The following is a 72,089-nucleotide window of genomic DNA, read 5'->3' on the forward strand; positions in this document are numbered from 1 at the left end:
TCTAGAAGTTTCTTGAAATAAGAAGTAGAGTGAACAATGTTGTACAACAAAACACCAAGCATAAAAGAACCCGCTAGTGGCATAGGAAAGTTTGGGGCAAAGGGGGGGGGGGGGGGGGGGGGGGGGGGGGGGTTTCTACATTGAAAAGATGGCATGTAGACTTTTAGCTTTGCAAATGAGGCAGTGATGCGGCCAAGCATCATCATCAATAACAGTCGGCAACGAGGCCCCAAAAGTGATTGGAAAATGTTGTTTATAATGGGAAAGAGATCAATTTGAAGTGCTTACAATTGATGTCCTGAAAATAAGTACACAAAATATGGTGTAACGCGAGGCTTAATAAGGAATAATGGAATAAGGGCTTTAGGAATAAGAAAGCACTATAGTAGAGGCTTCAGGATTGACACTGCGCCGCTTTTTCTTGAAAAGCCCTAGAAGGAAGAGAGAAAGTGCTGGGCGGATAACCGAAGAGCGAGAGAGAGAATGCGTGCCTGTTGGGTCATTGTACGTCGCCTTTTATTAAGTAATGGCCGAGTATATGTGCGCGAGGCACGTCGAGAGAGAGAGAGAGAGAGAGAGAGGGAGACGCGCATGCGCAGCATCAGCCATTTGTACTTCCTGTGTAAAGGTGTTTTGTGTGAGGGGAGGAGAGCGCAGAGAAGTTTTTAACGTCGTAGGACCAATCCCAAGATACCTCATAGATCTATTGTCTACAGGACGAGCCTTGAGAGAGAGAGAGAGAGAGAGAGAGAGATTGCCCATGAGCGGCACAACGCTAATGACTACCTGTATATATTGAGCGCGAGCGCGCGCGCGAGAGAGAGAGAGAGAGAGAGAGAGATGGTGAAGTTCTCGAAGCAGCTGGAGCTGCAGCTGGTCCCGGAGTGGAGGGGCGCGTTCTGCGACTATTGGAAGCTCAAGAAGCACCTCAAGCGCGTGAAGGAACACGTCCTGAATGAGTGCCTGCTTCTGCAAGCTGCGCAAGTATATCACCATATTCAACAAGATCATGATCATGAGCAACAACAGCAGCCCACCATATCCAATAACAAAAATAAGAAGAAGCCGGCGCCCCCTCTCCTCACCAGACGAAAGCCCTTCTCTTCTCCCCCACCACCCGTACTCATCAAAGTTTGTTAACGCTCCTCCTTCATTGGTCTAATTTCCATAAGCATGCATCTATCCCCATTGTTCCCACGTGTATTCAGTGACATATGTATTTTCATGCTTTCAAATGCATATACACTATGTAATTAGCATCATAGTATAGTATGTATTTCCATGTCGATCTCTAAGCACTTGCATACTCCTCAATTACCATTCTTTATGTGCCTATTTATGTATGCATGGAGTCTTCAGCATTGCATTTACAATGCACGTGAATGAAAAAAATTGTAATTTGACTACACAAGGACTACACTACTAGCAATCGAAAGAGTTTTTTCCTTGAGCAATTCCATTTTCATGTTGCAAAAACATGCGTGAGAAAGCTTGATGAGAAGGAGAAGATATATGGAATTGATTTTAGGATTAGTTCATTCCTTCTCTATAGTGTGTAGATTTCAACAAAGAGGGATACTCACAGAGGGGGGAAGCATATATATATATATATATATATATATATATATATATATATATATATATATATATAAAATGAGAGAGAGAGAGAGAGAGAGATTTATTGGATTTCTTCCATGAGTTTGGTGATTATGAAAGTTGCACAAGCTATTACTTCCATAACAAGATGAAGTACTAAGTATTGTATTATGAGCACATCATGTCTATTAACAAAATTAATCTTTAGCTTGACTGCAACAAGTATAGAGATAGAAAGGTTGTGCCAAAGAAAAAAGACTTGAAGGTTTGGTAGTTAGACTTTTGTGAAATAACAATGTACTATCTCACATTTTTGCAAAGAAAGTGTAGGCTAGGTTAAAAGTAAAGCAATCATATCAAAATAGTTGGGCATTGATTCAATAGATATTGAACCATTTAAAGGTCAAATTTTCATCTAGCACAACCACACAATGTAATTTGTTGGGTATCATCATGGACATACCAATTCAAGGTAGCTCTATACTTCTAAACTATCCTACATAACCAAGATGATGATTGACATGGAGGTAGTGTTGCTTTTGGCTAGTAGTTGAGAGGTGCTCTAGTTGAGAGAATACGTGAAATTTTAGCTTCTGACGCTAGTATTGTTAATTACTCAAATCAGCTATCCTACAACTGACCTATTGGACTCTAGAGACACAATTTGACACAGACAGACAAACGGACAGATAGATAAATAGATGTTGACAATTAAAGAATGTACTTGTTCTTGTGTACCTTTGTGGTATGTCTGTATATGTAAGTACTTTCTTAGTCGTTACCTCGATCGTTACGACAATGAAAAACACACTAGATGTGTCAATGCACCAATACTAATTTTTGTGCCCTTTAGGACTCTATCTAGCTACAAGGTCTCTGCTAGATTTCATGCCATTTGGAAAAGTATGTAAGGAAATTAAAGGTTTACTCATCGATATGATACACCATTTACGTAAACAACTATGGCACTAGCACTACAAAATTTCATTATTTCAAGAAAGCATTATTATTACGTCGAAGAGATACGTGTGGTTTTAGGCTTCTTGCATAACATTATGCTCATATTGTTTGCAGGTACATCCTCATAAATCATCAATCCAAGGCAACTTAAAAATCTTTGAGACTCAAGTTCTTGAGCCTTTATGCAATGTCGAAGGTGAGATAGCCTTTTTCAAAACCTTGGATGAAGAATTGAACAAAGTGAATAGCTTCTATGCATCCAAGGAGGATGAATATATGAAGAGAATGGAATCTCTCAAGCACCAACTAATAAACCTTGTTGGCCTAAGAAGGACACTTGAAGATCGACAGACACCATCATCATCTCCCTCACTAGTCCCTGCATCCATGGGCCTCTTTCTATTGCCACAAAAATCGTCAATGAGTATACCCAAGAAGTGTAAGTATTTGAGCTTTTACCCTCTATTCATTTTCTAATAAGTAGCTAACTACGATATTAATTTTCCATGCTGGTTGCATTAGTGTGAAGTAAATGATAAATAAGTGTTTGTCAATGAAAGGCTTATAGAAAGCTAATTTTAAAGAGGTAGAGATACATCTATTACATATTACCAATATAAAGAGGCAATGGCTTACTACATGTCACAAAGAAAACTCAAGGCCGTGGGCGAAGAGATTCCTCTTTCGTTAAAAATATAGTTGGCCATAAATAAGTATGGAGGTTGATTATTGAGCTCTCCCACAAAGAGTGGTTGGAAGCTAGAGACGTGAATTGAAACATGTTCCCATTCATATAGCAGTTATGTAGTCTCATTCAAGGAAATCCTATTCCCATGACATAACCTAAGCCTCACCTAAGTGTCTTTTAATCTTTTCTACATGTGGCTAAAAGGAGTCTAAGAAATTTGGCTATAGTTGCACATGCAATGCCTACACTGATCAATCTACAACTTGAATCTGCTAAGTAAAAATGCCCATTGTATTCATGAGTCCATTGGACATTGTGCTAGGACTAATTAATTGTATTTTTTTCCCAAAAGCAATTCTTAAGCATCCACAAAAAAAAATTATGTACGAGTAAAAAGTGTAGCTTAAATATCATACTACACAAATCTAATACTAGAGCAAGAATTGAGCAAGAAATTTCCATCACACATCAAACCAAGTAGAAGATTTAAGACATTGTGAAAACGACCCTTATGTTTTAAAGACCCAACCAAATCTATCTATGTTCCCAAAGATGGCTAGTTCACCAGAAACGTGCGCTTCTATTTTTTATGAAAGGTACCTTTTTTATTTTTCTCAAGTGTTTCACATATTCTTTGGTCAATGTCATGGAATGGAGAGTGTTTAAAGATTCTATCCAAATCTATATAGTCAACCGATTAGAGGTATCCAATGCATCATGAAAATGGGATTTGTAAATTGAAACAAATATTTTTCAGGGAAAAATTGGGTTGCATTTGTCCCCTTACAAGTTGACTTATATATCACCATGTAGCTATGGATGAGTGGAAGCTTGTCTCAAAATCCTTTAAATTTTGGAGGGAATTTGGAAAAAGGTTTACTATATGTTCAATTTGTTTTCCATAGAGGGCTCTTTTGAGATCCCAAATTTCCCCTAATTGTACGTACGTAGTTTTGAACATTTATCAAGCACATATGTGCATGGATTGTTGGACAAATCATTGAATTTGTATCTTCAATTTATGTTGCTTAATGGGCTTGGCACACCTCTCTAAGGTATTTCACTTCTCTTTGTTACCCATGATACCCTTATATACTTACTCATAAAAATGTAAAAACACTTATATTTATCTTCATTCTTGTTATTAGAGGATCTTGGACAAAATATACATTTTTGGAAGCAAGGCTACCTGATTATCTCATTGATTATGGCCTTTTGCACTTATCTGAGTTTTCGTTTAGAAATTTGGAAACATTTTAAACTATATTTTGTCCTTGGATCAGTCTCTTGGGGTTCATAGCTCTATGACCTCTTCAAACCTAACCTTTTTGCAATCACTACTAGGTAATGCTCTTGAAGACGTGTATGTCTCATGTCATGTCATGCACTTTGCCTTGTGCAAAGTGGCTTAAAGAGAAGCTTGAAAGAAGATTTGTACACTTGTGATGTCACTTTTTGTAGTGTTTTGTGCTTGAAACATGCATATTCTCTAGTGAGTTGAAAGAAGCTTTGTACTTATGATGTCCCTTTTAGGAAATCTTTAATTATTTTTGAAGTGCTTGGACAATTTGATATGCTCAAAACATGTATTTCTCTAGCTATTTTGAGGATCAATTGCAACTTGCCAGATAGTGGTATTTGTGGCCGTATGCACACCTCATCTTTAAGAATTCTTTATACTTTTAGATTTTAAATGATTGATAAGTTCACAAGGCATTTATGGGTTTACTATGTGAAAGAAAAGTCTAAACTTGTTATGTGCTTTCTGAAAATATGTTGGTATTGTGGGCACAATTTGATGGAGGAAGGGTGGGATATGTCTCATAATATTGATAAATTTATGGTAGCATGTGGCATAAATTGCTTATGCAAAGCGGAGTTGTTGAGTAGAACTAGGTGCTTGTGGAAATTGCATGATGCGTAGTTAAAAGTGAGGCCTTGCCACATGCTTTCTAGGTAGAGGCTATACTGAGTTAGATATAATTAATAGTTGTCCCACCAAAGCCTTATGATTTTCCACTCTTTATGATGCTTGGTAATATGATAGGAAGATGAACATTTCTCATTTGCATGCTCTTTGCAATTATTTGTATTTTTTGCATAGTGTGCTTGTGCTCTAGAAACATCACACAAAATTAGACCACAACCTATTATATCTTTGTTGGATTCATTTCAAAATGCAGAGGTTACATGTTGGCTAGTGGGGTTATGGTTTTGTGAAGGATAATGTTGATCATTTGCCTTGATTATCGTGTATTAAGCAGACAAATTGTCCTTGACAAGATTTTTACAACACTTTGTTGCCCTTTTTTTAGTCGTGTGCCATGAAATGCAAATGTTCATGTAACATTTAATGGCCTAATAACTTATGTGTAGCGGAAATTAGCATGAACATAGTGGGCATTTCACTAGAATAGATTCCTAATGAGAATTACAAGAGTGCTTGGGTGGAGAGAGCAACAAAAAGCATAACACCTAGTTAGATAGCATCGACAATACTTTCAAAAGAGAGAGAAATTAAGCTATTGACAACAGTTGAGGACCGGATTTGCATGGAGCCGGTCCCCCCTCCAAAAGGCTTTGTATTATGGTTTCTCCCATCAAGAGAGACATTGTACAATACAATTCTTTGTGTTCCTTCAAGACTAGCTAGTGCAATGAAGATGGAAGCTTCATGCACTAAGCAAAACACTTATTAATCAAACACAACTTGAATTATCCCCGTTCTCAGACCCAAGACCTCACACACCTTTGAAGATGGTGAGAGCTAGCAGGGTATGAGAGTAGATTGAGAGGAAGAAGGAGTATCTTACGAGAAAGATGTACATCTCCTCACATAATCACTCATATTAGCATAGCTTAGCTTAGTAATTAGCTTGGTAGAGAAGATGAGCATGCATGGAAGCTTGGCTCTTGGTTGGATTTGCATCCACATGCCAAGAGAGTGTTGATGTAGGCTTCTATCTCACAAGCTTGGAGTAGGTGATGAGCTCTCCATTAAAGCTTGGGAGGAGATAGAGTATTCTTTCTTCACACATGGTCAAGTGTGTGTGTGTGTGTGTGTGTGTGTGTGTGTCAATGCCAAGCAAAAATCAGCCCCCTCTCTCTCTTGGGCGAGCCCTTCCTGCTAAATTGGTTTGGCTTTTGCCTCATTAATTGGACCTCCCCAAGTCAAGCCAATGGGTGTTAAGCAGCATAAGTGATAGCCTTCTGACATGTGTCCCCCTTTCCCCTTTTGTGAGAGCTTTAGGTAATTAAATAATTAAACTAAACTCTCATTGGACCCCTTTGCCTCCTGGCCAATAGGAATCAGGCAAGCCATTGGGCTCCTGTATGCTCATTGGACCCCTTGGGAGACTGCCCAATAGTCTTCTAGGAGACTTAATTCTCATTGGTTTATTTCATTAAATGTTTTTAAATTAATTAAACTAGATTTACTCTAGCTTAATTCTCATTGGTCCACTTCAAGGGTCTTCCAATAGGAATTGGGCACACCTTGTGGGCATCTGGCCTAGGGACCTGACATGTGTCCCTCATTCCCTTTGTGTAAAGGGAGCATGTGTGTGTGTGTGTGTGGCTTTCTCTCTCATCCCCTACCTTTAGGGCTCGCCCCCTCCCATGTAGGGATGTGCAAAGACTTTTAGGGCACACACAAAGCATCCAATTTTCCCTAGGGTTGACCTTTGGACACAACCTTTGAATTTTGGAACCTTAGCATTTTGGAAGTCTTAATGGGCTGAACCTTAGGGTCTTTTTAGCCCATTGTTGCACATGGCTCTTTTGCAGATGGCCCCCCCTTTGGATCCCTATTTTTTGTCCTTTGGATCCCTACTGTGGCCGGTCTCCTAGCTTAACCAATATTCTAACTTTTTCTCCCCTGGCCTTCCCCACATTAAATGATCAGTTTAATATGAGAAAATCATTTAGGAGAATTAGATATTGATTATTATGACATTACCTCTCTCTTGAAATCATAGTCGTCCTCGACTATGGTGTAGAGAAGATAAAGCATGTTCGTGAGTCCTTTTCTTAGCGGGTAGAGGATCCCTATGTTACCCTACGACATCATTCCACAATGGATGACTAGTCCATTTGGCGCTTGAGAGCCTGAGGCTGCCGCAAGCATGTCTGCACATTAGTCCTATCAGTCTTCCATAGTAGAGTGACAAGCTCTACTTGGTGTTTGGGAGACGTCGTCTCCGCAAACTTGATCTAAGCATGCATACTACTTCATTTTTGTGCACAAATAAAGAAAAAGAGAGTCTTATAAGACAAAAATTTTGTTCATTTTTAACATTTTGTACATTTGCTTACTCTTGGGAAGCATTGTAAGCATTGACAAGGTTTAGGTTATCCTTTAATTGTATGCCTTGCATCCATCTAGCATCTTCAAAAGGATAATTCTTAAACTTAATAAGATATCGTCGAATAGTCTTACCGCCTCTTAGTACCTTGTCTTCATGTCGGAGAATGGACTCGGGCTGCAGCACCTCTTCTTGGTCCTCGATCTCCGGTGGGTCTTCAATAGTTAGTTCTTGAGGTGGCTCTCCTTTGTAAGGCTTTAATAGGCTCACATGAAAAGAATTGTGTATGAGCCAATGATTGGGCAACTTGAGTTGATAGGCCATCTCATTGATTGGCCTAAGAATCTGAAAGGGACCATAGTACCTTTTTGCTAGTTTAGCATAGTACTTTTGGTGGCCCGTAGGATTCTTGCTTGTCGTGTGCTTCAATCGAGCCTTGGGAAACTTTAACAAGACCCAATCGTTTTCTTTAAAGGCTTGAAACTTGAAATATTACCTGGAGGTGTTGCTTGTGTTCCTCCAATGAATTAGAGTAGATGATAATATCATCAAAGAACACTCCAGTGAAGGTTCGATGAGGCCTGAACAGCTTCTCCATCAAGCGGTTGAATGTGGCTGGTGCATTGGTCAAGCCAAAAGGCATGACAATGTATTCGTAAAGACCAAATGTAGTACGAAATGCGGTCTTTACAATGTCTTGATCAACTATCCTTATTCAATGATAGCCACTTTTTAGGTCAATCCTACTGAAGTAGGTCGATCCTTGTAGCTTATCAAATAGGTCTTCTACCCGTGGAACGGGAAACCTATTCTTGATAGTGATCCTATTTAGTGCTCTATAGTCGACACACATACGATATGTGCCGTCTTTCTTTTGCACTAATAGCACAGGTGAGCAAAATGGAGATGAGCTTGGCCTAACCATACCCTTCTCAACTAACTCATGCACTTGCCGCATAATCTCCTCTTAATGTTGAGCTTGAGAAACTCTATAAGGAGGTTTATTAGGCGGTGAACTTCCTGGAAGAAGTTCAATTGCATGGTCATCATTACCTTGTTTAGGAGGTAGCTCACAAGGGATGTCGTCAATAAAAACATCTTGAAACCCCTTGAGAAAATTGGATAACTCTAATTCCTTTTGGTTGCTTTTATTTTCTTTTGTTAAAGCATTAGGTTCATTTTGAGAATCTTTAACAAAAATCATGTACATGGAAATAGAGCTCTTTATTGACTTATTGAAAGCTGGTGTATGTACAATGGGGATGGTGTTACCCATTTCCTTAGCATCTATATACATGTCTTTTTCCCTGAACTTAAAGGAGATTCTCCTTTCAGGAAATTTAACATCGGCAGCCAGGCGGTCAAACCATGGTGCCCCTAGGATTACATCCTCATGCTTGAGAGGAGAGATAAAGAATTCCTCTTTGTCCACATAGCCTTGGACATGAAGCCTCAATTTCCCAATTAAGGGAGTGGCTGAAGCTTCTTGCCCCTTGAAGTCACTGTCTGCGGGTAGGACATCTCCCATCTCGTAGGATTGTATTCCTAGCTTGGTGGCCAACTCTATAGATATAAAATTGTGAGTAGAACCAGGGTCAAAGAGAATAAAAGCATCATGTTCTCTTACCTTTCCCCAAGCATGGCATAGAGGAGATCCTTTGTGGTGAGTTTGGTGAGTCTCCTCCTCTTGGATTTCAACCAAGGAAGCTCTAGGAGGATCTTGGCGGCTGTTCTTTTGGGTACAAGCGCGGTACGCATGCCCTTGTTCGCCACACTTGAAACACCGGTTATCCTTACGATAACGCTCAAGCTCTTCAGGAGAGAGTTTATTCTTACCTTTGTAAACTCCCTTCTCTTTAGCTTTGTTGGAGTTGCCCTTAGGAGACTTTTGGACATTGTCCTTCCCCTTAGGCTCATTGGAACCCTTGTTTTCCGGGGGCTTATTATTTCTTTTTGCCCCCATTTGGAAATTGATTCGAGAGGCGACCATAGTGTGGTGTATTACCGCCGATATGGTACGTGGTCTTTGGGAGTTGACATACTCCGCCATTTCTTCGGTTAAGCCTGCACAAAATTGTTGCTTTTGCTCTCCAAAATCCAACCTTTTGAAGACAGTGGCTTTGAGTTGTAGGTCCCAAAACTTGTCTACTTATTTGTGGATGGATTCATAGGGAGAGAGCTTTAAGCTTTGCCATTCGGTGAGTACTTTGTCTTTGGCATCGGTGGCCAAAAATTGCTTCATAATGGAAGCTCTTAAAGCCTTCCATGTTCGTGGAGCTTCACCATTGGCTCGTAGGCTAGACCACCATTGTCTGGCGGACTTTTGAAAGTGCATAGCTACATGGCGTAGCTTAGAGGACTCCGTGAAGCCCTCATCTCCAAACGCCGCATCGAATTGCTGGATAAAGGCCAAGACTTTGTCCGTACGTAGCACCAAAGGTACCATCATAGGTAAGGAAAGAGATGCTCTTCCCTCCCTCTTTGAATTTATTCAACTTGGACGACCTCTTCCATGTGGCATAGGATTTCCTATGGCCTCTTCTTTTTGATGGTTCAAAGGTTGGACCATCACTTTCTTCAGAGGGTGAAGAATTTGAAGAAGGTGGAGAAGAGGGTGACCTCTTTCTCGCCTTTTTCTTGTCTTGATCTTTGTCATCTTCACCATAGTTTTCATAAGAGGAAGAGGATGAAGAAGATGGAGAAGAGGGTGTCCTCTTTCTCGCCTTTTTCTTCTCTTGCTTTTTATCATCCCTCTTTGAATTATGGCGTGGAGAAGAGTGTGATGGTCTTCTCCGCTTTGGTGGTGATGGAGAGCGTTTAGCCCGCCGTCTTCGTGGAGCCATCTCCGCCGAGGTGGCGGGAGACTCGCTTCTTTCTCGTTCCTTCGGTGGAGGCTCTTGAGTTCTCCTTTGGGAAGGAGATGCATCATCAAGAAGTAAATTCTTGAGCCCTTCATATGGATTCTCTTCTTCTTCCCGAATCGGAGAGAGACCTCTTTTGGTAGTCTCACAAGGAGGCTTCCTAGGTGTTCTCTCGTCATGGTGATGAGCTTGGAGAATCCCGTGAGCACGGAGCTGCCGTTGCACTTCACTTTGGAGAGATGGATTGCCCATGGCTTGTTGAAGCCTAGAAACAAGATAGTTAACAAGCATTGAAGCATCATTAGTAGATTGCTCATGAGCAAAATCAAAGTTATCAACATTAATTTCACTCTCTTTACTATTGTCAGCCATTCTAACAACTTTTAGGTGTAAACTTTTTAGGTGTACTTTGGCACTTCAAGCCCTAGTTGCTACTCCTCTTTACCCCTTTAGAAAAAGCACTCAAGCTACTGTACCCGCGGCTCGAATACCATTAATTGCAAGGAATAGAAGAGAGGGTCTTTCGACACCAAAACAGCACCGGCTCCTGTCAAGCTTCTAATAGCTCAATAGTGGTTAAGCCGTAGGCAAGCCCCGTAGGACTCCACTATTAAGACCATAGCTCTCGACGGTGATGCCCCGTTAACTGCACGAAGGCAGGCGCACTGCAAGGCTGAAAAATCCCTATTCTACTTACTCACAGGCAATTAATAATACCAACTATTTGTAGCTAGCTTGAGGACCTCCCTTCTTGAGCAAGAAAAGAGAAACCTTGAGCTCTGATACCAATGTAACATTTAATGGCCTAATAACTTATGTGTAGCGGAAATTAGCATGAACATAGTGGGCATTTCATTAGAATAGATTCCTAATGAGAATTACAAGAGTGCTTGGGTGGAGAGAGCAACAAAAAGCATAACACCTAGTTAGATAGCATCGACAATACTTTCAAAAGAGAGAGAAATTAAGCTATTGACAACAGTTGAGGACCGGATTTGCATGGAGCCGGTCCCCCCTCCAAAAGGCTTTGTATTATGGTTTCTCCCATCAAGAGAGACATTGTTCAATAAAATTCTTTGTGTTCCTTCAAGACTAGCTAGTGCAATGAAGATGGAAGCTTCATGCACTAAGCAAAACACTTAATCAAACAGAACTTGAATTATCCCCGTTCTCAGACCCAAGACCTCACACACCTTTGAAGATGGTGAGAGCTAGCAGGGTATGAGAGTAGATTGAGAGGAAGAAGGAGTATCTTACGAGAAAGATGTACATCTCCTCACATAATCACTCATATTAGCATAGCTTAGCTTAGTAGAGAAGATGAGCATGCATGGAAGCTTGGCTCTTGGTTGGATTTGCATCCACATGCCAAGAGAGTGTTGATGTAAGCTTCTATCTCACAAGCTTGGAGTAGTGATGAGCTCTCCATTAAAGCTTGGGAGGAGATAGAGTATTCTTTCTTCACACATGGTCAAGTGTGAGTGTGTGTGTGTCAATGCCAAGCAAAAATCAGTCCCCTCTCTCTCTCTTGGGCGAGCCCTTCCTGCTAAATTGGTCTGGCTTTTGCCTCATTGGACCTCCCCAAGTCAAGCCAATGGATGTTAAGCAGCATAAGTGATAGCCTTCTGACATGTGTCCCCCTTTCCCCTTTTGTGAGAGCTTTAGGTAATTAAATAATTAAACTAAGCTCTCATTGGACCCCTTTGCCTCCTGGCCAATAGGAATCAGGCAAGCCATTGGGCTCCTGTATGCTCATTGGACCCCTTGGGAGACTGCCCAATAGTCTTCTAGGAGACTTAATTCTCATTGGTTTCTTTTATTAAATGTTTTTAAATTAATTAAACTAGATTTGCTCTAGCTTAATTCTCATTGGTCCACTTCAAGGGTGTTCCAATAGGAATTGGGCACACCTTGTGGGCATCTGGCCTAGGGAGCTGACATGTGTCCCTCATTCCCTTTGTGTAAAGGGAGCCTGTGTGTGTGTGTGGCTTTCTCTCTCATCCCCTACCTTTAGGGCTCGCCCCCTCCCATGTAGGGATGTGCAAAGACTTTTAGGGCACACACAAAGCATCCAATTTTCCCTAGGGTTGACCTTTGCACACAACCTTTGAATTTTGGAACCTTAGCATTTTGGAAGTCTTAATGGGCTGAACCTTAGGGTCTTTTTAGCCCATTGTTGCACATGGCTCTTTTGCAGATGGCCCCCCCTTTGGATCCCTATTTTCCCTCCTTTGGATCCCTACTGTGGCCGTTCTGATAGCTTAACCAATATTCTAGCTTTTTCTCCCCTGGCCTTCCCCACATTAAATGATCAGTTTAATATGAGAAAATCATTTAGGAGAATTAGATATTGATTATTATGACAGTTCATAAAGAAAATACCCAATCTTTGTGAATTTAAAAGGATTTGACAAGTCTCCCTAGTTTTGAATCCCATGGAGTAAATGGTGCACTTGAGCAAGAGAGAAAAGAAATTGAAAAGTCTCAAACTATGCCAAACCAAATGAATTGTGCAAACTTGTGTGATAGTAAGTTGTCTACAGATTACACATAATCTTGTATGGGTATCTATGTACATCTTATGCTAAAGATTGTTTTGTATCTACTATTTTTAATTTTTGTGATGAGGAGGAGGATGTATCATTGAAGGAAAGCACAAAATAGCGAGTATTGGTTGGCTACTATGCAACGAGAATAGAACGCATGATTATGAAGAACAATAATCACTCTTTACACAATTTTTCAATGATAAAGGCCATTGGAATTTGGCACTAAATGGGTTTATAATAAGTGAAACATAAGCTAGTTGATATCATTGATCACTACAAAGCGATGCATGCATGCTAGAAACATCTATTCATAAGAGGAGGGCTTAGACTTTGTTTAAGCCTTTGCTTCAGCTTATCTTATGACAACCATTTCTAGCATGTATGCATTGACAATGTGCTTTGGTTGAAACTTTCACACACATGAGAAATCTGAACATCTCCGTAGGGACAGATGAAGCCACCTCTCCATGCGCTGCCACCAAGAGCAAGAATGGTGGATGATTTAGTTTGGCAGCACATGTTTTGGCTTGGAGAAGTGGTGATTGGGAGGGCTGGTTCATTGGTGGCAGCTTCGGGTTAGCTCGTGGCAACCTTGGCATTTTTGCCCTACAACTTGGAGATTTTGGGTTTGTCCTATTTGGAGGTACTGAATTTTGGTTATGCTAGTTGTTAGGCTGGTTCTTCCTGGTCTATCGTTCGTTGGTCAATCTTGGGCTATGCGCATCTCTGGGTGGGGTGACATACCCCCTCAATCATGCAAGCCTCCCCTCGGAGTCATGCAAGCCTCCCCCGAGGGGAGGCTTGCATGACTCAATATCGATCTGAGTTGTCTATATCGGGTGACTTGTTGTAGGTGATGGGGACCTGGGCCCCACCCTTTCTACGGCTTAATGGTATTTTAGGATGGTTATGATCTCGATGCTTTTGTTGTAATGGGTATAGGCTCCTATAAAAGCCTTGTAGTGTGCTTTTTGATTTTTTTTTTTTTGATATAGCCTTCATGGCTCATCTTGAGCGTGGCTGCATGGGTCGGCTGTTGCTATTTTAAATTCTCTGCTAGAAAAAAAAACATCCAGGTATCTCAACAAAGATCTATCCAATCATGATGAGTCTTTAACTCGAGACGAAGACTAAACTTCTTTTCCTTCTTTTTGGGTTGGGCTTTAGAGTTAGTGAGCTTCTTTTGCAGCGGCACAACCTGCTTGCACAAGGCGTGGTGCCTATGAAATGTTGTACACAATTTTTATGCTTTTTGAAGCTATTTTTAGACATTGCTTTTTAGCGTTCCTTTGGAGTAAAAAAATAAATAATAGCGCTTGCACATTGACCACTAGAGGCATTGCCTCGAACCTAGGGTGGCATCTTTCCTATTCAATTTCAAAGTTCAATCACCTCTAAGAAAAATAAATAAATTAAAAGCGTTGATTTGAAGCAAGAGTGATGGTACAAAGGTCTCTCTTAGCCCTAGCACAATGTGCCGGGCGGTCAGTCTCCAGCCACAAAAGTATTCTCAGGAATCTTTCACTGCTGGCTGGCATTCTTGAGCACAACTGCTCCGACCAACCCTCTAAAAGTCCTTTTTTTGAAAAGCTTCGCTTTGATTGGATGGGAAGCAGACGCCGGCTATCGCCGAAACAGGTGGGGCGTGGGCTACACCGGCGGCCAAAAAGGATGAGGCACACGTACCTGTAGGGTTCGTTTTGGCTGGCTGGCTGCACTAGTTGTTCTCTCTCTCTCTCTCTCTCCCTCCGTCGCTTTAACGCAAAAAAATGACTCTCTCTCTCTCTCTCTCTCTCTCTCTCTTTTTGAGGCAGTGCCGCCGTTGGCAAGTTAGTGACGGCCTTGTTCAATATGGAAATCCCGGCAGAGCTAGCGTCCGCCCATTCGGGAGTTCCAACTGGCCCTCATCGGTTGCAGGCACAGAATCACAAAGCAAGTTGGTGTGCGTTCTCCTTCGTGATGAATGCCTTCATGGTGGGCCTCCTCTCTTTTTGTAAGGTGGTGGTATTGACTTTTAATGTTTTGTTACATTCGGAGGTTGTCAACGCAGTCTGATGCAATATAGCACAGGCTTACCCCTAGACATTGAAGAAATCTTTAGTGCAAGCAAGGAGACAGGGGGGTTCTCAAGGAATAAAGTTTGTCTGTCACAAACTTGGGCGTACACACTTAAAGGGGCCACAGAAATTGGATGCAATCTCAAACGTGTATGTGTTGAAATATTTGCATGCTAGCAACCATGTATAGATATTGTTGCAGCACATTAGACAGATTTATGCTCGCAAGGAATCTTGTTATTGTAAATCAGCATAAAGATACTTTGAGCTATTTCTAATTTGTTCAAATAAGTTGCATGCTCTGGTACTAACGAAGTTGGTCTCAAATCTTAGAGTGATTTCATGATCAATGGGGTAAGTCATAATTCGTTAAGATGATAATTACTATTTTAACACCTAGTACATGTGGCTTGATGTACAATGTTTTTGTGGTGCAGCATTGCTAGGAAATGATATTCAAGGTGCACCACATGGAGGTTTGTGCTCTCCAACTGTGAGCTGCAGTGCGGATGGATTGATTGGGGATGAACTCAACACCTTGTTTGATGAAGAAAAGGAGCTGGGCTCTGATACACAAAATCATAATGAAAGTTTTGGAGCATGTCCTTTGATGAAGAAACCACATGTGCCACCACCCCATAAGGGGAGTGTAGTCCTTGATATGTCTCATTTTTTATGGGGCAAGATAAGCTCATCCAATAACCAATCCTGCCAAAGTACTTACACAAGTCCCCAATTTGAAGTGGTTATTTCAAAGAAAAAATTGCATCATGCAAAGAAGGTGCTACGAGCTGCCTTTGTTGAGTTCTATCGTGGCTTGGGACTTTTAAAATCCTTCAGGTAAAGCCACAACCTATTACCTTGTTTGTTTTTCTTTTTGCATTGTGTAATATACTGGGCTAATGTTTTGTAGTTATCATTTAGAGAGAGAGAGAGAGAGAGAGAGAGAGAGAGAGAGAGAGAGAGAGAGAGAGAGAGAGAGAGAGAGAGAGAGAGAGAGAGAGAGATGAAATGTTATATTAACGTCTTCAAAAGACCAAAATGACCTATGAGACCAAACTGTTACAAAATAGTGAATCCGATACCATATCTGGGTACAAAAAGAAGGGTACAAAAAAGAATCAAAACGAAGATACTACTAGTAGAATCCATCCTCATTTGCACTTTGGATATCGAGAGAGTATGGCTCGAATCCTCTGCTGTAGTCTCCGTCGATGCTGTGTAGCCCCTCTCCTCAATCGTGGGCCGTCTGGATCTTAGTAGCTCCAGTGCTTGGTCGACGAGAGTGCCTGTAGTGGTCGAATGAGTGTGGAGGCCGAGCTTTGTAGTGATGGCTGTTCCTCTGGCTGTCCCATATCTAGTGAAAAGAAATCTGTAATCTGTCTCTGAGACTGTCTCTCTCTATCTCTCCCTAGTAAAGTGTCTCTATATCTGTGTAACTCAAGTAGATATAGCCCAAGACATCTCTGATCCTCATAACTCATGACCCTATAGAAAGGACCGAAACCCTCTTTGAATAAGCAGTGGAACCGGCCCCATATCTTATAGTACACTGTGCAATGACATATGTAATGTAGCTTTGTCTTTGGCTCTAGCCGCATAAGCGGCATATCCTGTTGTCTGCTGGTATCCTTTGAATCTACCAGTCTCAATCTCCAGCTGATGTGAGGATGTGCGTATCTGACCAATGGCACACCGCAGACCATGAGACATATGTGTGTCCATGTAGTTGGGTTGAATCACAAACCCATCTCCCGTGAGGTGGAGAAGATGCTCTCTATAGAAAGCCATCTTCATGCCCAACTCCTGTAGCGGCTCTAATCATGTCCTCCTGGTATCCAGCTGGATCAGGTCCTGAATGAACGAGTCTAGTAATCTCCACCCGTGTAAGAGACATCGAGGATGCTTGAAGAGAGTACTGGAAGGGGGGCAGCTTGTCCATGGTGAAGCCATGCGTATGAAAGCATGATGTCATCTGTGCATACCAGCATGAAGTGTCCCCTTGAAGAGCTACTTGTCTGGAAGACTCAAGGGCCAGTCTAGCATATCTGTCTCTAGTAGTATCCCACAAGCTGTGCACAAAGGAGACTGGTCTGGTAAGCGCCTCGATCTCCATAGGAGGGGCAGCTAGCTCTGCTCGAATGATAGCATGGGGTACTCAGACCTTGGCTCTGATCAGTCGAGAGATCATAGATACCAAGGGCCTCTCCATACGTCTCCAACCATCTTGGCCTACAGAAGGTCCCCATATTTGCAGCCCATACAACATAGCTGAGAGTGACTGAGAGAGAGAGAGAGAGAGAGAGAGAGAGAGAGAGAGAGAGAGAGAGAGAGAGAGAGAGAGAGAGAGAGAGAGAGAGAGAGAGAGAGAGAGATGCTAAATTAGCTTTATTTCAACGAAATATAATTCTAAATGAATTATTGGAAATAACTAGATCCATAAGTGAGAGGGCTTTCTTGCTTAACACATTTGAATACGGATATCCCTAGTGTGTCACTTTGAGGAATGACGAGAGCATTGTGAATGGGAATATCTGTCTGCCCACCAAGACCGGATACTTCTGACGTGTTACGTCGGATGGGTGACATAACCATCGAGAGAAGTACTCAACCATCCGGAACGGACATCTCTAATGTGTCATGGGTGAGTGACATAGAGCATTGCGAAAGAGTTGTTCCGTAAGTTCGGTGTGTGAGGGAGAAACCAATTGATGGGTATTTGTGAAGTGTCGTGGTGGGTGACGAGAGCATCAAGTGGGGAACATTGCATGGTTTGCATCTAGGGACGCCTAGGTTTTATTTATCTAAGCATAATTTTCAGATTATAAGCTTTTTTGAGTTTTTTAGCAGGTCAAGATCATTTTAAAAGTGCCTGGCTGCCCACTTCATAAGTGGGCTGCCTCAAGGCTCAAATAAAAAAATCCAGCGAAAAGCAGTGCCCCCAACCCCCCCCCAACTCTCTCTCTCTCTCTCTCTCTCTCTCTCTCTCTCTCTTTGGCAGTAAAAAAGCGATCTTTGCCTCTAGCTCTAGGTGGCCCCCTCTGCCCTATATATGCAAGGAAAATTTCCCCTATTCTTGTCAGCTTCCAAGGGCCTTGTAACAGACTTGGACACTCCAAGTCAAGAATCAACCGTGACAGCACCAAATAGCCACTTCAAACAATTCATAGATCACAACAGATTTGCACTGGTCCGGCGGAGTTCCGTGCCTAGAGATATTGGCCCCAAAGACTGGCACCCCTTTCGGTATTTCTTTTTATATTAATCAGTTCAAAGTACAAGGGAGTGACTTAGGGTTCACTCTCAGACTCTGCGTCCAGATGCTCTGAGGAGTGAAGGCCCAAGCCACTTATCTAAAGGTTTACAAGGGATGCCCAAAAGCAGAGCCCCAAAAAGCTTCAAAATCAAAAGCATCTGCTCTCTCTCTCTCTCTCTCTCTCTCTCTCTCTCTCTCTCTCTCTCTCACAGAATTTAACTAAAAACAAAAAGCATTCTTTCTCATTGCGTGGAGGCCAAAAAGCAGCCTGCCGTAAAACGCGCTGCAAAACGCGGAATTCCGTACCAGCTGTTGCCACGTGGCATCTCGGCAGATTTTAGGGTTTGCAGGAATTTTAGGGTTTCACCCAGAAATTAGGGTTTCTGCTGTCCGCCACGTCATCACTTTGTGACATACCCCCCTCTTGAAAGCATTGTAATCGACCGCGATTACGCCTGCAAAACCGACAAAAGCCATAAACCGTTTTAGCAGACACTGACTGTTAGTACCTCACTGTAACAGGGAAGGGGGGAACACGGCCCAAACGTTTCGAAACGGTGTTCCGGACGAGTCCCGTTCCCGAAACGGAGATGGGAACGGAACGCCGTGCCCGAACGGGGTGTAACCGAAACAGTGTTCCGGAATGGGCGAAACACGGGGCTGAACGGGCAAAAGTAGGCATTTGGGGGAAAAAAAAGTGGGCTTTTGGGGGCAGGTTTAGGGCTGTTTGGGGAATATATTTGATGCAGTTTGAGGGCAGGTTAGGGGGCAGTTTTGGGGTTGTTTAGGAGTTTATTTGAGACTAAGCTGAATGGAGGTAATTCAATACTTACTTTAGGTGGACCGTTCCAGTCCCGTTCCCGTTCCGGCCCCCCCTCCTCCTCCCCGTTCCCGTCTCAATCCGGACCCTCCCGTTCCCATTCCCCGTTCCCGTTCCGGGTAACTATGTAGTACCTCTGTACTAGGAACATACATCTAGCACATGTACCAAATCGACAGTCACATCACACGACATCACATGACATTCAACATTCATTCGGATCTTAGAGCATGATTTATCGGTAATGTAGCTAGCAATCACATCTAGGTCCAATCGGGACCTCATCGATGTCGGATTGGACTAACCGCTATTGCAACCATGTCTATTCGAGATCAAGTAGACCAAAATGCTGCAGTCATTTCGTCTATCAGTTCTTGCACTCAAAAGAAGTCAAGAAATTTGCTCTCTCTCTCTCTCTCTCTCTCTCTCTCTCTCTCTCTCTCTCTCTCTCTCTCAGAGTTTAACTAAAAACAAAAAGCATTCTTTCTCATTGCGTGGAGGCCAAAAAGCAGCCTGCCGTAAAACGCGCCGTAAAACGCGGAATTCCGTACCAGTTGCTACCACGTGGCATCCTGGCAGATTTTAGGGTTTGCTGAAATTAGGGTTCCTGCCAGAAATTAGGGTTTGCTGCAAATTAGGGTTTCTGGCAAATTTTAGGGTTTGCAGGAATTTTAGGGTTTTTGTTGTCCGCCACGTCATCACTTTGTGACAGGCCTCTCTCTCTCTCTCTCTCTCTCTCTCTCTCTCTCTCTCTCTCTCTCAAGCAACAGAAACCAAAAGGCGCCAGAGGTTCTTACACGCTGTCACAAACTTTTTATAGCCTCCCTCTCTCTCTGGAAGCAAAAACAAAAGGCGCAAGAGGTTCTTACACGCTTTTGCAGATTTCAGTCTCAAAGGAGATGATGTCGACAACCCCTATGGCTGCCCGAAGTGCACTAGGTGATACCAAGACCGAGTAGACGAGTTCCATTGCCAAGAAGTACCTTTGGAGAGTTTCCATCGTGACCATTTGCTGATTTTCTCCGTTTTCTGTCACGATTGTGACTATGTTAACAGCATTACATCTATTCCTAGTTGCACATACGCGAAGTGCCATGCCAAGGAAGACCCCTAGGCTTGGATGGTCACACCCCTTCGCCCAAGAGACGTACCTCTTTGCCAAAAGCTACACTCCTTCGACGATTGGTCACACCCCTTCGCTCTACGAGTGCGACTCTTTGCCCAATGGTTGCATCTCTTCGCCAAAAGGATGTGTATTTACGTCTAAAGTCATGTCTCTTCACCAGGAGACGTGTCTTTTCATTCGTGTCTATTCGTCTCCTATATAAGGAGCCCTTGTATCACACATTCGATGAATCAACACAGGGTCTTCTAAGTCTTGTTTCTGAGTTCAGTTCAAGTTTCTTAAGTCTTAATCATGAGGTTATGTACTTAATTAAGGATTAGTACCTAGAATCCTTACAGTGGCATCAGAGCAAATTTTTTTCCCGGGACCCAAAGGTTGTGAGCTTCTCACCCTCGCCGCTACCCTCCCGGAGTTACATTGAAGCAGAGGAAAGATGGTGTACTTCTACTATGCGTATGAGGTAACTTAAATTTATTCTGTTCCAATTATATACATACAAGAGGGGACATCAATACAGATGTGTGTGTGCGGTGTACCCGGAGTAGCCTTGCACCCTTTCATTGGGTTGCACCCTTTCACGCTTTAGTGCTCGTACCCATTCATGTGAGCACTGCACGGCAACCCTTCGCCTAGCTCGCATCCCTTCCGGCAACTACACTTTACGCAGGGCTGAATTTGTGTTGGGTTGTCTCTTCACTTAACTCGGGCTGAAAATTGTCTTCGTTGAAACATTTCACTGGCTGTTGGCTTCTGGCTGCCCCTTCATAAAAGCTGTTGCTAAATTGGCTTTATCTGACATAAAAATAATTCTAAATGAATTATTGGATTTATAAGTGAGAGGGTTTTCTCGCTTGGAACATCAAGGAAAAATAATTCTAAATGAATTATTGGAATTTTAAGTGAGGGTTTTTCTCACTGGAGACATTCGAGTACAGAGTATTCCGAGTGCGTCATTCAAAGTAATGACGATAGCACTGTGAACGAGAATATCTGTTAGGCCACCAGGAACGGGTACTTCTGATGCGTCACATCGGATGGGTGACAGGGAGCATCGGGAAGAAGTATCCGACCATCCGGGAACGGACATCTCTGATGCGTCATAGGATGGGTGACATAGAGCATCGTGAAGGGGATTGTACCGTAAGTTCGGTAGGAAAGGACTGGGTGATGGGTATTCCTGATGCGTCACAAGGTGGGTGGTTGCATCGGAAAGGGGATATCCATAGTCGAGAGGAAATCCGAACTGGAAAGAGGAATATGCGTAAAGACGCAAGCACAAGAATAAAGATGGGTTCTGAGAAGCTTTTCTTAAAAAGCGGAAAATTTGAACGAGTTTTTCGGGAAGAGCAAACGCTTTCCCGCGAGGAATCTATGTTTGCATTGCATTCGTGCATGTGGTTGCATCCAGAGACACCTGGGAAGTGCTGTGAAAGCTTTGATTTTAACTTATAAGGTTTTATTGAGTTTTTGGGCAGGTTCAGACCAATTTTAAAAATATGCCGGCCGTCCACTTAATAATTGGGCAGCCACTTAGAAAATAAAGCAACAAAACCAGCCAGCGAATTCTCTCTCCCTATTTCGGGTAGAACAGAAAAAAAAAAAAAAAAAAAAACGGCCGCGATCTCCCCTCGAGCAGTTATTCGTGCCGTGGTGAAGGAGCTATAAAAGCACCACATGCCCTCATCGAAGGGAGGTTGCCAGCGCCAGCAAGAGAAGACTCTGCCGCCAGAAGACGCGAGAGATCGCGAGACTACGAAGCACGGAAGTCGCTTTTCTCGCGCAAGAGCGACATGTACCTATTGTGGATTCGCCATACGAATTGTTGTCGTGTGTTTGCGTGTGTGTTTGCAGGTACTTCATCGCGAAGGAGAAGCGAGAAGGCTTCGGCCTACGCTTGGGAATTCCGGAAACGGAATTCGGAAATTGTCTGCGGAGTCTCAACTCCGAGTACAGACGGAAAAAGGATTGAGAGCTTGTCTCTGGGATTTCCCTTACGGGAAGGAACGACCATCGAGTCAGAGATTTAGAACGGAGGGGTTTTCTCCGGTTCTTGTGCTTGTAAAAAGATTCTCACTAATAAAGAATTCTCTTTAAGGGGGGGGACCAGCCCATCTTTTGGTTCCCAGTATTGTGTCGATCTTCTCTCTCTCTCTCTCTCCCTCTCTCTCTACTTCTCTCTATATCCTTTGGCTTCAATAATAAGAGATAAATTCTATTTATCTGAGTATATTTTATATTGTTATGCGCTCTCGTTTGTGACAAAAGCCTAAAAAACTCTTCTCTGGCTGAAATTACTCATCGTTGGCTTAAATTTCCCAAATTGCTGGCTGGGCTGCGATGCTGCAAGTGACTTTTGGCTCTGAAATTTCTTTACGTAAAAATCCAGGCAGCGTGACTTATTAAAACTTTAAAAAGATAGCCCAAATTTATTCAAACCTCAAGTGACCTGTCACGTGACACATCCGAACCCTATGTGTCCGTGGACAAGCTACACCACAGCAGGGTTCAATCAGTTCAGTCAAGTCTAGATTAGCAGTGATTTGGCACTTTTGTGAGTCTATTCGTAGACCGTGCATGCCCAGTCACTTAGCATAGATGCATATCCTCTGGTTGCACACAGCATGATCATCAGAATTCCCATTAGAATCCATTAGCATCAGTTAGGGGAATTTTCCAGTGCATTTAGCCTATTTTCCTATTTATTGGTATTTTCACTTATTATTTTTAAGTGACTTTCCAACAAAAGTAGGTAGGGCAATTTTGTTAAGTTCATATATAAGCAAACCCAAGTTAGCACTTTCTGGTAGAAGAGGCAGCAGGAGCACCTTGCTCAACAGGGAACTTCTCAGCAAGACCAACCCCCGCGACTACTCTCGCGTTTTCTCCACAGAAGACCTAGCGTTTTTGCATCAGATCAGCCTTGGCAATTTGTGCACAGCAGATCAGCCCCGGCGTCATCACGACACAGCAGATCAGTCTAGCGTTTTTGCATTTGCAGACCCTCTGCGACAGAAGGACCAATTTCAGCCCTGGCGTTTTTGGATTTCAGCAGCAAATTAAGACCGGCATTATTTGCCTAAAGTGTAGCAGATTCAGCCCGTAAAGACCATCAGTTTTCAGCCCTAAGAAACCTCATTTTTCAGCCAAGAAAACGCAACCAAAACAGTCATTTTCAGCCACCGAAACAGTCCCAAAATTCAGCGATTAGAAGATCTCAGATTTCAGCCGTCGTCGTCGTCGTCGTCATCGTCATCGGCATAGACCAAGTTGCATAGTCCATTGCATACGCATTGTACACCTTTGTGCAATCAAAAGTAGACCACTCTCGCCGACGAGAGTGGGGCCTTCGGAGGAGGGTTTTACAACCTCTCGGGTGTCATATCTCTTCTCTCTCCTTCTCTCAGTTTTATTCACTTCCACGCACAATATCCACTCACTTTGTTCGTGATCATAGCACTCTCCATAAGACGGAAAGCTCTCTCTTTCCCTAAGAACTAAAAGGAACCTTGAGCAATAAAGATCACTAATCTTGGGAAAAAACAACATTCATTCCGCTGCACCTAACATGACTGGCCACACTTGATCGGCCTCTCCAAATTAGCCCAAATTTTTAAACCCAATGTGAACCAACTCACTTGACCATATAAACCCCCAAATAAACTAATTTAAAAAAATAAAAAACACTTTGCACTCGAAGTGGTAGTTCATTCGAGATTATTATATGACCCCAGAACCGGAACAAAGTTTTTGCTCGGAACACCCGTCCCAGAACCTGTTCCCGAACCAGAACCTGCATCTTTTCGAGAGTTCCCTTTGAGGCATAACCATGCCGAATTCTCAAGACGGAGGTGGTCAATCTGAGAATACCCTTACTCTTATCAAGGAGAAAATGGCCACACTTTCCATAAGTCTCGCATCACTTCACACTCACTTGGATGAGATGCAGATGCAAAACACTTCTCGAAGTCGTCCTGCTGTTTCTCGAACTACTAATGCAGCATCTTCAACACTTTCCGAAGCTTCAGTGGACGAACCAAACGAACTAGATCCAACTGAAGAGTAGACAATCGGGAACTTCAATTACTTTACAAAATTTTTAATGCTGCAAAGAAGAAGAAGCTTGATGTTAAAGTGCCAAACCCATACACTGGTCACCGCGACAAGCCCGTGCTGGACCAATGCTATTCAAAATGGAGGTCTACTTGTCCAACACGGACTTGGCTGAGAGTAAAAAAGTTGCACTTGCTAGTTCTCTGCTCAAGGACACAGCATTTCTTTGGTGGCAACGACGGGTTGCTGATGGTAAACACACACCTTCTTGGGATAAATTCCGGCGTGCTATTCGTAAGGCGTTCGAGCCTACTATTGCGGATTTTCATGCCTGGTCCTCTCTTCGCCGCCTGAGCTAGACAGGTTCCTTGGCCGCGTACATTACAGAGTTCCAAAGGCTGACTCTGGAGATAGAGACCCTTTAGTCCCTCTGATAAACTTCATAGCTTTATCGATGGACTCGAACCCAACCTGAAGGATGATGTGCACAAATACAACCCTACCACCTTGGATGCTGCAATTGCCTATGTGGAGTGTCTTGGCGATAATCGGCGCCCTACACGGAATTTTCTCCCTGGTGACAGATCTTCATGTAACAGACTTGGACACTCCAAGTCAAGAATCAACCGCGACAACACCAAATAACCACTTCAAAACAATTCACAGATCACAATAGATTTGCACTGGCCCGGCGGAGTTCCGTGCCTAGAGATATTGGCCCCAAAGACTGGCGCCCCTTTCGGTATTTCTTTTTATATTAATCAATCATCAAAGTACAAGAGAGCGGTTAGGGTTTTACTCTCAGACTCTGCGTCCAGATGCTCTGAGAAGTGAGGCCCTCACCACTAATTTAAAGGTTACAAGGGATGCCCAAAAGCAGAGCCCCAAAAGCTTTTAAAATCAAAAGCATCAGTTCTCTCTCTCTCTCTCTCTTAGAGAGTCTTTTCTTTTTTTTTTAATAAAAAAAAGCAAAAGCAAAATTCGCGTCGCTCATCATTTTCCAAAAAAAAAAAAAAAAATCCGCCTCCGCGATTTTCGGAATTTAGGGTTTTTGGCAAAAATTAGGGTTTGCAGGAATTTTAGGGTTTTTGGCAGAAATTAGGGTTTCTGCTGTCCGCCACGTCATCACTTTGTGACATACCCCCCTCTTGAGAGCATTGTAATCGACCGCGATTACGCCTGCAAAACCGACAAAAGCCATAAACCGTCTTAGCAGACACTAACTGTTAGTACCTACGTACTAGGAACGCACATCTAGCACATGTACAAAATCGACAGTCACATCACACGACATCACAGGACATCACCAGACATCACAGGACATCACATGACATTCAACATTCATTCGGATCTTAGACCATGATTTATCGGCAATGTAGCTAGCAATCACATCTAGGTCCAATCGGGACCTCATCGATGTCCGATTGACTAACCCCTATTGCAACCATGTCTATTCGAGATCAATCAGACCAAAATGCTGCAGTCATTTCGTCTATCAGTTCCTGCACTCACAAGAAGTCAAGAACAAATCAGTATCATAATCAGGAATTCCATTTGATAAAGTCATCCAGCAGAATACTGTCAGCTCTCAGTATCCCTGAAGCTCAAAGAGACATCAGTGACTTTAGTATCAAAATCGAGGCATCTGTTGACAAAGGAGCGGAGTAACTCCCCTCTTGTGCATCCCACTGCACCAGATCTTCGGCCAAGCTGAGTTCTGGGTTCCGTTTGGAGTAGACTATGCACGTAGTTGCAGTTCTCGTCATCGTTCCACTTGCAGACTGACGGGCAATTTGAGATTGCCAATTCAGTGATTTTAGATTTATTGAAGTCTTGTATCTCGCATCAGAAGACTCAATGGGAAAAGAACTTACCTTTGGTGGAATTTGCCTACAATAACACGATACACTCTTCGACGGGGAAGACGCCATGTGAGATTGTTGAAAGTGCTGCGAAGGTTCCATCCTTCCTGAGCACGAAAGATTAGAAATTTGAAGCGGATGAATATTCGCGAGATTTGGATACGGCTTTTGCCAAGGTTCGCGAGACTTTGCAGAAATCTCAAGAACGACAGAAAAAGGCAGCGGATCGCCATCGTTGCGACTGGAAACTGAAGGAGGATGATTGGGTGCTCTTACTTTTGAGAAGGCACACCTAAGAAAGAAAAAGGGAAAGGAGAGACTTTTTCCAAAGCTTAGTATGTGATACTACGGACCTTTCCAGATTACTGACAAGATAAATGATGTCTCCTTCCGATTGAAACTGCCAGATACTTGGAGGATTCACAATGCATTGCATGTGAGTCTCTTGAAACCTTTTAAGGGTGATGTGCCTGATGATGGGGAGCCTGATGAGTGGTGAGGGCCTCACTTCTCAGAGGATCTGGACGCTGAGTCTGAGAGTGAAACCCTAACCGCTCTCTTGTACCGCCAGTCTTTGGGGCCAATATCTCTAGGCACGGAACTCTGCCGGGCCAGTGCAAATCTATTGTGATCTGTGAATTGTTTTGAAATCCGCCTCCGCGATTTCCGGAATATAGGGTTTTTGGCAAAAATTAGGGTTTGCAGGAATTTTAGGGTTTCTGGCAGAAATTAGGGTTTCTGTTGTCCGCCACGTCATCACTTTGTGACATACCCCCCTCTTGAAAGCATTGTAATCGACCGCGATTACGCCTGCAAAACCGACAAAAGCCATAAACTGTCTTAGCAGACACTGACTGTTAGTACCTACGTACTAGGAACACACATCTAGCACATGTACAAAATTGACAGTCACATCACACGACATCACAGGACATCACCAGACATCACAGGACATCACATGACATTCAACATTCATTCGGATCTTAGACCATGATTTATCGGCAATGTAGCTAACAATCACATCTAGGTCCAATCGGGACCTCATCGATGTCCGATTGACTAACCCCTATTGCAACCATGTCTATTCAAGATCAAGTAGACCAAAATGCTGCAGTCATTTCGTTTATCCGTTCCTGCACTCACAAGAAGTGAAGAACAAATGAGTATCATAATCAGGAATTCCATTTTATAAAGTCATCCAGCAGAATACTGTCAGCTCTCAGTATCCCTGAAGCTCAAAGAGACATCAGTGACTTTAGTATCAAAATCGAGGCATCTGTTGACAAAGGAGTGGAGTGACTCCCCTCTTGTGCATCCCACTGCACCAGATCTCCGGCCAAGCTGAATTCTGGTTCCGTTTGGAGTAGACTATGCTAAACCAAAACATCGAGGTAAAGTTTCACAATCCGAGGAGTATCTGCTAGGTCCTCCTCCTCCATCCACTTCGCATCAAATGCAGGAAAAATTCTTGAACTTAACCAAGAACCGCCTTCGGACTTTACCCTTCTTCGTATCATTATGTGCCAAAATCTGTTCAGGAACAAGGATCTCCTCGTTTTCTTCCACTTTGGGTTGCTCATGGCCTCATCTGTGGGGTAGGTCAGAATGCCAGAGTGAATTGCAAAGCCCCGCTTCGCATGACTCATCAACTCCTGAATAGAAGCTGACTTCTGTTCCAAGCAATGATCTCGGATCTCTGTAGGTAGACCCAAGGTAAACCGTCAATCTGTTCTCTGAACGAGATCTTCTTGAATGAAGAGGTGGGTAGAAAAGAGCTCCAGAATCTTTCACAATAAGAATTCACTGTATCGCTCTTGGTCATCCGGAGATGGTTCCAAGCAGCTCGTATATCTCGCTCAAACTCTTGAGTCAACCAAGAAGAAATAAAAAGCCTCTTGAATTTCAGCCATGTAACTGGCACAGTCTTGCTTAATAGAAGCGTGGACCACCAAGTACGAGCATTCCCCTCAAAGTAAGAGGCAGCTCTCCGAATCTTGGAGTGCTCTGAATAGCGTCCTCTCGCGAAAGCGATGTCAAACTGCTGTATAAAAGACAAAGCCTTCGAAGCATCTGAGTATCCTGAAAAGTATCAAACTTGATCGAGTGGCCACCTTCCTTAAACTCTCGGACTTTCTTGCTTTTATCTTCGAGAAAGTCATACTGGTTGGCTTTGTAAAAATTCTTCTTGTTCGCATAAAACTTCCCGTTATCGGAATCTGAGCTGTCTGTAGACGAGTCCTCAGTAGAACTGTCAGTCTCTGGGCGAGATGTAGCCTTCTTTGCCTTTTTCTTGCCCTTTCCGAAGCTTTGTGTCTTGCTTCGCTTTTTGCTTTTTCTGTCTTCTTCGCTCTAATCCGAGGAGCTAGAAGAACTGTGAGAAGAAGAAGAAGAAGAAGAACTGGGTAGGTCTTCAAACTTGACGCGCTTCTTCAATTTCTTTGCCTTGTCAAATGTCGACCGACGACCCAAATATCCCGGGAAGTCAGTGCCTTTCTTCTGCTTTTTGCCGTGCTTTTTGGCTTTCTTTTGCGTGTCAAAAAACTGAGCAATCCGTGCATGAACCACGTTCTCCAGTTCCTTCTCCGTATATTTCTTGGAGGCAGAAGGTTTCTTGAGAGCGGGTTTCGGGAGTGGTGTTGTGGTTCTCTGCCACTCCATCTGTACCTCTTTCAAAGAGGTCTGGTTCATATATTTTTCCATCTTCGGGTCCTTTGCAAAATTGAGCATCATCTTTGTTGCATCGCTGATCAACTGGCGACGCTCTATCTCTCGCCGCTCCGCCTAAGTAGGCCAAGGGGGGCCGGGCCATACTCTCTGCCGGAATCTTCCTTGTGATCCCTGCCCGCATCTCCAAATGCAGAGGGAGTCGACTGATCATTGCCTGAAGCCATAGGTGCCGCGGAAAAAAAATATTCGGGGATCGGATTTCCCGTAGAAGAGAAATCGGCTGTGCTCTGATACCACTGGAACAGACTTGGACACTCCAAGTCAAGAATCAACCGCGACAGCACCAAATAACCACTTCAAAACAATTCATAGATCACAATAGATTTGCACTGGCCCGGCGGAGTTCCGTGCCTAGAGATATTGGCCCCAAAGACTGGCGCAAGCCTCTCCTTTCCCTTTTTCTTTCTTAGGCGTGCCTTCTCAAAAGTAAGAGCACCCAATCATCCTCCTTCAGTTTCCAGTCGCGACGATGGCGATCCGCTGCCTTTTTCTGTCGTTCTTGAGATTTCTGCAAAGTCTCGCGAACCTTGGCAAAAGCCGTATCCAAATCTCGCGAATATTCATCCGCTTCAAATTTCTAATCTTTCGTGCTCAGGAAGGATGGAACCTTCGCAGCACTTTCAACAATCTCACATGGCGTCTTCCCCGTCGAAGAGTGTATCGTGTTATTGTAGGCAAATTCCACCAAAGGTAAGTTCTTTTCCCATTGAGTCTTCTGATGCGAGATACGAGACTTCAATAAATCGAAATTCACTGAATTGGCAATCTCAGATTGCCCGTCAGTCTGCAAGTGGAACGATGACGAGAACTGCAACCGCGTGCCAATGTTCTCCCAAATTGCCTTCCAGAACCAACTCATAAATCTGGGGTCTCTGTCGGAGAGAATCGTCTCAGACGTGCCATGTAATCGGAAAATCATCGTGATCATTCTGTATTCTCGGGAGATAAAAAAAAAATGAAATCCATTTCAATATTTTCCGAGGGGCGGGTGGGTATGGGTAAAGGCTCTAACAATCCCTGTGCCTTATGCCTGTCAAACTTGAACTCCTGGCATACCAAGCAACTGCGCACAAACTCTTCCACATCCTCCTGAGTTTCCGCCAAAAGAAATCTCTCTCTACCCCTTTCATGGTGGTAGCAATGCCGAGGTGACCCGTAAAAGGTGGACAGTGGCAATCAGTCATAACCTTTTCCCTCAACGGCTGTGTAACGCACAACATAGTCTTTTTCATCAAGTAGCCTTCCCGAAGGGAGTATCCCGCTACTGTCTCCCCATCTCGTATCGTGTGAAAATATCTGCAAAATCTGTATCTGTGGCATACTGATCGACCATATCCTCGAAGCTCCTATGATGTATCGCGGAAATAGCCAGAACCAACGGTTTTCGAGACAAAGCATCTGCCACCACATTCTTCTGTAACATTTAATGGCCTAAAATCTTATGTGTAGCGGAAATTAGCATGAACATAGTGAGCATTTCATTAGAGTCGATTCCTAATGAGAATTACAAGAGTGCTTGGGTGGAGAGAGCAACAAAAAGCATAACACCTAGTTAGATAGCATCGACAATACTTTCAAAAGAGAGAGCAATTAAGCTATTGACAACAGTTGAGGACCGGATTTGCATGGAGCCGGTCCCCCCTCCAAAAGGCTTTGTATTATGGTTTCTCCCATCAAGAGAGACATTGTACAATACAATTCTTTGTGTTCCTTCAAGACGAGCTAGTGCAATGAAGATGGAAGCTTCATACACCAAGAAAACACTTAATCAAACACAACTTGAATTATCCCCGTTCTCAGACCCAAGACCTCACACACCTTCGAAGATGGTGAGAGCTAGCAGGGTATGAGAGTAGATTGAGAGGAAAAAGAAGTATCTTACGAGAAAGAAGTACATCTCCTCACATAATCACTCATATTAGCATAGCTTAGCTTAGTAATTAGCTTGGTAGAGAAGATGAGCATGCATTGAAGCTTGGCTCTTGGTTGGATTTGCATCCACATGCCAAGAGAGTGTTGATGTAAGCTTCTATCTCACAAGCTTGGAGTAGGTGATGAGCTCTCCATTAAAGCTTGGGAGGAGATAGAGTATTTTCCCTTCACACATCTTCAAGTGTGAGAGTGTGTGTGTCAATGCCAAGCAAAAATCAGCCCCCTCTCTCTCTTGGGCGAGCCCTAGCTGCTAAGTTAGTCTGGCTTTTGCCTCATTGGACCTCCCCAGGTCAAGCCAATAGGGATTAAGCAGCATAAGTGATAGCCTTCTGACATGTGTCCCCCTTTCCCCTTTTGTGAGGGCTTTAGATAATTAAATAATTAAACTAAACTCTCATTGGACCCCTTTGCCTCCTGGCCAATAGGAATCAGGCAAGCCATGGGGCTCCTGAATGCTCATTGGACCCCTTGGGAGACTGCCCAATAGTCTTCTAGGACACTTAATTCTTATTGGTTTCTTTTATTAAATGTTTTTAAATTAATTAAACTAGATTTACTCTAGCCTAATTCTCATTGGTCCACTTCAAGGGTCTTCCAATAGGAATTGGGCATACCTTGTGGGCATCTGGCCTAGGGAGCTGACATGTGTCCCTCATTCCCTTTGTGTAAAGGGAGCCTGTGTGTGTGTGTGTGGCTTTCTCTCTCATCCCCTAGCTTTGGGGCTCGCCCCCTCCCATGTAGGGATGTAGAAAGACTTTTTGGGCACACACTAAGCATCCAATTTTCCCTAAGGTTGACCTTTGGACACAACCTTTGAATTTTGGAACCTTAGCATTTTGGAAGTCTTAATGGGCTGAACCTTAGGGTCTTTTTAGCCCGTTGTTTCACATGGCTCTTTTGCAGATGGCCCCCCCTTTGGATCCCTATTTTCCCTCCTTTGGATCCCTACTGTGGCCGGTCTGCTTAACTTAACCAATATTCTAGCTTTTTCTCCCTTGGCACTTCCCCACATTAAATGATCAGTTTAATATGAGAAAATCATTTAGGAGAATTAGATATTGATTATTATGACATTACCTCTCTCTTGAAATCATAGTCGTCCTCGACTATGGTGTAGAGAAGATAAAGCATATGCATGAGTCCTTTTCTTAGCGGGTAGAGGATCCCTATGTTACCCTACGACATCATTCCATAATGGATGACTAGTCCATTTGGCGCTTGAGAGCCTGAGGCTGCCGCAAGCATGTCTGCACATTAGTCCTATCAGTCTTCCATAGTAGAGTGACAAGCTCTACTTGGTGTTTGGGAGACGTCGTCTCCGCAAACTTGATCTAAGCATGCATACTACTTCATTTTTGTGCACAGAAAAAGAGAGTCTTATAAGACAAAAATTTTGTTCATTTTTAACATTTTGTACATTTGCTTACTCTTGGGAAGCATTGTAAGCATTGACAAGGTTTAGGTTATCCTTTAATTGTATGCCTTGCATCCATCTAGCATCTTCAAAAGGATAATTCTTAAACTTAATAAGATATCGTCGAATAGTCTTACCGCCTCTTAGTACCTTGTCTTCATGTCGGAGAATGGACTCGGGCTGCAGCACCTCTTCTTGGTCCTCGATCTCCGGTGGGTCTTCAATAGTTAGTTCTTGAGGTGGCTCTCCTTTGTAAGGCTTTAATAGGCTCACATGAAAAGAATTGTGTATGAGCCAATGATTGGGCAACTTGAGTTGATAGGCCATCTCATTGATTGGCCTAAGAATCTGAAAGGGACCATAGTACCTTTTTGCTAGTTTAGCATAGTACTTTTGGTGGCCCGTAGGATTCTTGCCCGTCGTGTGCCTTAATCGAGCCTTGGGAAACTTTAACAAGACCCAATCGTTTTCTTTAAAGGCTTGGGCTCTTCTGTGCTTGTCAGCAGCAGCCTTTTGCCTTTGCTGTGAGATAGAGATAGCATCCTTAATCTTTTGGAAAGATTCTTGTAGGTCTCGGCTATACTCATCTGCAGCGAAGATCTTCCCATGTACCTTAAGTAGCAAGGGACTTTTTGATCTTCCCTCAATTACCTCGAAAGGTGCTTTTCCTGTAGAAGTATGTACAGTGTTATTGTAAGCATACTCTACTAAGGGTAAGTACTTCTCCCATTGGGATCTTTGATCTACTTCCGTTACATAGGCTTTTAGTAGATCGAGAATAGTTAGGTTAGCTATTTCACTTTGGCCATCAGTTTGTGGATGATAGGCCGAAGAGAAGTTTAGCCTTGTTCCTAAATTCTCAAAGAGACCCTTCCAGAAATTACTGGTCATTCTAGGATCTCTATCCGACACTATGGACATTGGCAAGCCATGGTACTTGAAAATTTGTGAAATGAAGAGGGTTGCCATTTGATGGGCTTTGATAGTCTTTTTGACAGGTATAAAATGAGCTTGTTTACTGAACCTGTCTACTATCGTCCATATTCCCGTATTCCCATGGATAGACTTAGGCAATCCAAAGATAAAATCCATGGATATGCTCTCCCATGGTGAATTAGGGATTGGCAAGGGTTGAAGCAATCCAAGTTGCTTCCCTCTATCAAATTTTGTCTTTTGACATACCACACATTTGGAAACATACTCATGTATGTTCACTTTCATGGTAGGCCAATAGAAATATGTTTCAATTCCCTTTAGGGTAGACTGAATCCCTCTATGCCCCGCATATGGGGGAGCATGAGATTCATACATTACTTTCTCACGTAGTGAGTTAGTAACGCATAGTCTATTGCCATAGAGAAGATAACCATCTTGTAAAGTAAATGGTTCTTCTTTCTTCCCTAAGGCAAGGGCTGAAATCACATCTCTAAAATCGGGATCAATAGCATACTCATCTATCATTAAAGATAGATCATTGTGAGTTGCTATGGAAACCGCATTCACTCTCGGTCGTCTTGAGAGTGCATCGGCTACTTGATTATGCTTGCCAGCAATGTGAGCAATATGAAAATGAAATTGCGAAAGGAAATTTGCCCACCTCATTTGTTTGTCGGAGAGCTTGGTCTGCGTCATGAAGTACTTAAGACTTTGGTGATCCGTTCGCAGAATGAAAGGAGTCCCCAATAAATAGTGCTTCCATGAGTCTAAGGCATGTAGAACTGCAAGGAGTTCTTTTTCGTATATGCCTAGAGCTTGCTCAACAGGGTCGAGCCTTCGACTCTCATAGCCTATGGCGTGCCCTTCTTGGAGCAAAACAGCCCCAAGGCAATCACCACAAGCATCACATTGGACCTCAAATGGTTTTGAGAGATCCGGTAGTGTAAGCACAGGTTGAGAGATAAGCTTTTCTTTAAGCTTTTCGAAAGCATTGTTCTCCTTAGCAGACCACGTATACCTAACATTTTTCTTTGTTAGGTCATGTAATGGTCCCGCAATTTGTGAGAACTTTTCTATGAAGCGTCTATAGTATGCACACATACCTATAAAGCTTCTTAGTTCATGAAGATTCCGTGGTTTAGGCCATCCTTTTATTACCTCTAACTTGGATGGATCCATTTGGATTCCATCTTGAGAGATAATGTGACCTAAATATTGAATCTCTTGCAAGAAAAATTCACTTTTCTTTCGATTAACATAAAGTTTATTCTCTCTTAAAACTTGAAATATTACCTGGAGGTGTTGCTTATGTTCCTCTAATGAATTAGAGTAGATGATAATATCATCAAAGAACACTCCAGTGAAGGTTCGATGAGGTCTGAACAGCTTCTCCATCAAGCGGTTAAATGTGGCTGGTGCATTAGTCAAGCCAAAAGGCATGACAATGTATTCGTAAAGACCAAATGTAGTACGAAATGCGGTCTTTACAATGTCTTGATCAACTATCCTTATTTGATGATAGCCACTTTTTAGGTCAATCCTACTGAAGTAGGTCAATCCTTGTAGCTTATCAAATAGGTCTTCTACCCGTGGAACGGGAAACCTATTCTTGATAGTGATCCTATTTAGTGCTCTATAGTCGACACACATACGATATGTGCCGTCTTTCTTTTGCACTAATAGCACAGGTGAGCAAAATGGAGATGAGCTAGGCCTAACCATACCCTTCTCAATTAACTCATGCACTTGCCGCATAATCTCCTCTTGTTGAGCTTGAGAAACTCTATAAGGAGGTTTGTTAGGCGGTGAACTTCCTGGAAGAAGTTCAATTGCATGGTCGTCATTACCTCGTTTAGGAGGTAGTTCAAAAGGGATGTCGTCAATAAAGACATCTTGAAACCCCTTGAGAAAATTGGATAACTCTAATTCCTTTTGGTTGCTTTTATTTTCTTTTGCTAAAGCATTAGGTTCATTTTGAGAATCTTTAACAAAAATCATGTACACGGAAATAGAGCTCTTTATTGACTTGTTGAAAGCTGGTGTATGTACAATGGGGATGGTGTTACCCATCTCCCTAGCATCTATATACATGTCCTTTTCCCTGAACTTAAAGGAGATTCTCCTTTCAGGAAATTTAACATGGGCAGCCAGACGGTCAAACCATGGTGCCCCTAGGATTACATCCTCATGCTTGAGAGGAGAGAAAAGAAATCCTCTTTGTCCACATAGCCTTGGACATGAAGCCTCAATTTCCCGATTAAGGGAGTGACTGAAGCTTCTTGCCCCTTGAAGGCACTGTCTGCGGGTAGGATATCTCCCATCTCGTAGGATTGTATGCCTAGCTTGGTGGCTAACTCCATAGATATGAAATTGTGAGTAGAACCAGGGTCAAAGAGAATAAAAGCATCATGTTCTCTTACCTTTCCCCAAGCATGGCATAGAGGAGATCCTTTGTGGTGAGTTTGGTGAATCTCCTCCTCTTGGATTTCAACCAAAGAAGCTCTAGGAGGATCTTGGCGGTTGTTCTTTTGGGGACAAGCGCGGTACGCATGCCCTTGTTCGCCGCACTTGAAACACCGGTTATCTTTACGATAACGCTCAAGCTCTTCAGGAGAGAGTTTATTCTTTCCTTTGTAAACTCCCTTCTCTTTAGCTTTGTTGGAATTGCCCTTAGGAGACTTTTGGACATTGTCCTTCCCCTTAGGCTCATTGGAACCTTTGTTTTCCGGGGGCTTATTATTTCTTTTACCCCCCGTTTGGAAATTGATTCGCGAGGCCACCATAGTATGGTGTATTACCGCCGATATGGTACGTGGCCTTTGGGAGTTGACATACTCCGCCATTTCTTCGGTTAAGCCCGCACAAAATTGTTGCTTTTGCTCTCCAAAATCCAACTTTTTGAAGACAGTGGCTTTGAGTTGTAGGTCCCAAAACTTGTCTACATATTTGTGGATGGATTCATTGGGAGAGAGCTTTAAGCTTCGCCATTCGGTGAGTACTTTGTCTTTGGCATCGGTGGCCAAAAACTGCTTCATAATGGAAGCTCTTAAAGCCTTCCATGTTCGTGGAGCTTCACCGTTGGCTCGTAGGCTAGACCACCATTGTCTGGCGGACTTTTGAAAGTGCATAGCTACATGGCGTAGCTTAGAGGACTCCGTGAAGCCCTCATCTCCAAACGCCGCATCGAATTGCTGGATAAAGGCCAAAACTTTGTCTGTAGCACCGAAGGTGCCATCATAGGTAAGGAAAGAGATGCTCTTCCCTCCCTCTTTAAATTTCTTCAGCTTGGACGACCTCTTCCATGCGGCATAGGATTTCCTATGGCCTCTTCTTTTTGATGGTTCAAAAGTTGCACCATCACTTTCTTCAGAAGATGAAGAATTTGAAGAAGGTGGAGAAGAGGGTGACCTCTTTCTCGCCTTTTTCTTGTCTTGATCTTTGTCGTCTTCACCATAGCTTTCATAAGAGGAAGAGGATAAAGAAGATGGAGAAGAGGGTGTCCTCTTTCTCGCCTTTTTCTTCTCTTGCTTTTTATCATCCCTCTTTGAATTATGGCGTGGAGAAGAGTGTGATGGTCTTCTCCGCTTTGGTGGTGATGGAGAGCGTTTAGCCCGCCGTCTTCGTGGAGCCATCTCCGCCGAGGTGGCGGGAGACTCGCTTCTTTCTCGTTCCTTCGGTGGAGGCTCTTGAGTTCTCCTTTGGGAAGGAGATGCATCATCAAGAAGTAAGTTCTTGAGCCCTTCATATGGATTCTCTTCTTCTTCCCGAATCGGAGAGAGACCTCTTTTGGTAGTCTCACAAGGAGGCTTCCTAGGTGTTCTCTCGTCATGGTGATGAGCTTGGAGAATCCCGTGAGCACGGAGCTGCCGTTGCACTTCACTTTGGAGAGATGGATTGCCCATGGCTTGTTGAAGCCTAGAAACAAGATAATTAACAAGCATTGAAGCATCATTAGTAGCTTGCTCATGAGCAAAATCAAAGTTATCAACATTAATTTCACTCTCTTTAATATTGTCAGCCATTCTAACAACTTTTAGGTGTAAACTTTTTAGGTGTACTTTGGCACTTCAAGCCCTAGTTGCTACTCCTCTTTACCCCTTTAGAAAAAGCACTCAAGCTACTGTACCCGCGGCTCGAATACCATTAATTGCAAGGAATAGAAGAGAGGGTCTTTCGACACCAAAACAGCACCGGCTCCTGTCAAGCTTCTAATAGCTCAATAGTGGTTAAGCCGTAGGCAAGCCCCGTAGGACTCCACTATTAAGACCATAGCTCTCGACGGTGATGCCCCGTTAACTGCACAAAGGCAGGCGCACTGCAAGGCTGAAAAATCCCTATTCTACTTACTCACAGGCAATTAATAATACCAACCATTTGTAGCTAGCTTGAGGACCTCCCTTCTTGAGCAAGAAAAGAGAAACCTTGAGCTCTGATACCAATGTAACATTTAATGGCCTAAAATCTTATGTGTAGCGGAAATTAGCATGAACATAGTGAGCATTTCATTAGAGTCGATTCCTAATGAGAATTACAAGAGTGCTTGGGTGGAGAGAGCAACAAAAAGCATAACACCTAGTTAGATAGCATCGACAATACTTTCAAAAGAGAAAGCAATTAAGCTATTGACAACAGTTGAGGACCGGATTTGCATGGAGCCGGTCCCCCCTCCAAAAGGCTTTGTATTATGGTTTCTCCCATCAAGAGAGACATTGTACAATACAATTCTTTGTGTTCCTTCAAGACGAGCTAGTGCAATGAAGATGGAAGCTTCATACACCAAGCAAAACACTTAATCAAACACAACTTGAATTATCCCCGTTCTCAGACCCAAGACCTCACACACCTTCGAAGATGGTGAGAGCTAGCAGGGTATGAGAGTAGATTGAGAGGAAAAAGAAGTATCTTACGAGAAAGAAGTACATCTCCTCACATAATCACTCATATTAGCATAGCTTAGCTTAGTAATTAGCTTGGTAGAGAAGATGAGCATGCATTGAAGCTTGGCTCTTGGTTGGATTTGCATCCACATGCCAAGAGAGTGTTGATGTAGGCTTCTATCTCACAAGCTTGGAGTAGGTGATGAGCTCTCCATTAAAGCTTGGGAGGAGATAGAGTATTTTCCCTTCACACATCTTCAAGTGTGAGAGTGTGTGTGTCAATGCCAAGCAAAAATCAGCCCCCTCTCTCTCTTGGGCGAGCCCTAGCTGCTAAGTTAGTCTGGCTTTTGCCTCATTGGACCTCCCCAGGTCAAGCCAATAGGGATTAAGCAGCATAAGTGATAGCCTTCTGACATGTGTCCCCCTTTCCCCTTTTGTGAGGGCTTTAGATAATTAAATAATTAAACTAAACTCTCATTGGACCCCTTTGCCTCCTGGCCAATAGGAATCAGGCAAGCCATGGGGCTCCTGAATGCTCATTGGACCCCTTGGAAGACTGCCCAATAGTCTTCTAGGACACTTAATTCTTATTGGTTTCTTTTATTAAATGTTTTTAAATTAATTAAACTAGATTTACTCTAGCCTAATTCTCATTGGTCCACTTCAAGGGTCTTCCAATAGGAATTGGGCATACCTTGTGGGCATCTGGCCTAGGGAGCTGACATGTGTCCCTCATTCCCTTTGTGTAAAGGGAGCCTGTGTGTGTGTGTGTGGCTTTCTCTCTCATCCCCTAGCTTTGGGGCTCGCCCCCTCCCATGTAGGGATGTAGAAAGACTTTTTGGGCACACACTAAGCATCCAATTTTCCCTAAGGTTGACCTTTGGACACAACCTTTGAATTTTGGAACCTTAGCATTTTGGAAGTCTTAATGGGCTGAACCTTAGGGTCTTTTTAGCCCGTTGTTTCACATGGCTCTTTTGCAGATGGCCCCCCCTTTGGATCCCTATTTTCCCTCCTTTGGATCCCTACTGTGGCCGGTCTGCTTAACTTAACCAATATTCTAGCTTTTTCTCCCTTGGCACTTCCCCACATTAAATGATCAGTTTAATATGAGAAAATCATTTAGGAGAATTAGATATTGATTATTATGACACTTCTGTCCCTGCACATGGACAATCTGGAAGTGGAACTGTGACAAGATGTTCACCCACCGCATCTGCTTTTTCGAAAGCTGCTTCTGTGACAAGAAGTAGCGCAAACTCTGATGGTCTGTAAAGACAGTAAAATCCGCTCCGAGTAGGTAATGCCGCCACTGAGTAAGAGCATGGATAACCGCCAAAAGCTCTTTCTCATAGATCTGTGCTGTCATCTCCGGCCTAGAGAACAAACGGCTCTCGTAAGCTATGACATGGCCTTCTTGCATCAAGACCGTACCCAGACTACGACCACAAGCATCACAAAATACTTCAAATGACTTCTGCAAGCCCGGCAAAGTCAAATCTGGTCCTGTAGTGAATTTCTCTTTCAACGTCTGAAAGGCAGTCACCTCTGTGGGTCCCCACGAAAAAGGTACTCCTTTCTGTGTCAAGGTATGCAAAGGGGAAGCAACCTCTGCAAACTTTCGTATGAACCGCCTGTAGTACGAACACAATCCCAAGAAGCTTCCAACTTCATGGACATTCCTCAAATCGGGCCAATCACGGATAGTCTCTATCTTGGCCGGGTCCATTTGCACTCCTGCTGCTGACACAATGTGTCCCAAAAAGTGTATCTCTGGTAGGAAAAATTCACTTTTCTTTGCATTAATCACTAACGTGTGATCTCGTAATGCCTAAAAGACTTGAAGCAGATGTCTCTGTGTTCTGCCTCATTCTTGGAGAAAACAATGATGTCGTCAAAGAAAGTGCCAACGAATAGCCTGTACTCTCGAAAAATCCTGTCCATCATCCGGTTAAATGTCGCAGGAGCATTGGTTAAGCCAAAAGGCATCACCAAAAACTCAAATAACCCAAAAGTCGTCCGAAAAGCTGTCTTGTAGACATCTCCTGGTGCTATCTTGATCTGATGATATCCACTCTTCAAGTCAATCCTGCTAAAGCACGAGGATCCCTGTAACCTGTCGAGTATATCATCGATCCTAGGAATCGGAAATCTGTTCTTGATGGTGATTTCGTTGAGAGTGCTATAATCGATGCACATTCTCCAAGATCCGTCTTTCTTTAAAACCAACAACACTGGAGAGCAATACGGTGAAGTACTAGGCTGGATAAGACATTTTTCCAAGAGGTCTTTCACTGAGTTCATAATCTTTTCATTTTGTACTCGGCTCACACGATAAGGTGGCCGATTCGGTGGCGTGCTTCCAGATATCAGATCAATGGTATGATTTTTAGGCCCTCTCAAAAGCAATCGGCATGAGCGTGGAGAAAAAATCTTGGCGTTCTTTTCTTCAGGTCAAAACATATTCAACCTTTATCCATCGTTCAGTTCTCCCAAAAAAATGAGTAAGAAAATTGAAGTTCATCAAGTACAATCTCTAAGCCCTTCATTTATCAAAGTCGCTTTCTCGGCCCGGTGGTCAACCACGGCGTAGTTGTTGTGGTACCAAGGGATCCCGAGTAGAACGTCACTCGCGTGCCCGGAACACCCCTGTCATTGCAAACAAAGTTTGCCAATGCTCGGTGTAATGGCAACATCCCATCCGGGTGCCAGTCGAACTACCTGCGCCTGTTGCGTCAGTCTGTCGGGCGTAGTTCCAAATCGAGCCGCCAATTCCAAGTGAAAAGAACTTGGCCTTGGCTCCTTCAAAAGAGCTTCCTGATCCTTCGCTTTGCCCCGAAAGCGGCAAAGTTTGTACTTTCATTCATTAGATTCGGTGTAGGTCCCATGCCATGTGGTACCAGTTCTGCTTTTCTATCTGCCTTTTCTGCCACATTCCTCAGCTGCTCTCGAACTCTTAGGCCTGTCGTCGTTTTTATCATTCTATTCTTTCTGTGCCTTATCAGGGCACTTCGCGGAAATATGTCCATGTTACCCGTATTCAAAGCACTTCCCCTCTCTGATGAAGCGAGCTCTCTCCTCAGGAGTAAGCTTGGGTCGTGCATCCTTTTTTTTCTCTGGGTTTCTCTTTTTCATTCTACTTTCATTCCCAGAAGTCTGTTCGGCTCGTTGTGTCATGGCCTCATCTGTGGGGTAGGTCAGACTACCAAAGTGAATGGCAAAGCCCCGCTTCGCATGACTCATCAACTCCTGAATAGAAGCTGACTTCTGTTCCAAGCAGTGATCTCGGATCTCAGTAGGTAGACCCAAGGTAAACCGCTCAATCTGTTCTCTGAATGAGATCTTCTTGAATGAAGAGGCGGGTAGAAAAGAGCTCTAGAATCTTTCACAATAAGAATTCACTGTATCGCTCTTGGTCATCCGGAGATGGTTCCAAGCAGCTCGTATATCTCGTTCAAACTCTTGAGTCAACCAAGAAGAAATAAAAAGCCTCTTGAATTTCAGCCATGTAACTGGCACAGTCTTGCTTAATAGAAGAGTGGACCACCAAGTACGAGCATTCCCCTCAAAGTAAGAGGCAGCTCTCCGAATCTTGGAGTGCTCTGAATAGCGTCCTCCCGCGAAAGCGATGTCAAACTGCTGTATAAAAGACAGCCTTCGAAGCATCTGAGTATCCTGAAAAGTATCAAACTTGATCGAGTGGCCACCTTCCTTAAACTCTCGGACTTTCTTGCTTTTATCTTCGAGAAAGTCATACTGGTTGGCTTTGTAAAAATTCTTCTTGTTCGCATAAAACTTTCCGTCTTCGGAATCTGAGTTGTCTGTAGACGAGTCCTCAGTAGAACTGTCAGTCTCTGGGCGAGATGTAGCCTTCTTTGCCTTTTTCTTGCCCGTTCCGAAGCTTTGTGTCTTGCTTCGCTTTTTGCTTTTTTTCTGTCTTCTTCGCTCTAATCCGAGGAGCTAGAAGAACTGTCAGAAGAAGAAGAAGAAGAACTGGGTACTCCTTCAAATCGAACACGCTTCTTTCGTTTCTTTGCCTTGTCAAATGTCAACTGACGACCCAAATATCCCTGGAAGTCAGTGCCTTTCTTCTGCTTTTTGCCGTGCTTTTTGGCTTTCTTTTGCGTGTCAAAAAGCTGAGCAATCCGTGCATGAACCACGTTCTCCAGTTCCTTCTCCGTATATTTCTTGGAGGCAGAAGGTTTCTTGAGAGCGGGTTTCGGGAGTGGTGTTGTGGTTCTCTGCCACTCCATCTGTACCTCTTTCAAAGAGGTCTGGTTCATATATTTTGCCATCTTCGGGTCCTTGGCAAAATTGAGCATCATCTTTGTTGCATCGCCGATCAACTGGCGACGCTCTATCTCTCGCCGCTCCGCCTAAGTAGGCCAAGGCGGGCCATACTCTCTGCCTGAATCTTCGTTGTGATCCCAATCCGCATCTCCAGATGCAGAGGGAGTCGACTGATCATTGCCTGAAGCCATAGGTGCCGCGGAAAAAAATTCGGGGATCGGATTTCCCGTAGAAGAGAAATCGGCCGTGCTCTGATACCACTGTAACAGACTTGGACACTCCAAGTCAAGAATCAACCGCGACAGCACCAAATAACCACTTCAAAACAATTCACAGATCACAATAGATTTGCACTGGCCCGGCGGAGTTACGTGCCTAGAGATATTGGCCCCAAAGACTGGTGCCCCTTTCGGTATTTCTTTTTATATTAATCAATCATCAAAGTACAAGAGAGCGGTTAGGGTTTCACTCTCAGACTCTGCGTCCAGATGCTCTGAGAAGTGAGGCCCTCACCACTAATTTAAAGGTTACAAGGGATGCCCAAAAGCAGAGCCCCAAAAGCTTTTAAAATCAAAAGCATCAGTTCTCTCTCTCTCTTAGAGAGTCTTTTCTTTTTTTTTTTATAAAAAAAAGCAAAAGCAAAATTCGCGTCGCTCATCATTTTCCAATTTTTTTTTTTTTTTAATAATCCGCCTCCGCGATTTCCGGGATTTAGGGTTTTTGGCAAAAATTAGGGTTTGCAGGAATTTTAGGGTTTCTGTCAGAAATTAGGGTTTCTGCTGTCCGCCACGTCATCACTTTGTGACACTTCAAACAGTGCTCGCTTTTCACAGCGCGATCGCAGAGACAGCTGTAGTCAAAGTTAGCAACATTAGTCTTAAGACAGCAAGCAACGCAACATTATTCAACTTCAAGGTTTTATTCTCAAGATCGACAATCTCAAAGCAGATCTTCTTCAAATGTTCCTCCACTTGATCGTGGTAAAGGACGTGATTTTTCTCAAGACCGACATTCCAATACTCAGCAAGGCTCTTCGTCAAATGCATATTTGACTTCAAAGAAGGATGGTTTATGTACAATTTGCGGTGGTGACCATAGATGGTATCAATGTCCAAAGAAACCAAATCCGTCTAATTTGAAAAGAAATTCCAACGCAGAAACATCATCGAATTCTGAACAACCAAATTCTGCTAAGGATAAAGGACAATCTGCGGTCCATACGATTCGAGTCTCAGAGGATACAACTATTCTTATGAAGCATGCTCAGTGAAATTCTTTAGTTTTGGAGCCTCTCTCAAAGCAAGTTCTGAGCCTTCTTGGGACTATCAATGATCGTTCCATCAACATTTTGGTGGACAGCGGATGCTCTAATATTTCGTCAGCACTCAGATAGTTCAACAACTTGGCTTACCAACTCAGAAAACATCTCTTATATGATGTGGAATTAGCAGATGGATCAATTTTAACTTGTGATCAGATAGCTCGACAGTTGCAGTTTGGTATTACAAAATTATGCAGATCAACTGGATTTCGAAGTTATGCCTCTATCTTATTACGACATGATTCTTGGTTAGCATTGGTTATTTCAATATGACCCAGCAACTAGCTTTCGAGGACATACTACCAATTTGTTCAAAGATGGACGTGAACTGGTTTTACACGAGCTTTATCATGCGGAACGAGTGATTCAAGCCTCACGTGTACTAGTCAAACGACATGTTACAGAGGATTATGAAGCAAATATGATCTCCGATGCAGATGCAGAAATTCTAATTGATGAATTTTTTAATTCATTAACTTCTCCTGAATCAATTGCTGAAGACAAAGATGATTTCAAGCAAGAAGTTTTCCAAGTGATACTTCGTTATCATGCAGAAATAAGGACATAGTTGCGGATTCCGAGTTTGAAGACGACTATGCTTTCTTTGATTCTTTGCTGGATGATGATATGCCAATTGCAAGTCATGAAATGGAAATTTCTGAAGATGATTCTGAAGAATTTTGGGATTCATTATTGGAAAATGATTACAGCCTCAAGCCAAAATCCTCTCCAGTGATTACTAAAGTTGAAGTTACCCCATCTGAAGAGTACCTTGAGAAGATTTCCTCTTCCCCAAATATTGGAAGATTTTGAACCAGAATCTTACAGAGTAGGAAGAATTTTGAAGATCAACCTCTTGTTGCAGTCAATGTGATTATGCCAGATTCCTCTAAAAAGTCTTGGAATAATGCAATGACATGGGATTTAGCAGTCAAAGCAAAAAGGTTTCGCAAGAAGCAAAGGTTCAAGACAAAGGTTTCCGATAACTCAAAGATTGAATATTTTCAAAGATTCAATGCTTTTCCAGAGTTCTATCAACATCAAAAGTCATTTCTTTGACACGGGCTCTCATTTAAATGGGAGGGAATGTCACAATTGTGACTATGTTAACAACAATACATCTACTCCTAGTTGTAGATACACGAAGTGCTATGCCAAGGAGGACCCCTACGTTTGGATGGTCACACCCCTTCGCCCAAGAGATGTACCTCTTCGCCAAAAGCCACACTCCTTCGACGATTGGTCACACCCCTCGCTCTACGGGTGCGACTCTTCAATGGTTGCAGCTCTTCGCCGAAAGGATGTGTCTTTACGTCTAAAGTCATGTCTCTTCACCAGGAGACGTGCCTTTTCATTTGTGTCTATTCGTCTCCTATATAAGGAGCCCTTGTATCACACATTTAATGAATCAACACAAGGTCTTCTAAGTCTTGTTTCTGAGTTTAGTTCAAGTTTCTTAAGTCTTAATCATGAGTTTAAGTACTTAATTAAGGATTAGTACCTAGAATCCTTACATTTTCAGCCTTTAGATGTCATGGATATCTATGAGAAGGAACCCAAGAGCATGCCTTTCCGGTGTGTAGATCTAGAAGGGAAGGTCCTTTAACAAAAGTTCTCTTCCAAGGAGTTGCTTTTCTGATTCCGAGACTTAATAGGGGTGATGCGTTTCATGTTTAAATGGTTTGATCTATGAGTGATTTTTTTGTAGGTGTTCTCCCTTCGTACGAGGGAGTAGGTGCAGAGGAAGACAAGAGCCTCTGCAGGAGAAGGAAACAAAGCCAGATCAGCCCAAAGAGTTTGCATTCTAAGATTGGGAGTAGCTGTATAGATTTGAGAGTGGTACTCTCAAGTTTGGATCAAGGCCTAGAGATTCCCAAGGAAGATTTGAGGCTAAGATTTCTATTGAAGAGGACTCTAGGTATAGTGCACTGAGACTGGATAGTGGGGTCCAGAGTTGAGAGCCTTCGTTTTCAAAGGATTTTGAGTAAGGAACAGAGGTTCCTGAGATTAGCCTAAGGTTAGGAAGCAAAAGGTCTTGAGTTTTATCAATCTGAGATCTAGAACGGAACAGGGGAATACATCTGGTTCATGTGTTTGTATGATCCCATTAATAAAGATACTTTGTGTGGGGGGGGGGGGGAGGGGGGTGTTGGGGGTTCATCTCACTCTTTCAGAATACCCATGAATACCAAGTTTATAACCCATAGTAACATGGAATGGCGGGTCGGGGTCGTGGTCGGGGTCGGGGACGAGACGACAAAAGTTAGGGAACGGGGACGGGGACGGAACGGCAAAAAAGAAACATAGTTTCTTTGGCATTTTTTGACCTACACACATGCCACACATAGAGCATCACTTTGACCATGAATTTACACTAAATAGACCAAAGAACATGAGTCATATAGACGCAAAATGTGCTAATAAAACATCGATGGGACGAGAATCGAGATGGATACAAAATGAAAAGTACATGCCGCAAGGGTTACTTTTATAGCCATGGGGGTGCAGCCCCTTGAGGCTTGAAAGCTTCAAAGTTCAAAAATTTGGACTTGGTGGTATACGGAAAGCTTTACAGGGACTTCTTATGGCTGAAAAGTAAGAATGTAGAGGTAGACAAAGGAAGAAAGAGATTCACCAAGATTGTAGATGACATTGTCATCATATCTTGGTTACATTTTCTTTTGGACAATTTATATATAACCATCGGCGACTCTCAGCGTAACCGCGAAACATTTCAGACCCGAAATGTTTCACCCTTGAGAGGAGCCTCTGTGAAATGTATGACCGAAACGCCAATTTTGGATAGATATAGTATTATATATATACATAATAGGTGTGCACAATGCAATACACATTTGCACACATTTGTGCCAAATCTAGATGCTTGAGAGAGGGAGATATCATCATATATGATAATGTGATCAATATCGATTACATTACCTCTACTTTCCAAGATATAGGCCGTTGCATAATTTAAACTGGAACAAACTGAAAGTGAGCAAAATTTAAACCTTAAAGCGACAAGAAATTACAACTTACAAAGTTACAAGTTACAACTAGTAACTACTTGCACATTCAAGTCTCAAGATTTCTAATTCATCGAACATTACTAGTAGAACTAAACAAAACAATGGATTATATAGTGAAGTTTGAACACAATGCACATAGAATGTCAAGCACATAAGTCAATTCTCCATGTAAATAAGATGAAATCCAAACCATAATCTTGTCGAGACTCGACAGACTACATAGCACAAGACTGTAAAGAGTCAAGACTGGAGTGATGGTGTCAAAGCCCATACGGCAAACACAAAAAAAGCTATGCCATGACAAAATGATAGAGTAGCATGACAAAATATACAAATCTGAGCGCTAGTGAGTCGCTCCTCTAGACTCAAAAAGAGACTACTGAGATCCATCTGACTGACTCCCCGACAAGGATGACGAGGCGGCTATTTGTCTGTCGTCGATGCGGCGATGGCTGAACTGAAAATGCTGATGCGATGAGGCTAAAAGCTGAAACTGAAACGCTGGCTGAATCTGGGCTAAAACGCTGACTGTCTGGCTGTTGAATTCTGATAATGCTGAGACTAAAATGATGCTAAACACTGGCTGCTGCAAATCTGAAAACGCTGGTCCTGATCTGACTCCAGAGCAGGCACAAGCTCTGTTGCTGCCCAAAAACGTTGAAGGCCTATGAGGAGGGGCTTGCGATCTGGCTGCAAACACTCAAGAGGCTGAGAAACTGCAGGTACTTCTCCTCCTCTGACTCCTACCTTACAAACGCTGCCCCCTGGCTGCCTATATACCCACCAAAGGCTGGGTCGAGCAGGCTAATAGGCAGCCCACGATTTCATTTATTTGCCCCCAAGTCACTTATCAAATAAGTAACTACATAAGAGGTTCACGTGGTATAAAATCCTATATGCTGAAAATGCTATACTGTGCAAGAGAGGTATGCAATTATGACCGGCCTCGACATACACGTCCTGCCAGAGGTTCGGAACGGTGCTAGGCTAGGTCCTACGCTAAGACTGACTCTAGACTATGGCAGAAGCATGTCGACGTGGCGCAAGTGAAGTGCACACGTGACAGGCCATTCAAGTCCGGGAAGATTACACGAAATATTTGGCAAAGTTCAAGAATTATTTTACTTTGGACGCTTAGTGAATGACCGAGCAAGAATTAGCATCTTATCCCGAAATTCTAGAAGGGTATGTACAAGCACTACAGTTGAGGACAACTGTTTATTAGAAGCCATAGGAATGTTGCTAAATGGACTATTTTCTTATTTATTAGAGTAATTTCTTTCTATTGAAATTAGGATATTTAAATGTGTGCACTTAGGCCGTAAGGTTAGGAACTATAGATCTATTGGAATTATTAAAAGCCATCAGGAACGAACAACCTTGATGTGTCATATGATGGGTGACACTCAGCATCGCGAAGGGGTTGTACCGTTAGTTCGGTAGGAGAGACCGGGAAACAGATATTCCAAATGCGTAAAGTGATGGGTGAAGGGAGCATCGGAAAGGGAATATTCCTTTGGTATGGAAGGAAATCCGAACTAGAAAAAGGAGTACGCGTATAGTGCAGGCACAAGAATAAAGATGGGTTCTGAGAAGCTTTTTGAAAAGCGGGACATTCGCGAGAAAGGCAAATGATTTCCCGCGAGGAATCTGTGTCTGCATAGCATTTGTGCTTGGGGACTGCATCTGGGAACGCCTGGACTGTGTTTGTGTAGCATACGTTTTCAGCTCACTCCTCTTTTTGAATTTAAACAGGTTCACACTTTTTCAAGTTACCGGCCAACTCTCTTAAAATAAAGCAAGCCAAAAGCGCCCCCCTCCTAAAAACTGCCAGCGCGAGCCCCCTCTCTCTCTCTCTCTCTCTCTCTCTCTCTCTCTCTCTCTCTCTCTCTCTCTCTCCTTCTCCTTCTTCTTCTTCTTCTTCTTCTCTCTCTCTGCTTTTCTTGCGCACCCAAGGTTGGCTATTTTTGGTTGGGTTTGGACCGGCTATTCTTGCCGGTCCCCAGAACCTATAAAAGCAACACTCGTCCCCACTCTCCGGGGCAAATTTTGTCAGCACTAGCTTGAAAGAGCTTCTGGCAGGAAGGAGACAAGTGATCGTGAGACTACAGAACATGGAGGTTGCTTTTCCGTGCAAGGAGCAACATGTATCAATCGTGAATTCGTGATGCGCGTTATTGTTTTGTGCTTTGTGCTGGGACTCCATCATGGAGACGAGCAATAAGGCCTCGGCCTATGCTCAAAGGATTTCGGGAACGGTCTGTAGAGCTTTTTTGCTCTGGAACAGACGGAAACCGAATTGAGAGCTCGTCTCTTGGGAATTCCCCGCAAGGGAAGGAACTGACCATCGAGTCGGAAGATCTAGAACGGAGGGGTCACTCTGATTCTTGTGCTTGTAAAAAGATTCTCCCTAATAAAGATTCTCTTTAAGGGGGGGGGGACCAACCCATCTTCCGGTCCCAAAGGTCCCAAATACTGTGTCGAATCTTCTCCATCTCTTTTGAGTTGAAAAAGTATTTATTTTCAGCTTGTTGAGAGAGAGAGAGAGAGAGAGAGAGAGAGAGAGAGAGAGAGAGAGAGAGAGAGAGAGAGAGAGATTTATCCTTAACCCACATAGGGCCCCTCTCGTGTATATTGAAGACTAGTGCTGTTCCTTTTAATAGATTGTTAGATAAGAGCTAATTACTTTTGTATGTCAACTCACAAGTTTACTCCTCTACTTGCGGTGTCTATGTAAACATGAAAAAGAGATGTTTCTATCCCATTTGCAGGTCTCTGAACATGCTTGCTTTTGGAAAAATAGTAAAGAAGCATGACAAGGTACTCCGTATCACCTTGAGCTTAATCTCAAGTTGTTTCTTAGTAGTCCTTTTGCATAGCTAAGTGCCTTCATACCTCCCTCCTGTAAAAAAAAGAACAAGTTCTTTTTTTTTGTTGGATTCGAATTTAAGCTCTAAGTACTCCTTACCTCCTTGAGCTTAATCTCTGGTTGTTTCTTAGTAGTCCTTTTGCATAGCTACCTCCCTTCTATAAAAAAGTTCTTTCTTTGGTTGGATTCGAATTCAAGCTCTATAACCGATAAGTCAAAAAGTTGTCCCTATTTCTTTATTTATAATGGTTTTTGAGCACACTTATCATATTAGTTTTGCACTTAATATTTGCTGAATTTTCTCCAATGTGCCTTACAACTTTTTCTATGAAGGAAATTTGTAAAAGATACTGCTAGATGATTGTGGCCATTGTTGTTTAGGCTTTCATACCATTTGAAAGTGTTTGAAGTGATGCTATAATTTCCTTCTTATATCTATATATCAGGAACAAGCTTCCACCTCTCAATCCAACAAGACTAGTTAATTTAGCTTTAGGTTTATTCAATGCAGGTTACTCAAAGAAATGCATCAACTCCTTATTTGAAAGCGCTAGAGTGTTCTCGACTCAACAACTCAAACAAGGTAGACAAAGCAAATATTTATCTGATTGTACTTTGTCAGAGTGCTTAAAGACTAGGGAATTTACTAGGTTGATCAACTAATGGATGAAGTTGAGAGGTCATTCGCTCAATACTTTACCAAAGATGACCAAAAGAAAGCCATGATGTTGTTAAAGCCTGCACAACAAAAGGTTTGCCATACCACGACATATTTTACAGGTGGTTCGACACTCTTGTTATTTTACGCTTGTTAGTACTTGTTATTTTCCTCTTGTTAGTATAGTAGAGGCATTTCTTGTTAGTATAATAGGGACAAGGAGAATGATAGGCTAAATTTGTTTTATTTTCGTGTTTCTAACACAGAGCCTTGAATGTACGGTTTAAATGTTGATGGAAATGAAACAAATGAAAGGGATTGCATACTTTGTACCATAATTTATGTCCTCTTATGAGGCAATATCCAAAATTTATGTCCTCTTTGGATATTGCCTCTTATGAGGCAATATCCAAAATATAGAATTTTTCTACTCAAGGCTTAGAAGAGTTTTAATCCACGTGAAGACATGAACGATTCAAGCAAGTTGTTTGTTTGCTTACTTGTGTTTTAGGAAAGGTTGTCCGCAGATCTTTGTATTGATGTATGTTCGTATGTGTCTGTGCCTATATTTGTGCCCACTCTTGGGCATTGACGACGTTAGTGGGGATGTTGTAGTTGTTAGTCAATACTTTGCATGATGGAGCTGATGGTTACATTGTCTTGTGGACGGCTACTTTAAGTCTATACCGTGCACTTTCCTTTAAAGTTGAATCTGGGCTTATCTTGGGTTCATCTCGGTATAGATATTTGGTTTACCAATCATGCCTAGCATTATCAATAAAGGCAAAAGATGATGCCCACGTTAGGCTTACAAATCAAATTTAACAAGCAAAGACACTTATGTAAAACAACAAAGGATGTGTGGTGGTGGTGGCCTTGCATGGGTCAATACCTATATCTGTTGAATGTGCTTGGCTAGGCGGTTCAAATGAGCTATTGATTGATTGAAAATCAAGGCTGGTGAGCGAGATCGAGAGGGAGACATTTTAGTATATGTATGACGTGACTCAAAATGCGCATCTTAAAACCAAATTTGTTTTTTTCATTGGAGGTATCTTTCTTGCAAATAGGGAAAAGAGAACCAAATTTCAACAATACCGAACCATGACACCCCTTTATCTACCATTGAAAATCTAAACTGTGCAAAAAGAGAAGAAATTGAGTAATGTCACTGGTTCTTAACTTGATTAAGAAATGGATTAAGAAAAAGGAGTGCTAAAACTAAAGAGGTGAATTAAAAGATTTAACATTCCAAATTGCCTACATTTAGAAAATAGAAATACATTGAACTCTGCACAAATAATTAGTGAAAGGAATCAGTCTGTATTGATGTGTCACTGTTGAAATTGCTTGAAAAGCCTTTTCACTTTCCAAAGGTATGGATTTGTTATTTTTTTGAATTGTAAGATATGGGCCACAGCTTCTTTCCTATTCCATCTTCAGATTTGGGTTATTCCTATGACGTTTGGTCTCCTCTTTTCTCTTCTCGTTTGAGAGGTTCCTCGCATTTGTAGAAAGGGTCTTGTCTTATTATTGAATTACTCAAACATGTTGCCGCATTCTTACGAGATTAACAATGTTTACCCTACTAATTTACTTCGGCAATGCTCATTTTGGATGTTTTTAATGTAGGTCTATTTTCAGGGTGGTCAATATCTTTTCTAGTCTCTTTCTTCTTGATGCTATATATGAATGATGCTCACAGCTTTAAGAGTGGAAAGCTTTCAAGCTATGTACAAAATTCTTATCCAATGTATAGGTAGGTGATTTCTCAATTCGAGCCATTCATCTATTCTTAAGGTCCTTGCCTTACAAGCATGCACACACACTAGCACTTTTTTGTTTGTGTCCGTGTGAAATGGTTGTGCTTGCCTTCAAAGACTAAGCCAACCCCACTAAAAAAAATCAATACTCATTATACCTAGCCACACAAATTCTTATGTCGCTACGAGTATAAAACATGCCTAGGGTGCATGAGCACAACATTAATTGGAATGGACTCTTACTTTGAAAGAGATGTGCTAACACATACACCATGCATATTTTACTTTAAAATAGAAATGCTTTTCAATATTTTTATATTCCCTCCGTCATTATTGCACACATTGCATATGCCATTGGGATCCATATTTACTTAGCGTGATAAAGCTAATTAAATATTTAGCATGATAAAGCTAAATAGTGTCACAAGCTCATTTTAATTTCATATGAAGTTTTACAACTGAATGAAACAAAATTATCTCAAAGTTAGCTTCGGAATTTGAAGGTGTTTCTTTACTTCTAGTTACCTAATATGTTATGTTTTAAATGCCAGCATGATGTCATTAATTCTCCTCCATATGTACCTTTATGGTTGGAATGTACATGTATGGCGCAAAGTGAGGATTAACTACCCATTCATCTTTGAACTTGCTCCCAAAACTGAGCTTAGAACCGGTGATATACTCTTGGTTTGCACAAGTATAACCACATTAGTAGCGGCAAGTATGGTGTATCACTTGATTTTTTACTTCCACGAGGGTACTTTACGCAATGCCAACACAATCCCTTTTGCAACATTTATGGTATGTGCCTTCTGTTGATGTGATCTTTATGGATTGAGAGTGTATTTTATCAAATGCTAGTGTCATTAAGTGAGATTAACGTTTCCAAGTACACTCTTATCATATAAACAACATTGAAGTTTTTGTCTCAACATGTTTTATCATTAAATAAATTGGAACTTTTTTTAACAAGACAGTCACGATGCATTGATATTAGAGTCTTAGTTGCAATTTCTCTAACAATAAATTGATTGAATAAGACTTTAGTAGCAAACTAAATGACAATAGCTAGGTCAAAGAGTGATCAGTTTTGATAAGCTTCACTATGGCCACAATTGCATCTATATAGGACCAATGGCCAAGGAGAGCTCTTTTGTGGTAGGAGGCAAAGGAAATAGGATAAAGGTTTTGTAATGGAAGGAGAAAAGGAAGTTTCTATAGGGTCGAGGGGGAGAAGTTTGAGAAATATGGAGGGAAGGAGAGGAGTTGGTTTATTCAAGGTGATTATCAATCTAGAAGTAGCTAACTTGAAGGTTTGGGAACAAAGAGATTGTTGGTTTTTTTACAAGAATATTCAAAGGTGTTGGTCGATATTGATGCTTCATCATAGGCCATGTAACTCTTTCCTAGAAGTATGCCCTTAGCTTGAACTTTGTAGTAAGCCTCTAGTGTTGTTTTTCATGACCCAATAGTATCATTTGTAGTATATTTTCTTGAGGTTGGTTTTTCTTTTGGTCTATCTTTTCTTTTGTTTCCCTTTTTTTATCATGGATACTCTTTCCCATTTGTTGATGTATGCATACAGAATGTTGTCCTAAATTCCCACTCACACTTTACTAAAGCATCTTAGTAAGTAGGCTTATCAATTTCTTATTATCCTGCAATACCTATGGACCTTTTTTATAATTCTTGTGCTTTACCAAATGAATGAGACTATTCTTCTTCAATGAGAAGTTTGGTCCTAATTGCTTTTTTGTTTTTGTGATGTAAAGGATAAAAACAATTTCCATAGTTAGGTTCTCTAAGTTTTTGACAATTTTGGGAAGTGTTCCATTCAATTTATAGGTTCTTCAGTCAATATCTATGGTGATTGTATAGTTATTATACCCATTTTAAGATTTTCCTCTTATGTATTTGTCTTTTGGCCTTTGGTAGTTGATGTGGGTGTAAAAACTAAGAACAGTTTATAGTGAGGCCATCAAATCTAAAACTTTTTTAGTTAAGTTTAGCCTACAATTGAGTAATTCTCTCTCTCTCTCTCTCTCTTTCTCTCTCTCTCTCTCTCTCTCTCTCTCCCTCCCCCCACACACACACACACACAAAAAAAAGTTGTCTAGAAGATGCTACCAATTTTGCTATGATTCAACTTTTTTCTTTGCTTATGGACAACATATCATCATTTGGGTATTCTCAATCCTTGAACTTGACATAGTTTTGGAACTGTCAAGTGGATCATTAATCCTTGGGTTTTGGTAATGTTGTTGTTAGGTTTGCTTGGCGTTCCTATATTGCCCCTTCAATTTGTTACATCGATCAAGTCGTTTTTTCTTCTTGAAGTGTATGAAGCGTATTATCCTCGCACCCTTTTACAAGGTATGGTTACTTTTGGTAAATTTTAGTATAATTATTTCTTATTTTCTATTTAAATTTGTACAAGCTATGGCTCTTGCAATGCTAGGTCATGATGGCGGACTTCTTCCTTGCGGACCAGCTGACTAGCCAGGTGCTTTGTGAATAAATCAAAACAATTTTAGCGTTTTCAAATGGCTTAAAGTCCTCTAGTGGTCTATATGACCTATTTGCAAATACTTCACAAGCATCACAACTTTTGGATATTGTTCATCCTTTTTGAGAAACATTACTACCAATTTATGCTATAATTTTCTCCTGAGCAACATATGAAGGAAGATACAAAAGAGTCTTGTAAACATTTGAGTGGATCTAAAGCTCCCGTCCATCTTAAAATAAAGAAATATAAACCTTACCTTAACTTTGAACTCCCTATTATACAAAACTCTCTTAAATGGATATGAAATTCTCCAAGAAATAGCCATGTAGGTGTTGTCTAAATAAGAAATGAATAGTCTAAACTTAATGTACATCTTAGATGTGCTACATGTGATCTTGTCTGATCTTGAATTTGTACAATTCAAAGAGGTTGAGTGTGTATTGGCCATGATGTGTAATTGTTCACAAGTTCCAACATCCGGAGGATCACTCTTCACTAAGGATTTTCTAACTTTTGGTTTGATATTTGACCACCTACATTATATTCTAAACCTTGAAAACCACTTTTGATGGAAAATAATCTATGGGAAAAAATCACTTCTTGACCATAGCACCACAATGTATGCATTTTTGCAATCACATTCATTTGCAAATGCTGAAGAAACAAGAGCCTTAAACATTTTTGATGGTATTGAATATCTATTGTGGCAATATACAAATTGCATTTAAGAAATGTTTTTCCATATTCATATGGGATTTTTTAATTGTTGGTATAAGATTACTTGTACTATATTTGTTCATTTCTACCTCCTTGTATAAAGCTTAGCACTGGAAAAATCTATTCCATTGATTGCATGTATTTGTTAAAATCAACTTGAAGAAAATAATGGAGAATAGGAGTATAAAATGTTTTGATGGTGGACATAGTATGTAAAATGAAAAGAAAGTGTGGTCTCACAAATTGCCACAATGGATGAGATTAGTCGCGTTAATTGGAAAATTGCCAAAGTAGCTCGGTCTAATTAGTCATTGTGCAAGGAGGCTTCTAGAACAGGTTTATAACATTTTGTATCGAAGATTGGAGGAGACCAAGTGTGGTTAGTCAAACTTGAGTGCTTATCTTCTCAATCAACTCTATAATTGAGATTTATAGTTTTCGTCAAATCAAAACATAGAATTAAAATCTTATTGTGATTTAATCCATCACAAAGCATAAAAGATGAAATCAGGAGATTAATGAGGTGAATGGAAAAACTTGAAAGAAAAGTTTTGGTACAATGCTTTTCTCTCAATGGTAGTTTTTTTTGTCTAGATTTAGCAAATTGTTAGAAAAGCTTATGATATTTGAGACCTTAGCAAAGAGTCACCCTTCTCCATCGTGAAAGATTGGCACTTTAGTGTCATTTTTCTTGCAAATAGGGCCTTATGCAATTGTCAAGGCTTCATCAACCTATTAAAAATGTTGTATTATAGTCAACCTAAAAGAGCTTGTGCATGGTGAATCTTTTCTTATGAAACACCAACATAAGGTAACATAGAGCAAAACGAACATGAGATTTGATTATTGGTATACATGACTTGCTAGTTTTGCATCAAATGTTCAATTTACATTTGAAAGAATGTGTCCAAAATCTATTGAGAACATGTTGAATTTCATCATGAATATTGCAAGCTGTCTTGCATGTTACTAGCCATGGTCAATCTCAATATCTCTCTCTCTCTCTCTCTCTCTTATCTGAGTGCTTTTATATTTTTGGTATATATGCTCTGAAAATACACCACTTAATAATTCGTAAGTAATTAGCCAAAGAACTACTAGAAGACTTCCTTAAATAACCTCTCTCATGATGCATACTATTCCTTTCATGTATCTTCCACAAACAAAAAAGTTGTAGCTCGTGTAAGTTGTTTCTAGTTGGATGCTTGTTTTTTAACTTTATGCATGTAGGGAGGAGGGATGGATGTGTCGATAATTTTTGAAGTATATAATATGTTATTAATTGTAGGTGGCAACCTTAAGACAACTACAATATTTGCCATGCTATTGTCTCGGAGATCAAGCCTTCTCTAACTCTATTTGTGGACAAACTAAGCTCCATGCATTTGCTTATCTACTATCATTCCTCCCTTATTGGTGGCGTTTACTTCAAGTAAGCTTTCTTTTGTTCCAAATGTCACTAGTTATTTTAACAACACACAAATGTCCCAAATTTATACATTTATTTAAAAACTGTGGTAGTGCTTTTAATTAACATAAATGTTTAAGAACACCGACATGATAACAACTCGTATATATCTAACCCTTTGGCAAGCTAATGAGAAATTAGGAAAAATTTGGTTTCTACATCCATTTGTGGATCTTAATTATTGTTTGTATATCTATGCCATCCTCAAAAAAAAACTTTTATCAGAATCTTGCAACTATTAGTTTCGTAGAGCTTTGTAAAGGTGAAGGAGAGCATGGTATACCAACTTAGTTTCACATTTCTGTACACATTGTAGATTAGCAGTATACTGACTATCCTACTACACGATGCATGGAATTAAGAGTACAATTAGTTGCATGGCAAAGATCACTCATGCCCCACAAGTCACAACATTTTAGTGTTTTGAATATGTGTGTCCATAAGAATAATAGTATAACATATGTCATAATCATCTAGTAGTGTAACATAATAGTATAACATAATAGTGTAACATAGTCATCTAATATTGACTTGTGAAAGAATCCATTTATGAAAGGAAGCGACTAGTGTTAAATTTTAAATTTTTTATTTAAAAAAATTAATCTAAGAAGAATTAACCAAGTGTTTGTTTCCATAGTGTTTAAGGCGCTACCATGATGAACGAGATCAAATGCATTTAGCAAATGGAGGAAAATATCTTTCGGCCATGGTTGCTATGGGATGTAGACTCACCTTTCAATTTTATCCCTCAAAATCATGGCTAGTTGTTTTGATACTATCATCATCAGTAGCAACTATGTATCAACTATACTGGGACTTGGTGGTTGACTGGGGGCTTCTTCAACCACACTCAAGAAATCCTTGGCTAAGAGATCAACTTGTCCTCACAAAGAAATCCATTTATTTTATGTCCATGGTAAGATATCTCTCCCTTACTTCACCCCCAAACTCTATGTTTGGGTAAGTTTTTTTTGTTAAACAAGATAAGTGAAGTCCCTTATAGTTCTAAGAAGGACATCACCTACTCAAGTTATGCTTAAAGTTTAAAAAAATTAACATGAAGAAAATAATCTCTTTATATGATTTTCTACAGGTTATGAACATTGTTTTTAGGCTTGCCTGGATTGTGTCACTAACACACTTCCATTTTGTTGGCACTCCTGATAATCTCTTGTTTGAATTTTTACTTGCTTCATTGGAAGTTATTAGAAGGGGTCATTGGAACTTTTACAGGTACTTAGATCTACAGTTTTGTGTAATCAATGCAATAGGATATTACTTCAATGGAATGTATAATGTTTGTTTTACATGCTTTCAGATTAGAAAATGAGCATCTCAACAATGTGGGAAAATTCAGGGCAGTAAAGATTGTTCCTCTCCCATTTAGAGATGACTTTGTTGCAAGTGTGTAAGATATACTGCATCGAGATTTAAGTTGGTTTGTAATTTCCATGCTATAACTGCCATTGGTAACCTGAATGGCTGTTTTTTTAGTATAAGTCTTTCTAGGCAATACTTATCTACAACAATAGAGCATTTGTGTCCTCTCTCTCTCTCTCTCTCTCTCTCTCTCTAGGATTGAAGGGGATAGGAAATATGGACTACACTCCTAAAATGATGAATTTGATCCAATATCCCATATTCTTCCTGGTTGTCTCACTCCACCTACTATTTCGCTCTCACTATGCTCTCTTTACCAAGCTCAATCATGCAGAGGAGCTCATTGTGCTTTATATAGCAAAAGAATGGTAATGTAGTACCACTTTTTGGAAAATGTAGAATAGCCCTTTCAAACTCAAGGTATGAACTGCTCAATCCTACAATAATGAACTAAACCCTAACCTAAATGATGCAAAAAGTCAAAGGAAAAATAGAAGACATCACTTAATCACAAAGCACTCGACTTCAATGAAATTAATCACTTCAATTTCGTTATCCATGCATTGAAACAACAATGAGAGAGAAGAGAGGTGTCATGAGTAGAAATTAGCTTCCATTTCATGAAAATTTACAAGCATAAAAAAGCTTGACAGATACACACAAATATAATAGAGCTCCGAAAAGAGGGATGTAAGCTTGTCCCATCATTTCAAAAGCTCTCCTTGGAGTGGGCACCCCACTGAACAAGGATACATCCCTTTTCTTTTATTATAATTTCTCTTTTAGACGTTTTTCCAATACTCTATTAGGGTCTATATTCAGAAAAAAACTTTGATAAAAGTGTATATTATTGAAAAATATGCATAGTCTCTCAAAACATTCATTATTAAAAAGTGGAATGCTTGTGCCTTAAGACTACTTTCTCTCAAATCTTTTGGATTCTAATGACCAATATTGACAAAACAATGGTGGAAATTGTTGGAATAATAAAAATATTAATTTTACAATAATTCCCAATCTCATCAAGAAGAGGGAACAAATAATCCTTTAGGTAGTACTTATGTGTCACCATGGCTTTGGAGAACTTGAAGGATCCATACTTAGTTATCCCGATCCAACCTAAGTGAAAGTGTATCTCAAACTTCAATTTGAAATTTGGTTTTGAAAATTTGGTTGCATAACTCCCCTTGCTAGCAATCTCGGGCACTATCTATCTTTTGAAGGGCTTCCTTTTTTTATATTTGTATGTGATCGAAGTATGTGGATGTGGTTTTTGTTGCCAAGGTTGTTGGTTGCCCTTGTTCTTTTTTTTTTTTTTGGGTCATGGTACTGATAGTGGTCATGGTTGATTGCACATACCTTCATTTTGGGTCACATGCTATTGATTGCATCCTTTGCATTTCACTTAATTATCCTTGGAAATCTCTAGAATTATCTTCTAAGATCTATAATTTCCTTCAATGTGTGTCATCTCATGAACTAAAAATCATCCCCAACAATTTCTCATTGTACTTGTTTGTATGATTTGTATGTTTTGGATGATTGTGGAAAAGTGCTATTGAGAATGCATCAAAATGATGGTGATGTTGATGTTTGATGTATGTGTGCATCTCCTTAGGATGTTGGAGGTGCATAATCATGGACTAAGCCATCATCATTTAACTCGTGAATTTTATACCACGATTATATGTGCAATGTGACTTAAGATAGACTCACATCTTGAAATTGTATATGCTTTGGAAGACCATGCAAATTTAAAGCAATAGCTACGTTAGTCAGCATCCAATCCTCATCAGCCTCTTGAACTATGGTGGATTTGGTATCTTCTGGAATGGATTAGTTGTCAATTTGTTCTGTGTTCAAGTTTAAAACCTGCCCAAGGCCATCTCTTTCACATGAGCAATTTGCGGGATCAATCTAAAGATGATGCAAGGAATCCGAATAAGTATAGTTGGCCCAAGATTCTTTGTGAAGTACGCCATTTAGTATTCCATGAATTATATAGTCATTATACCCCTTAAATTTGTGGAATGCCTTTTTTTCTTGGCTTGCATGTGCTTGCGCTTGTGGCTATTCAAAGCTGCTCAACCCTTTCAATATTGGCTTTAAATACAAATACCTAGGGATATCCATCATGATTTATGACATGTGATCTTTGTTAAGATATTTTCACAACTCACGCATCTTAGCTTGCTTCAAGTGTCATCTTTCATGCTCTAATTTTGTATCGAAAAAGCTTCTTATGAAAGCATACAACATGTTATCCATGATGGGGGTATTGTCAACAGGTAAGCATCAAAGCCTTCCTTCCAACCTACTCTTGGTGGGTGCACTATGTAATCATGTTAATGTACCGCATAAATTAGTAGGAGGGGTTTTGACACATTTTAGGAAAATTAACAGAGCTACCATAACAAAAGGGGTTTTTTAATTTGGTTTTGAAAAAAAATCCTAAAATAAAGGGTCATTTTACTATTCAAACATGTAAAACAAGGGGTTTTTAAGATAACTCCCACGGAGTGGCCTAGTGGTAAAAGTGAGGGGCTCTAAGTGCACCCACTATGGTTCAACCCCTGAGACACATGCGGGTGTGGGTGAGTGGGTGCAATCCCATAAAACTAACGGCTTAAAAAAAGAAAACATAACCCCCACACACAATTTGCATAGGGGGGTTCTCAATAGTGCACCCCCAAGCCGTTGCTTGTAGCTCCGGATGTTGAGCTTTGTTCTCAATCACTAGTTCTCTTGTTGCAATTAGTTTCCCCTTGCAACTCCTCCCACTCTATTAAATCCAAGGTCTTTGAATGTTTTCCAAGACTAGGTCTTCTTGATTATAGTACACATGTGTAACATTGTCTTGGGCTACTTTGAGCTCGGTTGTGTAACAACCTCTATTTATAATTACTAGATTTAGATCTGTTGACATCAATAAAGAAATACCACCTAAGAATCTAGTGCTCATTTAAGAATAAAATCTTTCGTTAGATGCATCCTCACATGAGGCCTACAAATATGACTTTCTAATAATCGGTAACTAAGAAATACCTTGCTTTAATGATGAGTCAAAACTCAAAGAAGTAACATGGAAAGTAAACACAAATAAGCCCCTCTATGTGATATGGAAGCAATAATTGAATCACGTGTGCTTACATTGATAGAGGATTAAAGTGGCCGATAGTTGGGTGATACTGCAATTTCTCTCCCTCAAATTAGTCCCTTGTGCACCATTTGGCACAAATGTCTTACCTTCAACTTTGCCTCTAAGTTTTCTCCTAGTCTTCCAGCCTACACCACTAGAATAAACCAATGTGATTTTTTCAAATTTCCACATAGGTCTCTCTCTTTCTGTCCCTCTCTGTCTTTCTCGCGCTCTCAAAAAAGTCTGCAACCTAGTGCGCCACAAATCTGGCTCTAGGTAAAAGTATCCCCCTAGATGCCATTAGGTACAAAGACCATATAATCATCTCAACTATTTGATATAGTGTGGAACTTTAGTCATTTATTCATGCCCTCCATGTGCCATTTGAGAAGGCTAATGGAGAATATAAATCCTGTTAGTACGGAGAGGATGTAGCTCCTTTGGAAATGTATATGCTACCTTTAATAGAAAGAGAGAACATACCATTAATCTTGTGTTATAGAGAAAGGATTTGATGTCATGTGCTCCTCTTCCACCTTTTTTGAGGAGCTAGCGTTCCCAACTACTTGCCATTTGTACATGCTATTGAGCAAAATCTTCCTTCTTTCTCACACGGTTGCAAAAATAGAGTTAAATAATGATGAAGAAGACAAGTTATCGCTGGAGCTTCTAGTTGGTGAGCTTTAGGTTTCAAACATTGATAATGTCTTCATGAGATTGGAGATGGATCCACACACATGCAAAACAATGAGTAGTCTGATTGAGTCCATAGCACATGTTCAAACCCTTAATACATGCAAGAATGGGGTGTATAAGTAAATTTTTTTTTAGTTTAATCTTATTGTTTAAAAAAATGTTTTCTATGCTTGAAAGTACATGCCAACATTGTACCATCTTGAGCATAAAGAGAAGAGAGACCCAAAGAGAGAGAGAGAGAGAGAGAGAGAGAGAGAGAGAGAGAGAGAGAGAGAGAGAGAGAGAGAGAGAGAGAGATTTTATTATCATCTTTGAAGGTCAAATATGACCTTTGGGATTGGAAGCAACATATCATGCGGAGTGTTGCAAGCTGATAAGTGACTCTTGATGCTAAAATGAGCATCACAATTGAAATTCCATACCATGGTTGGGTGAGGAATGTGTGTAGGGAGAGATCATGACCAAAAAGCATGCTTTTATGTGTGCCAAAATCATATTATTTATGATTTGTCAAATCCTCAAGGCCAAGGTACTTGAAGCTCTCTACCACTTCAAGGGGCATTTTATTGAAATACACAATGCATGGCTTCTCCATTGTGAGAGTTTCCACAAGCATAACCTATGTTTCAAAGCCATTCACAACCGGCCCATTTTGCAACAAAATTTTTCCAAGATAATGATAAGTTTTTATTTATCTTTTGAAGTATGGGCTATAGGCATTACATCTGAACATATAACAAAAGCATCATATCCACATTCCCAATCATAACCTCTTCATTGAATTCTTTTTGCATACGCTCAAGTACCACATGTTCCAATCATTAATGAGTAGCCCGAGTTGATGAAAATGGGCATACTTGCTTGATACCAATAGTTCTTGTAAAAAAATCTAAAAATGCCTCTCCCATATGCACTTGGAATGTTTCCTTCGAGTAAATACAAGAAATCACATGCAGTTTTTCATTTGAGAATTGGAGTTCCTCCATATGTCTCCAAAGATTCTTATAGGTACAATATCAACTGATTCTTGTAGGTACCATATCAAAAGCTATGCATTCACCTCACTTTTGAAACTTCTTAATATGGAAATAAAAGCAATCATGCACATATTGTGATATATGCTCAAGCAACTACTACTTTTGCTATCATGTACATACCTATCTAGGGAGTCGTGGCCCTGGATGTGGCACCTTTGCGTGTTTTCCCACTTGATAGGACTCGTATTTTGGTTTTATGATGTACATAGTCCAAGTGCTTCATGGTGGCACACTCATCTCTTTCCTTCATGAGAACTCAAATGTTGACAAGGTCATCAATGGTGCCATTATGGTTTACCTGCTTGTTCATTATCATGTTTGCCATTCTTTTCAATCCATTCACTTATTTTCATTTCAATGACTCATCCAAACAACTTCCTAATGAAAAGAACCAACCATTATAGTGTGGTAGTTGTTTAATTCTTTTCGATCAACTCACTTATGTTTATTTCCATGACACATCCAAACAAATCCATTAAGACATCCAAAAATTATAGCGTGGTAGTTGCTTACATTTCCCCCTTTTGGAAAGGTTTTGATCAAATTTCTACTCTTATCATGAGACATGCCATGCAAAATTGCAAGGTTAAATGTATCACATATCCAACAATATGTTTCTTGTTTTTCCAGTTCAACATTTTGGGCTTGATATCTTAAAGATCTCTTGCCTTGCAAGTGGCTAATTTCTTAAGCACTCCACATACATCACTAACGGTAGAGAAGAAAGGGATACATGAAAGACCACCATGACGCAACCTCTTTCACATGTTTGCTTGGTCATATAGATTCTTGCAAGGGATAAACATGTCCATAAAAGTCACTCCACAGAAACACTTAATAGGCTTCCCTTTATCTTTCTCCATATTAAGAGACATAGAGATAGACTATAAGTGTGTGTGTGTGTGTGTGTGTGTGTGTGTGTGAGAGAGAGAGAGAGAGAGAGAGAGAGAGAGAGAGAGAGAGAGAGAGAGAGAGAGAGAGAGAGAGAGAGAGAGAGAGAGAGAGAGAGAGAGAGAGATTTTATTATCATCATTGAAGATCAAGTATGAACTATGGGACCAAAAGAAACATATCAACTTGCATGTATGGAGGTGATACATGACTTGTGATTCTCAAAGATTGTGAAAATGAGCATTGCAACTGAGAGTCCACATATTGTGGTAGGGAGAGGAATGTAGGTAGGGAGAGTTCATGGCCAAGAAATGGGGAAAACAAGCTCTAATGTTACCAAAGGCAAGCACTCAAGCAAGCCATGATGCTGCACTCGTTAATTTTTTAGGGACATAACTAAATCTAGAGGGTTTCCTAACTTCCTATCCAATGACATAGTTCATAGATCACTATGAACTAAATCTAGAGGATCTCCTAACTTCCTATCCAATGACAATGAGGTAAGCCATGTTTGTTTCCCACATATGCAAGGCTCACACAAACTAAAATAAAAATAGTTTAACACATGGATATAGCCAAAAATTGTAATTTCTTCATTCCCTTCTGACGCATATGACCAAGCTAGCTATGCCACAACTCAGTAGAAGGCAACTCCACTACATAGATACCGTTCCCTTTCATAGAAGAGACATACAAGGAATATAATGAGCCAGGATTTTGGCCTTTGAGCATGACCAAGTTGCATTTTTTAATTATCTAGGAACCATTTCCAAACACTGTACTGTATCTTAGAGCATCAAGTTGTCTTGCTAAAACCAAGTTCTTATTTAGGTTTGGCACATGTCAACACCTCGCAACATGAACTCATTACCCTTGTGCATGCACAACTTCACATCTCCAATTCCACATATCTCAAGTTGATGAGAATCACCCATCGTAATTGAACCATGTGTAAAAGCATAACTAGAGAAGCATTCCTGGACATGATATGAGGAACATTAAATGCTACCATTGTCACAAGATATGACACATGAAGAAAGAACTCCATCTAAGGATTGCAAGAATGCATTTAGCAAGATCCATGGACATGGCATGAGGAACATTGAATGCTACCATTGTCACAAGAAAGGACACATGAAGAAATATTTCCATCTTTTGCAAAGAGAAAAGGGTAAACCCATTGTTGTAAGTTTTGCATCTCCTAAGAGCAGTGTGAAGATAGAGGAGCTCACTGTCATTGAGTCTCCACCTATCGATGATGTTGTTTCTATTCTACTACAATTGTCAGATGTTCTAATCTTCACTTTTAATCTGAGTCAAGAGGTGTTGTTAGCTCTTGAGGCATGCTATGTGCAAAGTGGATTATAGACTCAGGTGCCAGTTTTCATGTTACTCCTCAATCCTTTCTTATGACAATGGTAGCATTCAATGTTCCTCATGTCATGTCCATGGTCCTTGCTAGGTTCATCCTTGCAATGCTTAGGATGATTGCAACTAGGACTATGATCTCTTTGCCTTTGATTGTTCCTCTAGCTACTTCCACTTGCCATATACAGATCACCATGCCCACTAGTGTCAAGAGACTGACGTCAAATCTCTTCTACAAGCCAATCACTGGTAACATGAATGAAAACAATCTTTCCATTAGGGACAAAGCTACTAATGGTAGTGCTAAATATGTCCATGATACAGGCAAAGAACATATGTCATAGCACAAAAATGGCTTTCATTTCATCATCAAAATTAAGCCCCTTTGATGTCATCTGAGTAAACACATTGTTAAACTTGTATATGTGTGAATTGAGACCGCTACCTTCTTTCATGTTTTTCACATAGGCCTCTTCATAAAAAGAACTTTGTTCAATGCACTCTTACCATTAGGAAGAGAATGGGGTCTAGGAGGGCCTCTTTATTTGGAAGTTTAAGGAAGTCAAATCTTTAGTATTAAGAAAGCAATTAAAGGACAGCTTTGAATTCAAACAAGAAAAACGGCTAGTTTATTTGAATTCAAAATTTCCTCCCAAAATGAAATTTAATATCTAGCGGGTAAAACCATGTCATGTAACATATCTACGGAAAGTTCTCGGCGTGTAAATCATAGATCTATAATCTCCAGTCAAATCAAAGATTGTATGTGGGATTTATGGAAGGCCGAAAATCATAAAAGTTGTCTATCCCCTTTTGGGGGGGGGGGGGGGGGTGGAAGTCCATCCTTTGACCACTCTTACACCTCTTTTACATACCCACCATTCTTGCACACATGGCACACACCTATTTGTCAAAATGTTAATTGCCTCTATAATCTCATGGCAAATAAAGAGGCCCTCTTAGACTCCATTCTCTTCCTAATGCATCCCATGTTCAACTTAAAGACTCCCACATTTCTTTAGCATTGGTCTTGTCCATAATTGTGAAGAATATAGACTCACCCAGATGCAACTTAATAGTTTCCATGGCATGAGCATCCAGCTCCTCCCACTGATCATCAGTGTACAAACCCTCTTTGTGCTCTTTCAATGGTTCTACAAGTCCTTTATTGACCAGAGCATCAAGCACTCTCTGCTTCCAAATAATGAAACTTGTGCTGTCAAACTTTTTAATGTAGTAATCTTTTTTCTTAGAAGTTTCAGCCATATTGATAAGAGCTAACTATGACAGAGAAACGCTAAGAACTTATGGAAAATTTTTTGACAAAAATTTCAGAAAAGTCTCTCTGCCCGGAGATCAAAATCTCAACTAGAAACTTAACAAAATCACTGCAATGTCAATGCAAGAGAGTGATGTTGCAAACTAGAGGACTTGCAAAAGGATTTGGTAAAACCTCCTCTATATTGAGATTAAAGTCTCAAGTAAAACTTAGCAAATCAACACATAGACTATAAACAAAGTGCTAAAAAGTCATAAAATGGCATATACTACTCAAAATAACTATTGAAATACTGCCAACTTGGCATCAAAGAACTTATATCCATCTATACATGTCCTATGGCAAGGCCCCAAATGGGAATCTCTAGCAACCTAATCCATCTCACATTGGGTAACCCCCGGACCCCAGTGCTTGTCTTCAAAAAACCTCACGCAATGACCCTCACAAAAGGTTATGCAGACATGACTAGCCACAATTTTAGAAAGGGATCTTCTGGTAAAGTCTCAAAAATAACTAAAAGTACTAAAACAATTCAAAATCATCTCCACAATAAAGTAGAATTGCAATATCTGCAACATAGTGTGCATACAAAATATAAAACTATCATTGCAAGATCAAAGGATATATGCTCAAAGAGGCACCATTGAGATGCAAGAAAAATATGGACCAAAGTGAACTCCCTATGGGTGGGGAGCAAAAAATTCTCTCAATAGAGCACAAGCACACACAAGGTGCTAAAAAAAATCCCAATGAGAAGAAGTCATTGGTCCAAAATCTCCTAGTAAATCTAGAATCTATTAGTGAAAAAACCTATTAACTGTAGCCAGCTAGACTAGGCAAATCAAACAACGGATACCATGCATGCAGTAATTCGGAACCTGTCACGTGTAAGAGAACAGATTTGTAGTAGGAATGCCCATTAAGAATACCTGTAAACCTATAGTTGTGTAGACCCATGAGTCTGAAAAATTGATAACGGTACCTCATTGGATGAGCATCACAAAACAAGACCACAATAGGTATACATCAAGATTTGTGCAAAACAAAGCACTAAGAAGACAAGAAATAAATGTTAAGACTATTCTCTTTGATGATTCCATGAAAAATGTTGTGTCAATTTTGATGTCAATGTTGAGATGGTGCCCATGTCAATGTCGAGCATCACTCCTCTATGGAAGAGGCACCTCAATTGTGCATGTCAATTTTGATGGGGAAACCGATGCCAAAAGCCGAGAAAATGAGTCATTGATGTCAAGAAAATTGGGAGTCAATGCCAATTTCTACCGTTGAATGAAAGTGATAAGTCAAACAAAGGTGATAGTGTGAATCACACTCTAGGGCATTTGCTCAAGCATGTAGGGTTGGTCCACTTCCCTCATTTAGAGTAAAATATTATTTTGTAGTCGAGGGAAACATATGTGGTGTAATGTATGAAGCATGAGTCTCCAGATTCCTCCCTAGCCATGATACATTAGTGCTATGAAAAAGCCTCATTCACTTTGGAGTCTATCAAGGTATCATGCAGCAAGTGTAATGCATCATCTTCTAAACCACTTCTTGATGTCTTGCCTCCATATCAAACTTAATATATTTGCTTTTGTGCATCTTTTACCTAGTTCCCATGCAATTTTGGGTTTTGCCACATCTAAAACATGTATCCACAATACTATCCATACCGTAACCTCAGTGAAAGTTGATCTTGAAGTGATATGGACCCAATAAGTAAGGGCACATATGGTGTTTGTGTCTTGACTTCAAGAAAACTTGTAACAAAACACTTTTTGACATTCTCAAACTCTTCCCAAGTAGACATAGAGATGCTATCACCCCATATTTGAACTCCGAAACACAAGTGGCACCAAGGTGTCAAAGAGGTATTTTTTGAGAACCCAACATTCAATCTCTATTGCACTGCACATGTTATCAAATACATAGTATGCCATCTTTTGGCTTCCAAGCTTGTGTACTGCAATCATTCCATTTGTGATTGGCCAAAACCTCAAGCCCAAGGTACTCAAAGCTCTCTACCGCTTCAAGGGGCTCTTTATTGTAGATCCATTTACAATCAGCCCTTTTGCAAGAATTTTTTTTCAAGATAATGATAAGCCCTTTTGTGTATCTTTCATAGTATGGGCCATGGAATGAGTTGAAAACGTGTGATGGCTATTCCAGGTTGGTCAATGAGACTTAGTTCAGATCAAACAAGCAAAATCAGATAGAGATTTTAGATATGAAAACAGATAAAGACTAAAATGAAATAAGAGATTGAAACTGAAATGGAAGCTGGAACCTGAATATGTATTCAAATAAGTGTAAGCAAAGTACAATAGTATGAGCCAAATTATGCTATGCTTTAGTGATTAAAGAGTTATAAGAGCATAAAGAGCTCCAAGACACTAGAATTTGTAATAGTAAAACAGTAACCCGCAAAATGAATAGTGGGTCCTATTTATAGCCACCTGATTGGATTTGTGATTGATTGTCACCTGTGTAGTTATCGCAATAACTGGCCTTGGTGATTACCAATTCAACCCTCGATCTAAACTCTCATCTAGAGGCTATTCCCACTATCTACATGCCATAAGCACTACATCTTCAAAAGCATCTTCATCACATTCCCAATTATAACCTCTTCAATGCCTTCGTGTTGTGTAAACTCAAGTACTATGTGTTACAATTGATCAATGAGTAGCCCAAAGAGAGTCATTACAAGAAGAAATCCTTGCTTCTTGCACAACACCAATAGTTCTTGTGAAAAATCCCAAAAAGACCTCTCCTATATGCACTTGACATATTACCTTCTTGTAAATAGGAGAAATCACATGCATATATTCACTTTCGGCAATTTGAGTTCCTCCATACGTCTATGATACCATATCAAAAGCTTTCTTGAATCTTACAAAGAAACAATAAAATCTTTTTACCTTTCATCAAGACTTTCTACATGAGAACTCAAAGAATGAAACGGTCATCAATGGTGCCGTGATGTTTTTCAAAATTTGTGTGTCCATATGCACGCTGTCATTCTTTTCAGACCATTCACTTGTCTTCATATACTCATAAATAAGAGAAATTGGGTGGTTATATTCACTTGGCAATTGGATTTTTCCCCTACATCTCCAAAGATTCTCACAAGTACCATACCAAAATCTTTCTTGATGTCCACAAAGCAAGAACACAATGCTTTACATTTTGAGCTGACTTTCCTCCCTGAGAACTTAGAGTTACAATGTGATGATGGTGTTCAAAAGATGGTTATCCATATGAATGTTTACCAACCTTTTCAACCCATTCACTTATCTTCATTTCCATGACACATCAAAAATATTTTTTGATAAGGTAATGAGGAGAGAACCAACCATTATAATGTAGTAGTTGTTTACATTGTTTACATGTCCCTTTATGTAAAGTTTTGATACAATTTATACTTCAATCATGGGGAATCAATCATGGGGAAGCCATGTGGAATTGCAAATTTAGCTAGTAGATACATATCAATTAAGGACTAAGTGTCCATCAAAAGGGTACAAAGGGTAAAAGGGAAAGAGAAAAAACTAAAGAGGGTCACATGGGGGGGGGGGGGGGGGGGAGTGGTTTGGGAGCTGGAAACTCTTGGATGATATCTTTCCCACCTTGGTATATTCCCCATTTCCCTTATTTATGAGCTTCGTGCATCTTATTGAGCTCGCTTGCATTAATCTTGAGTTGATTCATGGTTAGTTCCTTTTCTTTGTTCCCTTGAGAAGGCAAGATTGGCTAAATTACTTCATCCGGCCTTCTTTATCCTTGAAAGGGAGGATGAAAGAGAAAAAACTAAAGAGGGTCTCATGGGGTTGGGGGGGCTGGTTTGGGAGTTGGAAACTCTTGGATGATAGCTTTCCCACCTTGGTAGATTGCCCATTTCCCTTGTTTACGAGATTTGTGCATCTTCTTGAGCTCGCTTGCTTTAATCTTGAGTTGATTCATGGTCAGTTCCTTTGCTCCGTTCCTTTGAGAAGGCAAGATTGGCTAAATTACTTCATCCACTCTTCTTTATCCTTGAAAGGAAGGATGTAATGCTCGAGTGGAACATTCCTAGGTGTTTCATTGATTCAAAATATTGTCTTGGCTGATGATAAATGGTTGGAAAATGTAATTAACTTAGTAATTTCATCTTTGAGGGTGTCCTAGTCGGTTCACCATGGTGAGTGGACCCTGCCAATCCTAATGCTAAGGCCAATAGATTCTTGTAGCCGATATTCTTGCAAGGCAGCTTGTATGTTGATGTCATTCTTCCTATGCATTTCCTTGTGGGCTTCCTTCTGGACCACCATGACTATTTTGGTGAGGGAGGCTTTGAATTTGTGTACTTTGGCAAGCAAAGCTTGGTTATTTGCCTCCTTCATATCCTCAAGCTAATGCAAGTGTTGCTTGAGTTTCTCATTATCCCTAATGAGTTTATGATTTGAGACTCCAGGGTTATAATCCTTGCTTCTTGGTGGGAAAAGGGGTCCTTCTTTGGTGCAACAACCATTACAAGGAAACTCTTGCGTGTGTGAGATATTGGAGTTGTGAGGGAAGACGTTGGAGGTCTATCTAGAGGAGCCTTTCCCAAATCTTCAAGTGGGTTTCAAACCCTTATAAATAAATTTTTTTGAGTCATTTCATCTTCAAGATACCCATTTCCAAGTTGGTTGTTGTCCCTAGTCAATTGTGCCAAGCTTCTTGTTGGTCTACCAAGCTCTCTCGGTTGTCAAAGTGTGCCAAGTTAGTGAAAATCTCATGTCTATTGACTGTTCCAAGCAAGGCTTGGGTGGGATTGGGTGTCAAAACTCTATGTGGGATTGAGGATGGTAGGGGATAAGGCTTAATGCCCCCGAGAGATCCACCCCTCACCCAAGGGAGATTTGGGAGGGGAAGAGAGAGAGAACTCCCTATGTTGGGTTTGATTGCGAGAGAGAGAGAGAGAGAGAGAGAGAGAGAGAGAGAGAGAGAGAGAGAGAGAGAGAGAGAGAGAGAGAGAGAGAGAGAGAGAGAGAGAGAGAGAGAGAGATATTTCATTATTGAAGGTCAAATATGGCCCATGGACTAGAAGAAACATATCATTTGGGTGTGTAAAGATGATAAGGTACTCTAGATGCTAAAAAATTGTTAAAATGGATGTCTCAATTCAGAATCCGCATTGTGATTGGGAGAGGAATGTGTGTAGGGAGAGTTCACAGTTGAAAATGTGGCAAAGCAAGCTCTAATGTGATCAAAAGCCAAGCATGCAAGTAGGACGTGATGCTTGACTCACAAAATTTTTGGGGACATAAAGTGCATAGCTGATAAAACTACTCACCGATGCCTGAACGCCTCGTCTCACACTATCGAGAATGAGAGATAATCTAGATGGGCATGCTAGGGTATTTCTATGATAGACGTCTATAGCATGGCTATCACACTCGGCACTAGCATACACAATGTTAGTATTAAGGGAAGCAACCTAGATGGGGCATGGAGACGTGTTGGGTTGTTAGTCCCAATGGAGTAAACCTAATCTAGAAGATGCACACAAGGAATCAAAAATCAACAACCAACAATGAGTTGTCATGCATTTGGTCAATCCTCACACCAACTAATCACTCGATGATTTCTCTGTTCAATGAGCTCTAAATGCTCCAAAACTCTAGGAAAGGTAT

General features: G+C 41.1%; 1 protein-coding gene across 2 annotated transcripts; it reads left to right on the top strand.

Annotated features, from left to right (window-relative positions):
- The first annotated feature begins 576 nt into the window (after positions 1 to 576).
- On the top strand, positions 577 to 58,153 carry LOC147452224 (phosphate transporter PHO1-3-like). Of its 2 annotated transcripts, XM_086517996.1 has the most exons (14): positions 577 to 1,131; positions 2,671 to 2,995; positions 15,453 to 15,855; positions 49,427 to 49,475; positions 50,036 to 50,107; positions 50,175 to 50,304; positions 51,815 to 51,941; positions 52,497 to 52,746; positions 54,214 to 54,318; positions 54,404 to 54,448; positions 56,460 to 56,603; positions 57,277 to 57,555; positions 57,733 to 57,872; positions 57,958 to 58,153. In XM_086517996.1, the coding sequence occupies exons 1-14, from the start codon at positions 841 to 843 to the stop codon at positions 58,049 to 58,051; spliced, it is 2,454 nt and encodes an 817-aa protein (XP_086374122.1). In that variant the 5' UTR covers positions 577 to 840; the 3' UTR covers positions 58,052 to 58,153. The 2 variants fall into 2 exon arrangements, with proteins under 2 accessions (XP_086374122.1, XP_086374123.1); XM_086517997.1 differs by lacking the exons at positions 577 to 1,131; positions 2,671 to 2,995 and adding an exon at positions 14,533 to 14,932 and having other exon boundaries at positions 57,958 to 58,121.
- Positions 58,154 to 72,089: the final 13,936 nt, after the last annotated feature.

Source organism: Adiantum capillus-veneris, chromosome 8 (assembly GCF_014529385.1).
Source record: "Adiantum capillus-veneris isolate H3 chromosome 8, ASM1452938v2, whole genome shotgun sequence".
Lineage (NCBI taxonomy): Eukaryota > Viridiplantae > Streptophyta > Polypodiopsida > Polypodiales > Pteridaceae > Adiantum > Adiantum capillus-veneris.

Bases quoted from the DNA above. Each gene is read 5' to 3' on its own strand.
- LOC147452224 (XM_086517996.1), top strand. From the start codon at position 841: ATGGTGAAGTTCTCGAAGCAGCTGGAGCTGCAGCTGGTCCCGGAGTGG. The intron at 50,108-50,174 runs GTAGACAAAGCA...GGAATTTACTAG, and splicing joins GACTCAACAACTCAAACAAG to GTTGATCAACTAATGGATGA. The intron at 50,305-51,814 runs GTGGTTCGACAC...TTTTTAATGTAG, and splicing joins TACCACGACATATTTTACAG to GTCTATTTTCAGGGTGGTCA.